At 39.5% G+C, this 72,089-nt stretch overlaps 1 protein-coding gene and 1 non-coding gene across 6 annotated transcripts; one reads left to right on the top strand and one right to left on the bottom strand.

Annotated features, from left to right (window-relative positions):
* Positions 1 to 16,674: 16,674 nt before the first annotated feature.
* On the bottom strand, positions 16,675 to 60,683 carry SSX2IP (SSX family member 2 interacting protein). 5 transcript variants are annotated; one of them, XM_047085316.1, is made up of 14 exons: positions 60,600 to 60,683; positions 40,526 to 40,657; positions 39,452 to 39,621; positions 38,771 to 38,983; positions 36,380 to 36,490; positions 34,620 to 34,755; positions 32,764 to 32,839; positions 32,504 to 32,693; positions 28,987 to 29,137; positions 27,129 to 27,265; positions 26,655 to 26,828; positions 23,730 to 23,844; positions 22,794 to 22,959; positions 16,675 to 19,401 (listed from the first exon to the last, which is right to left on the bottom strand). In XM_047085316.1, exons 2-14 carry the CDS (start codon positions 40,566 to 40,568, stop codon positions 19,227 to 19,229), a joined length of 1,857 nt encoding a protein of 618 aa, XP_046941272.1. In that variant the 5' UTR covers positions 40,569 to 40,657; positions 60,600 to 60,683; the 3' UTR covers positions 16,675 to 19,226. The 5 variants fall into 5 exon arrangements, with proteins under 5 accessions (XP_046941272.1, XP_046941271.1, XP_046941273.1 ...); XM_047085315.1 differs by having other exon boundaries at positions 28,960 to 29,137; positions 32,504 to 32,681; XM_047085317.1 differs by having other exon boundaries at positions 32,504 to 32,681.
* Positions 41,503 to 41,610, top strand: LOC124516696 (U6 spliceosomal RNA). The gene has a single exon (XR_006963106.1). It is a non-coding gene; the product is annotated as a U6 spliceosomal RNA (small nuclear RNA).
* Positions 60,684 to 72,089: the final 11,406 nt, after the last annotated feature.

Here is a 72,089-nt window from a genome sequence, read left to right as displayed (position 1 = left end):
GACATCTAGGACCTGGGTCAAACTCTCCCTTTCAAGACAAGGTAAAACCACTAAAAGCTTTTGCTTTCCCTGGCTGAAATACTTTAACACCAGCTAATGCTAGGTTCGGGGGGAAAAGTCATATTGAAGGTTGTGGTTTCCATTACTACTCTGTAATACAGTAGAGCCTGTGCCCGGAAAACCTCCTGCCTCCCTCGTCATCCAGGGAGCTGCCTTGTCATTATGCCAACAGGTCTAGGGCTGGGCAACGTCAGCAGGCCGAGGTACGTGTGGTGAGGGATGCAGATCAGAGGGCGCCTCGTCTACAAACTGCTTTCAACCGCAGGGTGATTTAATGGCCTGATTGCTTTTAAGAAATGGGAGGTTGACTGTTGGTCCTAATATCTGCTTCAATTCTAGAAAAGGTTAAAAAAATGGCATACAGCATCCCTTTCATTTTAATTGATTCTTATTGTTGTTCCCCTCTCCTCTGGCTTCACTCCTTGCTCCTCTCCCCCCTCCCCTCCCCTTCTGATTTTAAGCAGCTGGCTAGTATAACCCACTTTCAAAACTTGTTTCCTTGAAATTCGCTGATTCTAATTTGGAAAATACTTTAGGCCAAAGAATATGGTATCAAAAGACTCAGTTCTTTGGGTGATCATTAGCAAAATGCCTTCAACTGAGGAGAATCCAAGTAGAAGGACCTTCAATGATCTAGCAAGCACTAAAAGTCCAAACCCAACAGAAACAACAAAAGCAATCTAAAACTGAAATACTAAATGGTGGTACACTTGTCTAAGTTGGAAGGTTTGGATCCAGGATTAGTATAGGATCGTAGGATTAGTGTAAAGTCCTAATTAGCATAATTTCACCCAAATGTCTACTACTTCTCACCTCCATGTACTTAACAATGTTCACTAATACTCAGCATGACTGCCCTAAAATAGTGCAAGAAAAGCTCTGATCAAATAAAGATTGAACTACAGGTCTTGTGCTCTAGTGGCTAACACATGAAAATGGGCAAAATGCAAGCCGGTGACACTTTCACTTTGGAAACGTGAAAAATTAAAGAAAATACGGTAAAATGTTTTACAAAGCAAAGTTCACTCTTTAAGACAGTCCTTTATTCTGAGATCATGTCCCTTTTATGTCAATGCGTCCTTTCTTTTATAAAAACAGTAGTGCTGGGCGCCTGGGTGGCTCAGTGGCTTAAGCATCTGACTCTGGCTCAGGTCATGATCTCACAGTTCGTGAGTTCAAGCTCCATGTCGGGCTTGGTGCTGACAGCTCAGAGCCTGGAGCCTGCTTCGGATTCTGTGTGTGTATCTCTCTCTCTTCCCCTCCGCTCCCCTGATCGTGCTCTCTTTCTCTCAAAAATAAACAAACATTAACAAAAATGTTTAATAAACAAAATATATGTATTTTTAATAAATTGGTTACATCTACAGAACTCAAATCCGACCACCCTTGAAAGGCAGTCTTGAAGGGGAGCCTCTCGGCTTTACACATCTACTCCTCACAAAGATCCTCAAAAGACCTGGTCAGACCTGTGTTTAGAACACAGCACCAAACCCTTTTCTGCCTTTCAGAAACCAGGAAGGAGAAAGGAGGAAACTTGTAATTACCACATGACGCTCAAAGACAATAAAGAGTCAGCGTTAGTTAGAACAAGCTTGAATTCAGAACTTGGGTTCTCGGGCCTCCAAAATCACAGAAAACTTTCAAAATCGCTTTTCAAGAATCACAAAGAAAAAAAAAAGCCCCTTCCTATGGGTTCTTAATCCACAGTGTTTTGATAAAACTATCATTGGGATTCTATTGTTATTTCCCAGAAACCAGCAGCCCACACTTTCCGGATGAATCTGCTCTTAAAGCTGGTAAATATGTAGGCAGGAGCCGAGCCTAGTCCATCATAGTCATTAATCACAGAGACACAACCCTCAAGTTGTTACTAGGGGACCCACAGCGCTGCTTGGTGAAGCCAGGACAGGATCCCGAGGAGTCTCTCCACGCCAAGAGTCTCAGAGCGGCCAGCGGGAGTTAGGTCTCTTTATGTGCAGGTGAGGACAGTCTTAAGAGGGGAGGGGTTTCAAAAATGGTAACGACTCCCCTGCCACAAACATTTTCCCTGCAGAACACGGAGAAAATAGAAATCATTCTAATTCTACCACCGACAAATGACCACGGTTAACATTTTGATCCATCTTCCAGGCACGAATGGACGCACGGACAAACATACAGATCTCCACAACGATATACTTACTACATGCATAGAAGTGCATTTATAAGAACCTATTACTAGTTATTTATGGAGAGGAGAGTTGGTAAAGTGGTAGTGAAGGGAGACTGATTTTTTTAATATACACATAATTTGGATTTGCCATAACGACATATTACTATGTTTTACTTCCCTAATTTTTTTTTTTTTAATTTTTAATGTTTATTTTTGAGAAGAGAGACAGAGAAGGGAGGGAGTGTGAGCAGGGGAGGGGCAGAGAGAGAGGAAGACACAGAATCCAGAAGCAGGCTCCAGGCCCTGAGCTGTCAGCACCAAGCCCAACTCTGGGCTCGAACCCACCGACCGAGATCATGATCTGAGCAAAGTCGTGTGCCTAACCAACTGAGCCCCCCAGGAGCCCCCCTAATTTTTGTTTAATGGCAAAAGCCAAAGCAATCACTCTTGGGAGCGGTGGAGTCCAGTCGCGAGCACCTCCCCCGCCCCGCGTGTGCCTTGGGGGCGCAGAGGTGACCCGGCCGGGCTCCCCTGCCTCCAAGCAGGAGGCTGGTGGGAGGGCCAGGAGGAAGACTCCAGCGCAGAAGCCCGAGGCAACCCGGGCCCGCGGGCCGCTGGAAAGGCCTCGGGGGCGGGGGCGCAGGTGGCCCTTGAGCTGCGCGGGACGGTGTTTACCTGCGGGCAGGGTGAGGTGTGGTGCGCCAATGACCACTGTGTACAGAGCCTGCTTCGCTGTGCATGGGTGTCCCGCCTTCCCGCTGGTGGGTCCGCGGCGGTGGGAGGACGACTCTCCCCTGCAAGAGATCTAGCTGCTGGGGCGAGGACGCCGGGCGGCGGTCCCAGGGTGCCCTCTGGCGGAGCAGGTGCGGGCCCGCGAGGGGCGGGGCGCGCGGCAGCAGGAGGGGCCGAAGGCTTGTCTAGCAGGGATGAGGAAGAACTTGCACCCTTCAGGTACCTGCCCTGGTTTTCCAAGGTTTGGTTTGGGTTTGGGTTTCCATTTCTCACCTCCTTGCCTGTGTATTCATATTTCCCTCCACTCCTGTTGGCTTTTTTTTTTTTTTTTTTTTGCAACACCAATTATTTTCTGTTCTCCAAAGTAATGTTTATTCATTGTAAATAAAAATTTGGAAAGCACAGAAACTCATAAGGAAAATAAATAAAACAGCTGTAATCTCACCATTCAAAGATAAGCATGTGTTTAAAAGTGTTTCTAATAGTCTTTTTTTCTGTACCCAATATTATATATAATGGTGAGTGTGTATTTAAACAAACTGGTTAATGCTATTTGAAGAGTCAGGCCTCATGTTGAACTGGCCCATGGGAAGAGAAGACAGACCAAAAGACAAGAGAGGAAGGGCCTTCTGCCCTTAAAAACCAGGCCTGGATGCTTCTTGGCTTGATAAACCAGTTATTCTGGTCCTAAGGAAGCTTGTCTTTTTCACATGAGCCAAAGTTGCCCCTTTACAGGAGGGAAGTAGATGGTGGTGGCCAGTGAGGTTGGGAAGGAAAGGAAATTGGTCTCACTGTTAGCTTTAAATAACTAGAAGGTTCTAAGTATTTTGTCATGCGGTGTGGCTCCAGCCCCTGCCTGGCACCTTCTCCCAAGCTTATTCCATGTTGTTTGGCTCATCCTGTGTGATCTCCCACCTCTAGGCTGTGAGCCCCAGAGAGCAGGAATATCTCGGGCCCATTTCTTGCACCTGGAAGAATGCTGAAGTCTCTTCGGTCACTTTGTCTTCTTTTTCCTCCACACACTTTGTCCCATCATGAAAACAGCATGCTTGCTTTACAAATGTAGCTTCAAGACAATCCCCACCCCCTTCCTGCTAGATTTGGGCCTCCAAGCCAGACTCCTTTTTTTTTCTCCTCTTTTTTATGTTATGTTATGTTATGTTATGTTATGTTATGTTATGTTATGTTATGTTATATCCAAGTTAGTTAGTATATAGTGTAATAATGATTTCAGGAGTAGAATCCAGTGATTCATCCCCTACATATAACACCCAGTGCTCATCCCAGCAAGTGTCCTCCTTAATGTTCATTTAGCCCATCCTCCTGCCCCAAACCCTCCAGAAACCTTCAGTTTGTTTTCTGTACTTGAGAGTCTCTTATGTTTTGTCTCCCTCCCTGTTTTTTTTTAATTAAAAAAAAAATTTTTTTAATGTTTTCTTATTTCTGAGAGAGAGACAGAGCATGAGAGGGGGAGGGGCAGAGAGAGGGGGAGACACAGAATCCGAAGCAGGCTCCAGGCTCTGAGCTGTTGGCACAGAGCCCAACGTGGGACTCAAACCCACAAATCATGACCTGAGCCAAAGTCGGATACTCAACCGGCTGAGCCACCCAGGTGCCCCATCCCTCTCCGTTATATTAGTTTTGCTTCTCTTATCTTATCTTCATTTGTTTTGTATCTTAAATTCCACATGAGTGAAGTCATGTATTTGTTTTTCTCTAATTTCACCTATCATAATACACTGTAGTTCCATCCACATTGTTACAAATGTCAAGATTTCATTCTTTTTGATTGCCGAGTAATATTCCATTATATATATAGCACATCTTTATCCATTCATCAGTCAATGGACATTTGGGCTCTTGGCTATTGTTGATAGCGCGGCTATAAACATTGGGGTACATGTGCCCCTTCGAAACAGCACTCCTATATCCTTTGGACAAATACCTAGTAGTGCAATTGCTGGGTCCTAGGGTAGTTCTACTTTTAATTTTTTGAGGAACCTCCACACTGTTTTCCAGAGTGGCTACCCCAGTTTGCATTCCCACCAGCAGTGCAAAAGGATTCCTCTTTCTCTGCATCCTCGCCAACATCTGTTGTCAAGCAAAACTCTTCTTTATGGGAAGTCTGAAGTTGTCCCTCTCTCCTGGGTGTGACTGGATGTTGGTTACAGTCATTGGTTTGGGAGTAGAGAATCAACTTCAGTGCTTACATGTGACATCACATGTAAACTCCCTCCCTGTCTCTGTACTACTTGGCCCAGGCTGAGGCAGAGAGACGGGATTGTAAGAGACTAGTCTGTGGAGGTGAGGATGTTGTGGGGCATCGGGGTACAAGGTCAAATCCTCAGGCCTTCATCTCCCCTCAAACTGATATAAAATCTCATGAGATCCACATTACTCAGCAATGCCTAGTAGAGAGTTTTCCCTGTGGAAACACAAAGAAGGACCGAGTTCCCCTTCTAGTTCTGCTTGGGTGAAATAAAGGCTTTAGGAAGTAAAAGTCACCACCTACTTGACACTCATAAAACTGGCTGGGCCATGCCTGGTCTGACCTGTCTTTTTTGGAGAATAAGAGAAAATCTATAATACCCAGAGTTGAAGGCCTGGGTTCTTCTTATGCTACATGTTAGCATTGTGCTCAGGAGTGGATTACCTGACCTCACCTAATCTCAGTTTGTTCATCTCTAGCAGGGAATAGTAATGTTACCCAGAGGTTGTGTTTCCATGATTGCTGTGGGGCCCAAATGAGCCTTGAAGCTACATTTGCAAATTTTCTCAACTTGAAAGCACTGTACCTCCTTATGTTTGATTCTCCTGCATTAATGTTGAAACCTCTGAGTGAGGGAGTATGGGCAGCTTGACAGAGACATGACACAACATTGAACTAGATGATCCTTCCACCATAGTGGCAATGTCTCGTACTTGTCAATCAAGGACTGTGCTGGAATCGTCTTTTCGGCAGTTGAAAAAACAAGGCTCAGAGAAGTTGAACTTGCCTGAAGGCACACAGCTTGGCCATGACAGGCCCAGGACTGGAATATAGTCCATAACCAACCTGTCCTTGCACCCATCTCCAGCAGGAGATGGGAAAAGAGAGTTCCCTTGGAATTGTTCAGGGGGTGAGTGTCCCCATGTAGGAGACACGGAGAAAGGGGTAGAGGATCTTAGGCTCTGCTCTAAATGTTTGGTAGTGGGAGGATGACCCCATTATTCTTTCTGCATTTAGAATCTTTTTTTTTTTTAAATGTTCTCCACATGCCATAATAGAGCTGAACACTCATTTAGACGCCGTTTAAAAATTTTATACACTGAAATTTCAAAATAGACAACTTAATAGGCTGCTTCTATGTTAAATGAGTCACTTGAAATTAAGATTCTTTCTGTATGTCTCAGAACTGGTAGTCATCTAAGAGACTGTTTGGAGAGATACTCTGACCTGGACTTTATAAATACTGACTGGGTCAGTTTGACACAAAACACCTTCTGGTCTGCACACTGCTGCTTTCTTGATCAGCTTCAGAAACTGAGCACTGAGCTAGGTTAGGACACGGAAGCAATCTGTAAGACTTGGATATATATACGTGATCCCAGAGAAGATGACCTGACCGAGCAGTGAGAATCTTTTGATTAATGGGGCGCCTGGGTGGCTCAGTCGGTTGAGCATCCGACTTTGGCTCAGGTCATGATCTCAGTCTGTGAGTTCGAGCCCCACATCAGGCTCTGTGCTGACAGCTCAGAGCCTGGAGCCTGCTTCGGATTCTGTGTCTCCCCCTCTCTCTGCCCCTCCCCCACTCGTGCTCTGTCTCTCTCCCTGCAAAAATAAACTTTAAAAAAAAAAGAATCTTTTGATTAATCACAGTTTGCCTTGTCCTTTCCTTATTTGTGCATACATTGGCTGTTTATACAGCACACACTCAAATATAAGAGAATCACATCCCTCCTGTTAGTTGAATTTGATTTTATTATCAGAAAAGGGCAGACCAACCCCTTTTGGGGGCCAAACTGGACTGCCAGGGCACTGTCCTCTGCCCCCTAGGATGTACATGGGCAGGGGGAGATAGGTTCCCCAGACTTGAACAGAGGAAGTGGAATCATTTAGAGATGACTGCTGGGGGACAGGACAAGGCGAATGAATACACCATCCCTGGCAGAAAAAAAAAAATCTGAGAAAGGAGAATTCTTTTAGAATCCTGTTGGGGATTTTATTTTCACATATTTATCGAAGTCATTCACCTAAAGGGAGAGTTTTCACATTAGAAGGGAGAGTTTTCAAAACCAAAACACACCCATTTCAAGTCCAATTGCTCCCCAGTGCAAGCAAGGACAGCTCTGCAGAGGACCGGCTTGAGGGAAAGAGCAGCCACATCACAGCAGAAGAGCGCACACAGCACACGCCAGAGACACTTCCTGAAGCACCAGGCCCTGGATGGTGTAGAGCCCCTTCGTAATATAGCATTACTCTCAGGATCAGGAAGTATAGCAAGGTTTCGTAACATGTAAAGACAGGAACCTAGACAAAATGACAAGACGGAGGAATTTTCCCCCAAAGAAGATCAAGAAGAAACCACAGCCAGGGATGAACTTAAAACAGATATACATAATATATCGCAACAAGAATTTAGAACAACAGTCATAAGAATACTAGCTGACCTTGGAAAAAGGCATAGAAGACACCAGAGAAACCCTTGTGACAGAGATAAAAGACCTAAAAACTATTCATGCTAATATTTAAAAAAAATGCTACAATTGAGATGCAAAACCGACTGGATGTGATCACAATGAGGACAGAAGTAGCAGAGGATTCAATAGGTGATACAGAAGATAAAAGTGTGGAAGATAATGAAGCCGATAAGGAGAGTGAAAGAAAACTATTCGATCACGAATATAGATTTAGGGAAATGAGCAATTCCATAAAGCACAATGATATCCATATCATAGGCATCCCAGAAGAAGAGAGGGAAAAAGGGACAGAAGGTTTATTTGAACAAAATATAGCTGAGAACTTCCCTAACTTGGGGAAGGAAACAGACATTCAAGCCCAAGAGGCGTAGAGACCTCCTCGAAAAATTGATAAAAACAGATGAACACCGAGACATATTATAGTGAAACTTGCAAAATACATGATAGAGAATTCTGAAAGCAGCTAGGGTAAAAGGTCCTTAACCTAAAGGATAGACACATAAGGTTAGCAGCAGACCTGTCCACAGAAACTTGGCAGGCCAGAAGGGAGTGGCATGATATATTCAATGTGCAAAATGGGAAAAATATGCAGCCAAGAATGCTTTATCCAGCATGGCTGTCATTCAGAATAGAAGGAGAGATAAAGAGTTTCTAAGACAAGCAAAAACCAAACAGTTTGTGAACACTAAACCAGCTCTGTAAGAATTATTAAAGGGGACTCTTTGAGCGGGAAAGAAAGACAAAAGCAACAAAGACTAGGAAGAAACAGAGACAATCTATAGGAACAGCAACTTTACAGGTAATACAATGGCACTAAGTAAATATCTATCAATAATTACTCTGGATGTAAATAGGCTAAATGCTCCAATCAAAAGACAGAGTATCAGAATGGGTAAAAAAAAAACAACAAAACACAAAACAAAAACAAAACAAGACCCATCAATATGCTGTTTACTAGAAACTCATTTTAGACCCAAGGACACATCCAGATGGAAAGTGAGGTGGAGAACCATTTATCATGCTACATGGACATCAAAAGAAAGCTGGAATACATCAGACACATCAGATTTTAAACCAAAGGCTATAATAAGGGATGAAGATGGGCACTATATCATAATAAAAAGGTCTATTCAACAAGAAGATTTAATAATTGTAAATATTTATGTCCCCAACTTTAAAGCAGCCAAATATACAAATCAATTAATAACAAGCTCAAAGAAACTCATTGATAGTAATACAATAATAGTAGGGGACTTTAACGCCTTACTTACAGCAATGGACAGATCATCTAAGCAGAAGATCAACAAAGAAACAATGGCCTTGAATGACATACTGGAGTACATGCACTTAACAGATATATTCAGAGGATTTTACCCTAACACAGCAGAATACACATTATTTTTGAGTGCACATGGAACATTCTCCAGAACAGACTACACACTGGGTCACAAATCAGGCCTCAACCAGTACAAAAAGACTGAGATCATCGCATGCATATCTTCAGACCACACTGCTATGGAACTTGAAGTCAACCACAAGAAAAAAATTTGGAAAGACCACAAATACATGGAGGTTAAAGAGCATCCTACTAAAGAATGAATGGGTTAACCAGGAAATCAAAGAATAAAAAAATACATGGAAGCCAAGTGAAAATGAAAACATGACAGTCCAAAACTTTTGGGATGCAGCAAAGGTTGGTTCTAAGAGGGAAGTATATAGCAATACAGGCCTTTCTCAAGAAGGAATAAATGTCTCAAACACACAACTTAACCTTACATCTAAAGGAACTGGCAAAAGAAGAGCAAATACAGCCCAAAACCAGCAAAAGAAGGCAATAATAAAGATTAGAGCAGAAATAAATGATATAGAAATCACAAAAAACAGTAGAACAGATCAACCAAACTTGGAGATTGTTCTTTGAAAGAATTAACAAAACTGATAAACCCCTAGCCAGACTTCTCAAAAAGAAAAGAGAAAGGACAAAAATAGATAAAATCACAAATGAAAGAGGAGAGATCACAACCAGCACCTCAGAAATACAATTACAAGAGAATATTATGAGCAATTATATGCCAACAAATTGGGAAATTTGGAAGAAATGGATAAATTCCTAGAAACATACACTACCAAAACTGAAACAGGAAGAAACAGGAAATTTGAACAGACCCATAAATAGTAAAGAAACTGAATTAGTAATAAAAAATCTCCCAACAAACAAGAGTCCAGGGTCAGATGGCTTCCCAGGGGAATTCTACCAAACAGTTAAAGAAGCATTAATATCTATTCTTTTGAAACTGTTCCAAAAAATATAAGTGGAAGGAAAACTTCCAAACTCACTCTATGAGGCCAGCATTACCTTGATTTGAAAACGAAAGACCCCACTAAAAAGGAGAATTACAGAGCAATATCCCTGATGAACATCAATGTAAAAATTCTCAACAAGATACTAGCAAATCAAATCCAGCAATGCATTAAAAGAATTATTCACCAGGATCAAGTGGGATTCATTCCTGGGCTGCCAGGGTGGTTCAATATCAGCAAATCAATCAACATGATACACCATATTAATAAAAGACAGGACAAGAACTATATGATTCCCTCAATAGATGCAGAAAAAGCAATTGACAAAATATAGCATCTTTCTTGATAAAAACCCTCAAGAAAGTAGGGATGGAAAGAACATACCTCAACATTATAAAGGCCATCTATGAAAGACCCACAGCTAATATCCTCAACGGGGAAAAACTGAGCTTCCCCCTAAGGTCAGGAACATGAGAGGGATGTCCATTCTCACCACTGTTGTTCAACATAGTACTGGAAGTTCTAGCCTCAGCATTCAGACAACAAAAAGAAATCAAAGGCATCCACACTGGCAAGGAAGAAGTCAAACTTTCAGTCTTCACAAACAACATGATACTCTACATGGAAAACCTGAAAGATTTCATCAAAAAATTGCTAGAACTGATATATGAATTCAGCTAAGTCACAGGATGCAAAATCAACATACAGAATCTGTTGCATTTCTATACACCAAAAATGAAGCAGTAGAAAGAGAAATCAAGGAATCGATCCCACTTACAGTTGCACCAAAAACCATAAATAACTTATCCAATTCAACACCCAAAAAATAACCCAGTTAAGAAATGGGCAGAAGACATGAACAGACACTTCTCCAAAGAAGATATACAAATGGCTAATAGACACATGAACAAATACTCAACATCACTCATTATCAGGGAAATACAAATCCAAACTACAATGAGATACCACCTTACACCTTTCAAAATGGCTAAAATTAACAACACAGGAAAAAACAAATGTTGGCAAGGATGAATTTCCATTGTTTACGGAAATGCAAACTGGTGCAGCCATTCTGGAAAACAGTGTGGAGTGTCCTCAGAAAGTTAAAGATAGAACTACCCTACATCCCAGCAATTGCACTACTAGATATTTATCCAAGAGTCAAAAATACTGATTTGAAGGGGTACATGCACCCCAATGTTTATAGCAGCACTGTCAACAGCCAAATTATGGAAAGAGCTCAAATATCCATCGACTGATGAATGGATAAAGATGTGGTACACACACATACATTCCATTGTATATACACATCATGTATACACACACACACACGATGGAATATTAGTCATGAAAAAGAATGAAATCTTGCCATTTGCAACGATGGGGATGGAACTATAATGTTTTATGCTAAGTGAAATAAGTCAAAGACAAATAGCATATGCTTTTACTCATATGTGGAATTTAAGAAACAAAACAGACGAACATGGGGGAAGAGAAGGAAAAACAAGATAAAAACAGGCAAACCATAAGAGACTTTTAACTACAGAGAACAAATTGAGGGTTGATTGGGGGGGGGGGTTGGGCTAAATGGGTGACAGGCATTAAGGGCACTTTGTGATTAGCACCGGGTGTTGTATATATGTGATAAACCACTAAATTCTTCTCCTGAAACCAATACTGCACTGTATGTTGACTAATTGGAATATAAACAAAATCTTGGAAGAAAAACAAAAAACAAAAACAAAACAAAGGAGTGAGAGTTTTCACATTAGGTTCTTCTCTTAGAGAAAAAGCAAGTCCCCAGGTGTGAAGGAAGATAGTTTTTAAACTCCCCAGGCAAGTGATGCAGGGTGTCCAGGGCTGAATCCTGCAGGCTGCAGTTCCTGTCCCTGGGTCCACAGGTTCAAGGAGCAGTTCCGAAGAGCACTGTCTGGGATTGGAGCTCAAGCCACCCTGCAGGACCCCTGGGGTACACAGCCCTTCTGTTGCAGGCTTCTCAGAGACCCTCCTCTCCAGAGCTTCCTGTCTAGTTGCAGCAGTAATGGTTGGGACAGAGAACTCTGCCAATACAGAGATGTCATAAAATATAATCCTGCCCTTGGGGAAAGAAAGAGCCTCACCAAACTGAACCAGTGCTAGCTCCGTTTCCCCAGATATTAAATTGAGCCAATTCTGTAACAATAGTTTATCCTCTGAACACACACTCAGCTTTGGGGAGCTGAAGACAGGATTTCTGCACAGGTGATTGTTTGAAGAGATAGGCCTGTTCTCCCCTCTTCATGTCGAGAGAGCACAAAGTGGACTTTAGAGCTACAATCTTCCGGCCTGCTTCTGTCACCTGCCATCAGCACCACTGCCCCCATTCTTCTCGCTTTACTTTGCCCCGGTGTCTCCTAAGAGGGCAGCCTGCACAGGCAGCTTCCAGAAAGTAAATAATGTAATCCCAATATCCTGACTTTGGCGACCTCATTTCAGACCTCTTTCCTACTGCCCATGGTTAGCCAGCAATGGGTCAGACCATCTTTCTGAGGAATTCCAGGAGAAAATGTAGCCTAAGCAAAAAGCTTTGGACTTTTTCCAAACCTCAATGGGAAGAATATTCTATGACTTTGAGGCAGAAGTGACGAATTTCAACATGTAGCTTGAGAACCATCTAGTTCTGGGGCAAATTGACCAACACCAGCAGCCCGTTGGTAGCCTGAGAGCACATTGTATGTGCTCCAGTCTTTGAGGTGGTGAAATGTGGGCTCCTGCAGTGGTCTTCTCTTGATAGCAATCTTGCTGCCCAGGCTACTGTGTTTTTTCCAGTCAGCCTCTGTTGCTCTCAAGAAACGTAAAGAAGTTCAAGTGTGTGGGAATGACAATAGGGATAAACTCGAATTTGCTCTAAGAAACACCGATAAAAGGAATTCATTTGCGAGCATGAATACTTTATTGTCACTGATTTCTCCCACATAGCTGTGGATGAGAAACAGTGGCCTGGTCCCTAAGACTGGGTTTCTGCTCACATGCTGTGGGGACTGGAGTCTGCCCATGGGCCTGAGGTTCCGGCAGCCTCCACAGGCCTTGCCAGCTCCTTCTCCTGATGGGAGGGACCCTTTGCCCTGTATTTCCAACTGCAGATTTGGCATCCTGTTCTGTTGGGGCACGTCACCAGTGTTTCTTCGGTGGTTTGTAAGATAAGCTGCCAAATTCTTTTGCCTCAGTTACTTCCAATTGGGTTTCCATCACTTATCTACAGGGTCAAACTTGAGTTTGCCGTGATGGGATTGGAATTGCTGGTTATGCCCCTGGCACACCATTCTAGCAGCTGGGATGGTGCCTGGTCAAGCCCATGCCTGGTCAAGCCCACTACTGCCACCCTCAAAGGAAGAGTATTTTGAGGCATGTAAAAATGCATGAAATTCAATTTCCGGAACCATAATAAAGTTTTATGCTAATGCAATCATTTTAATTTATTTGCCTACTATGACGGCTTTCATGATAAGGTGGCAGCCGAGAAGTTGGAAGAGGGACCATATGTGATGTTCCCGCTGCTTTGCACCACCGCCAGTTGTAACTGCGGTGCCACAAATTTGTAACCACAAATGCCCCACGTTTCACCATACAGTGACATTTAAAAACTATTACCGGGGCGCCTGTGTGGCTCAGTCGGTTAAGCGTCCGACTTCAGCTCAGGTCATCATCTCACTGTCTGTGAGTTTGAGCCCCACATCAGGCTCTGTGCTGACAGCTCAGAGCCTGAAGCCTGCTTCAGATTATGTCTCCCTCTCCCTCTGCCCCTCCCAGGCTCATGCTGTCTCTGTCTCAAAAATAAAAAAAATAAATAAATAAAAAACGTATTACCTGTGCACAATAGAAGTGTTTTTGGTCACTGTGACTGTAGTCACAGAGGGACATGGCACACAAACACTAACACTGCCAAGAGTGAACAAAGACGGCAGAAAAAGCAGGCCGTGTAGGTATATCTTGGGATTCCTCAGTGGCCTCTACTCTGTTTACATGGGATGAGCTATTTGAATTAGATCCTTAATGCCCCTGTCTTGAAAAGGTAAATGTCCAATTCTGAATGGGACTGCCATGGTAACCATTCACAAAAACAAGAGTGAGCCTTGCACTGGGAATGAATGACCAACACGTTAGTGCAGAAAATTATAGAGTGGCGAATTATGGGTAAAGAATCGAGTAATTTCACCTAAAAACGGATACCAAAAGGTCCTGTAGCAGTCTGGAATAAGCTGGAAATTTAGGGCTCAGAAAGATCTGGGTTTTGTGGCCCCTGGATGGCTGTTGGTTAGGCATTCAACTCTATTTCGGCTCAGGTCATGATCTCGCGGTTCGTGAGTTTGAGCCCCGTGTCTGGCTCGTTGCTGACAGCACAGAGCCTGCTTGGGATTCTGTGTCTCCCTCTCTCTCTCTGCCCGTCATCTGCTCGCACTCTCTCTCAAAACTAAGTAAATATTAAAAAAAAAATCTGGGTTTTAAGTTCCAATTTTACCACTTACTAGCTACATGATCTTAGATTCTGAGTCTCTTATTAACTCTTCAAAAACAGAAAGATTAATATTCTTTCAAGGAATCAAAAGAAATTGTGAATGTTCTGTGCAATGTGGATATTTTAATAACTGTGTAAAACTACCATCTGAATTCCTTAAAACTTTATATTATGAAAATATGTACTCTCTTTATAGAGTATAAAAGAAGCCTTAAATACATTCCTTAAAATACACTCCTTTCCAAAATTAAGAATATGTGACTTTAATTATCAGCAATAAACCCCTTGTACCAGGTAACAGGTTTTGCTGGTTATTTTTTGAAGTAAATGACTGAGTGGATGAAATATCTCACACACACACACACACACACACACACACACCTGCCTTAGGTAGCAAACCATCAATGCTCATCAAATAGCTGCATTTTCTATACCTCGTAGTCTTGTTGGTAGTGAGGCTGATTCCAGACGTCTAGGTGTTGGACAAAGCAATGTAGGTAGAAGGCAGGTCTTTTTCAGGTCTGGTCTGTAAAAACATCCACGACCACCTGCTAGACTATGGTTTTCCTGATTTGACAGCATCTGAGGCCATGAGTTCCAGATGGCATACCTAAAGATGGAGGAAGACTACCCAATTCACATCAACAAGAATTTCATGTTGACCAATAATTAAGCTTTTGTATTGAGCCATACCGACTTAGTGTTTTTTATTTGTAAGATGGTCTAATAGTCTGTGCTAAGAATCAAGCTAGATGGGGTTGGAAATAGGACCCCATCCCCCCGGCCTCAACCATAAAACAAGGTTCTTACATTCTTAAGAATTTTATAGTGTATTCCTGACAATGAAGTACTGTGATACATTTAATTTAGTATTTTATGTCTCATTAACAAATTATCTTACCATGTGTTAAGCATTATACTGGGTACAAGTATTTCTAAATCTTAAATATATCAATATTGAGGTGGACCTTTTACCAGCGTCTAATCACAAACCTTCCAAAACCTTCTGAACCCCTCTGAATTCAGTTTTGTGTAAATGTTAAAAATTTACAATCTTAACCAGTCAAGTGAAACAGTTTTTATATTAATCAAATAATCCATCAAATATTATCAATTTGTCAATAATCAATTTATAGTTTGGTATTAATCAAATAATTTATCAATTATCAAAATAACAATTTATCCACTCCACTTTTATATCCAGCCTGAAAAATTATATTTAGAAAAGGGACCAGAATGACCTACTTCAGGACCCTTATCAACATGTCCCAAATCTTTGCAAATGCATTTTCAACGTTTGTTTATTTTTGGGACAGAGAGAGACAGAGCATGAACGGGGGAGGGGCAGAGAGAGAGGGAGACACAGAATCGGAAACAGGCTCCAGGCTCTGAGCCATCAGCCCAGAGCCTGACGCGGGGCTCGAACTCACAGACCGCGAGATCGTGACCTGGCTGAAGTCGGATGCTTAACCGACTGCACCACCCAGGCGCCCCTGCAAATGCATTTTCTATTACATAGTACTAAATGGTCTTGTGGGCAGAAAATCTTACACCGCTTTGCAGGTCAGTATTTTGATTGTAAAAAAAAAAAAAAAAAAAATGGAAACCCAGCAAAACAAAACGGTACTAATTACACAGTACTTCCCATAGGAAATCATGCAGACTCTTTAATTAGAAGCCCAGCCACGTCACTGTCGCGAAATGGACATATACGGTTCTGCAACAGAACCACCAGTCCAAGTTTTATTGAGACTGAATGAATAGCAGTAAATGCTATTTCTTTATTATAATTTTGGTTTACATAGCCAGTCTTCCATTCAGCTCAGAGGCTCTTGGTGGCAGAGTGCGTGCACTTAGTCTGTCTTCCTACCCCAGTATCTAAGAATGTAGTAGAGTAAGCCCTGAATACAACAGGTACTTCATAAATGCTTACGAAGATTGAAAAAAATTAAGGACAAATATAGGGAAAAATATATTTACTAGCCTTCATGACCCATACTTACCTTAAATCCAAACCTAGAAACATACTTTGAAGATTTTTACAATAGGGCAATTGCATGAAGGGCTTCCTAGTTCACATCGTTCTGGTTATACACACACAACCTCTCCTGGCTTCCTGGGGCACTCTCATCATGCACCATGGAATGTGTTTTCCTACAAAAGCCGTGTTCCCACAAGCCTATACACACGTCTGGTAAGCAAAGGTAGGAAACGTGGAACTCTTTTCAAGTAACAACTGTTTTTAATTGCACCAGAAGGAAAACAATTTGCTATGGACTATTCTGTGCATCTAAACATTTTAATACATTGCTTCAACAAACAAAGCAAAACAAGAAAACAAAAAACCTACTTATTAAGTTAAATTTTAATCTTAATTTTCTGCTATGATTCTTCTAAATTTCTCATCATCATAAATTCAAGATACAAAAGTTTAAGAGTAGGAAATAAAATTTTTCTCTTAAATTTTCTTTACCGTTTTCGTCCTTTGAAAATTCAAAATGGATATGCCATGTAAAAACAAACAAGATTTCAGTTACATATTGATGAACAAGAAAACATTTATCAGGAGGACTTTGAAGCTGAGGCTCCCTGTGGTGCCATCATGTAATCATGGCTTAATGTAAGACCGAAGCATAGTTGAATTATTAGTACCTTGCAAATACCTAGAGAAGGGGAAGGGAAACAAAATTCTAGGAGTTGTATGTGTGAAGTCAGGAGTTTTCCAACACAGAAGGCATTCCAATCATCAGGGAAGTTAAGCGTGATTGGGAATCGCTGGGAGTTGCAACTTACAGTAAAGCAAAAACTGATGCTGTTCAGTAAAAGCTATAATGTCTAGCAGATCTATGCAGATTTTTATTAAATACATAAGTAACCTGGCTTTCATTTGACTGTTTCTTTCACACCTTTTATTTCAAAATAAGTCTCAAGAGATTGTTCCTTCCAATATGAGAATTCAACCAGCTTAGAATGGAAACAGAACAAAAAATAGATGCTGCTTTGTAGAAATCCATTTTTGTCAAGTGCATTATTCGCTGCAGTAAGATTTATTTTAAAAATTAAAATGTTCTTTCCTGGCAAAGTAGATCATGGAAACTCCTGCCAAAAAAATTCTTGATAAATGGATCAATGACTATTCCTAAATTTGATTGCCTTTCTTTGATCATATTATTGCTCAATAGTTAAAAAAAAAAAATCTCAGTTGTTTCCTCCTTTGGAATATGGTACAATCTCAGAAATTTTGTATCATTTCTAATATTTTAAACTGTGAAGAAGTGACCATGCATCGAACGGAAGGCAGTGACTGCTTTGCTTTCTAAGAGCCAGTTTTTTGAGACTATAAACGTGGCTATTGTGTTACAAGCAGTTTCGCTGTCTTATAAGATATTCTATCAGCCCTGAAAAAAATGGTTGCTACACAAACTCTTAGATCTAGTGAACGATGACAAAAATAAGACTTTTTCTTTTCTTAGCATGATGGATTTAAATGGAACACCCCTAACAGGGTGAGTGTATATAAGTGGTTGAACTACTAGAAAATGGGAAGGCAGGTAAGCTTTACAATATCTAGCTAGAACTGGGATCTGTATAGGCTTCTACGTACAAAGACAAACAGGGTTAGGCACTGAAGCTTTTTGATACAAATTCTGGGAAAGAACCTGGGCCTACATTTATTATCATCGGTAACAAGAAGAAACATGCAATCAGTTCTGGAAATGAGATGACACAAGTTTATCCAGAGTATTATATTTGGATAAAATCTGATGCTTTTTACATTGTCAGATTTCTTTATCATTTGTGGCAAATACTCCATTGAAAAATTATTTAAAAATTACTGGCAACTATACAAAGCCCGAGCTGGTACAGATGTTGCAGTGCTAGTCCCCATCTAGTAAAGAGAAGATCACCATTCTGATATCTTAAATATCTTCTATCATCCCACGTATCTTAAACCGATATTCTTAACTTGTTTTATTCAACGGTACTTTTATCTTGCCTCTATTATCCTATAATCAAAAGTCCTTTGAAAAATTATAATATCCTACATATATAAAAGTCTACTGCTGTAGAAATCTCAAAAATGCAATGTCAGTAATGTTAATTATCTGAAGAAGTCAGCTTCATGGAACAGCTTTTGAGTATTTATTGCTCAGATGCATTCAAAAAATTCTTAAACATAATGTGGCAATGGCTCTAATACATCTGTAAACAGAATACCACTAAAAAAATTTTATTGGCATGAAATACTATAATTATGGATGTGTAAAATTTTTAAATCTTAAAGCCTCTTAACATAATCATGTATATCTATGTACAAAACATACATAAATTTCACTTTATTTAAAACATATGAAAGAGGAAATTTCAAATCACACTAAACATAATAAATATAGAACTTGCTTTGTTAAAAATCTACAGTATACATTCAAGTAAAGGCTAAACTTCCAATGCCAACTATATAGGAGACAAAATTAAACATTTACAATAATCAGTTTCCTAAAAGTGCTATTTTTAATACCTATAAGAGGAAACTCATTCTAGTGCTTCTGTTTTCGACCAAACATATACATTCCTTTATTCACAGAACCAGATGCTTCTGTTACTAAAAATACATTATCCAAAGCTTTTATATCCTTTTAAATAGATTTAACATTTTAGCTCTTTGGGGGAGGAACAGGAAAGTCCAAACAAACAACTCAGACCACCTTAAATTAGTAGAGATGACTGACTTTATGACACACCCTGTTTCAACTTAGATGTGAAATCTGATGAACGTGTTAATGAAAACAGTTCCAGTCCACACGTCTAAGGTAAGTCATCTTTTTCAACATGGGAGTTGGTGTAGGTCAAGGAGCACCCACTATAGCAACCTTCCTGTGACTCAGGTCTCGATGCCATGCTCCACTTCTGATTTGCACATTCTCTTCCAACCTGATTTGGTTTAGTTTCTTCAGGAGTTATATTCAGTACGTTGACTGAACTATTAGGAAAAGAAAGGCAGATCTTAATAACCATCTCCTCTTTCTTTTATACTTAAGCTAGGCTTGAATGTCTAAAGTCAGATTGCTCCCTTGTCCGATGCTAAGTCAATTGTGAAGATACACAGATAGGGAACAAAGAAATGTTTCAAAATGGCCTAATTTATCACTTTTATCGTATCTATCCATCTATTATTTTTCTGTTTACCCACTTATTTTATTTATCTCTTTGGTTTACTCGGAAGCGCTCTACCCAACTAATGCCTAAGTCAGATACAGGACACGTGGGCTTTGAAAGCCAATGTCCCTCCATGTCCCCATCTTCCTGCCACTATTTTGTAATCTGTTTTTTTTATACACACATCCATTTGTACATGCAAGTTGTCCTCTACCCACCCATTTACCCACACAGCTATTTAATGAGTGCCTACAAAAGTAGTAAGGAGTCCAGACTCTGAAGTCAGATGGTTTAGGTCTGTACACCAGCTGAACCACTTACTATGTCACTGTTTCTTCAGCTTCCTCAGCTGTAAAATGGAAATAATAATAGTATCTATCTCACAGGGTTGGATGGAACTGAGTTAACACACATTAAGTGCATACACCAGTGCTGAATTAATTGTAAGTGTCAGGGAGTAACACTCTTAGGTTCTGAATGTGGACACAGCTGCTACCCTTCAATGACACAATCTGAGAGCTATGCTCTGTGACCATCTCAAAACAAAAATAGCTGGTTAAATGATTACTTTCGAATCTAAGGGGTTAAGCCAACAAATATATTTTTATCAACTGAGTATCTTTTTTCCCCAAAAACGGGTTTTTCCCCCATAAATGTGCATTTTTTGTGACTTTGGTTTACTAACTCAACCTCGATGTGGCAATCATCTTATTACAAACCCAGATCTAAGGTGCTTCAGGAGCAAGGAGTCCAAATTTTCCAAATAACTTAAAATTTTAAGAACTATGTCAAGCTGCAACAGCTTCTCTCCTGAAACTAGTTACACAACTCTTTTCTGTGTTTTATATTCAGAGGCCAGTAACCACAAATATTAATAGCTCAATGGAGTTTCTTGATGCTCCAAAGTTCTATTTCTATGCCACTGATGTTGTTTAGTGTAGCCCTTGGAATATATGAAACAGAAAAGCACTTTTATAAACCATTTATATTTACATATATTTTTATGTTTATAGCCTGCTGAGGGCTTATAATGGACCAAGTACTGTTTTATTTTTTTTTTTATTTTTTTCAACATTTTTTTATTTATTTTTGGGACAGAGAGAGACAGAGCATGAACGGGGGAGGGGCAGAGAGAGAGGGAGACACAGAATCGGAAACAGGCTCCAGGCTCCGAGCCATCAGCCCAGAGCCCGACGCGGGGCTCGAACTCAGGACCGCGAGATCGTGACCTGGCTGAAGTCGGACGCTTAACCGACTGCGCCACCCAGGCGCCCCCCAAGTACTGTTTTTAAATGCTTTATATGTATCATCACTGAAATCTCATAACGCCCTATTATATAGGTACTAAATGTTGGACTTATCTTTACTAAACACAAAATAATGTCTTCAAGGAATGTTATGTCAAATATTTCATAACTAAAAATTAGATTTAAAAGAATTTTATATACATAAAAATAACCAAGACAAATGCTATGTTCTCTCTCAGATATAGAATGTATTATTTGAAAATGGCGACTAGAATTTGTGTTATTTACATAGAGCACTCTAATTGGTCAAATTTGGGAGTTTAATAACACTCCGTATAAGAAAATACTCTGAACTTACAGTACCTTTTGATTGTAAATTCAACTTTCACTTCCGATACTCCCCCCATTAGTCAATCCGTTGGTTGAAAAGCAAAATATATCCCAAATCCAGTCATTTCTACCTTCATGTTATGACCCTTGTCTAAACTACCGTCACCTCACCTTGACTCCATTAATGTCTCCTAACTGCATCTCCTGACCTACAGGACTCACTCCTACAGTCTGTTTTCCAAACAATAAAACAGTCATCTTTTCAAAACATATCTTTTCCACTGCTTACAAATCTCCAATGCTTTATCTGTTGCCCTTAGAACAGTATCTGACCTACAAATAGAGATTGAAATACTTTACAAATGAGGGGCACCTGGGTGGATCAGTCAGTTGAGCGTCTAACTCGTGATGTCTGACTTGTGATTTTGGCTTAAGTTATGATCCCAGGGTTGTGGGATCAAGTCCCGTGTTGGGCTCCGTGCTGAGGGTGGAGCCTGCTTAAGATTCTTTCCCTCTGCCCCTCTCCCCTACTCTCATGCGTGCTCCCTCTCAAAAACAAAAACAAAAACAGCAACAAAAAAACCTTACAAATGAACTGCCAGGTGTGTGTATGTGTATGGGGGCAGCAGAGTGGGGTTATGTATGAACAACACGGTCATAAGTTGGTAATTGTTGAAGCCGGGTGATGGCTATAAAGGGCACCATGACCTTATTCTCTCTACATTGGTATATATTTGAACTCTTGCATAATAAACTTTTTAACCCTACTCACCCAGGACCTTATAGGATGTGATCCTTGCCTACCTCCCACTATTAACTACCTCCTACCTCTTGGTCTTGCTAGCTAACAACACTTGCCCTCCACAAACACACCAGTGTCCTACACCTCAGGGGTCCCTACACTTGCCTGGAGGACTCTTCCCCAGGCTCTTTTTTGCCCCTCAATATTTAGAGTCTTAAACCTTTTAAAACTCAACAATATGTACAGTGTCTTATCCTTTTTAACCTTCATATTTTTGTTCTGAAATTCATTTATTTAACAATTCTTGGTCCAAGGGCTAGTAGGCTTCTTCAACACTTAGCTCCACACCAGTATCTCACTACCACAGGCAAGCGTGCCCCTGCTTTCTGGGGCACCTACCAAACTGGCACGTCCTCATGCCACTGTCCTCTGCTTTGGTTAAAAAGGAAAGATCACCACCACACTTTCCAAGGTATCCCTTTGTTCTTTGCTATTCCTCTGTCGCTAGGAATGTTCTTTCTACTTAATCTTGGAATAGGCTCTGAGGTAGAATAGTGATATTATACCTTAGAATATGATTTAACAATTTGAGACAGAGAAAAATACCAAAATGCATCAGGTAATAGAAGTATGTGGGTTTCCTGGGGATAGGGAACAAATTTTTTAGCTCCCAGAAGACAGGGACCAGGATCTACTTTGTTTGCTACTGCATTCCCAGCACCTAACACTGTCCTTATATAATGGCTACCCAATAAATACTTGTAGAATGAATCAATCTACTAAATTCCTCTCCAAAGCCACTATTGTTGCTAACACTACAGATATGCCACCTTTCCCTCAGCAGTGCAACTCTAGCAATGGTACAGATATGTGCAAAGATCACCCACAGACCAATACCTATGTTCAGATGCACAGGAACGTGTCTGGCAAAAGTCTGAAGTAGAAGGAGAAGCGGGAAGAGACTTCGTAAGTTTAGATGTGCAAACTGGAGACCCGTTAGACATATTCTGAGGCTTCTTTTGCCGTGGCCTTGAGTGCATTGTAAGACTGTCCCGATCAGAACCTGTTAAAAGAAAGAAGAAAAAAAGGCAGTCCCTATGGTGAGGTATCAAATATAGTGAAGGTAATTAACTATGATCACCTGAAGGGTAGTGAGGTGTGAGATAGAACAAGTTAATGTGGGTGTTCACTTGAGCCCTTGACTCTAGTCTTGCTAATCTTGCCATCTCTTATGCATATTCCATAAACATCTAGAAGGATTTAGTTTTAAAAATATTTGGTGATCTCCAGGGGTGCCTGGATGGCTCAGGTGGTTAAGTGCCTGACTTGCTTTCGGCTCAGGTCACGATCTTGCGGTTTTGTGAGTTTATGCCCCACATTGGGCTGTGCGTTGATGGTGCAGAACCTTCTTGGGATTTTCTCTCTCTCTCTCTCTCTCTTCCTCCCTCTCTGCCCCTCCCCTACTAATGCTGTGTCTTTCTCAAAATAAACTAAAAAAAATTTTTTTTTAAGTATTTGGTGATCCCCAAAGTTTTATATTAATAATTTACAGTATTTTATTGACATGCATTTTCAGATTAAAGGGTTAATGGAGGGGCGCCTGGGTGGCGCAGTCGGCTAAGCGTCCGACTTTAGCCAGGTCACGATCTCACGGTCTGTGGGTTCGAGCCCCGCGTCGGGCTCTGGGCTGACGGCTCAGAGCCTGGAGCCTGTTTCCGATTCTGTGTCTCCCTCTCTCTCTGCCCCTCCCCCGTTCATGCTCTGTCTCTCTCTGTCCCAAAAATAAATAAACGTTGAAAAAAAAAATTTTTAAAGGGTTAATGGAGTACTCACTTCCTGAGAAGGCACTGAAAAGTTTCACATTTTCTGAGTTCTGGTGGTCAAAGGTAGTCATATTTAAAAACTGTTGCTTTAACCAACTGGCTCTTTCTTCTTCAAATGCCTTTCTCTGTCATAACAAGCAAACCAAAGAAATACTGATCAGTATTTCAACATTCACACCGGTGCCACTTCCCATGATTTCTGTAGCTGTTGGTGTTTGCTTTCTGGCTACCATCTATATTTTGTAAGTCATATGAATTAACTTAAAAAACTAAGAAAAACTTCATTTAAGAAAATCATATTTAAAAAATAAAAATTTACCCATCTCATCTAAAAACCAACTGTTATTTTCACATCTATTTTAAATAAATTCAAATGGATAATGCAAAAAAAAAGATAGCACATTAGAATTTTTGAACACACAGAACATTGTAAGTATAAAATTACAAATGACAGAAAAATACCCACTGTAAATTAATCACGTGAGAAAAAGAAGCTATGACCTCACCAGGCATCGCTCTCAGCCTCCAACCATCTACCAGCACCAGCAGCCACCACCACTAAACCACAAGAGGGCACACGTCAGACCTTCCCCTTCCCAACAGCCAATGATAATCCTCAATTCTCCCTCATCCCTCAGGTCTCTCGTGCTTCCTTCCCATCCTTCACTGGCCCCACTGACCAGAGGCAGACAGACTGTCCTGCAGAGAACTGGGAGTGGTACAAAAAGTAGCTAGAGGATCTCCCGGAATAGGACGGATACAGGGATTCAGAAAAAGGTTTCTGTAAGACAGGAGAAAATGCTGATGCAAACGGATTTTATTTTCTGAGAAAGGTAGCTATTGATAAGATAAATTTTCACAAGTGTGGAGGAAACCCATGTCAGCTAAACAGCATATATCTTTCATTCATAAACACTAATACAAAATCATGCGTCCCCAGACATTTGAAGAAAACGAAGAGCATGAAAGAAAAAGAGCCAACATAAAGAGACCTGACTATAGGTAACAGTTCAAGAGCCTTTCGAAAAAATATTCTAACACAAATGACCAGATTTATGAACACCTGTAAAACAATATAATGCTCTACAAAAAGAAAAAAAATGAGGACATCAAAGACTTGAAAGATAAATTCTAAAATAAAAACTTCTTGGATGAAATGAAGAGTTAAAACTGATGGTGCTGAATATCAGGTTGGTGATGTACAAGATAAAGGTGAGAGAATACCCTTAAATTCAGGACATAAAGTCAATCTATGGATGTAGTCAGAAGGCCAACCATTTGTCTAATAGAAATGTTTGAGAATGCAAGGGAAAAAATACAGAATCAAAGAAAATACTCCAAATTGAAGAAATACAGTGTCTTCAGGCTAAATTACCTAGATATATCCTCATAAAATTTTGGAACTTTAAGAATATAAAAAGGAGAAAAGAAGAAGAGAAGGAAAAAAATAAAGCACAGGATATCTACAAAGTATTGCCTGTAGGTTATATGATAATCGGGCTGCTTATTTGCAAAACCAAACAGCAGAAGAAATGGAATAATGGGAAACTGAATTCTATATGCAGCCAAACCAATCACATATGAGTGCATTTTTGGATATCCCAAAATTCAGAATATTTTTTACTCACACAATACTTACAAAAAAATTACTCAAGAAGCTAATACAGCAAATTGAAAAAGGAACCCAAGAAAGTAGATAGTGTGAGCTACAAATTGAATGTGATTCAGGAAATCCTAAGCTATAAAGTCAAAAGATTCACTACACAGTGGTACACGAAAGATTCTCTCCAAGGTGGCAAAGTCTTATTAACATAGAGTATTTTCTATGTGATCAAACATATTAGTAGGTTACAGAATGAATAATATTTACAGAATCATGATGTCATCAATGTTCTTTCCATTTTTAAGTCTCAACCTTAAAGTACATACACCTGGATTACACCATAGGGCAGAGGACAAATGTGGGAACACCCAACGATGAGAAATAATAACCACAGACAAAACTTGGGAAGTAGAAGGGCAAGAGAAGGGGAACAAGGGTAAGTACAAGAATGTCTTCATCTTTCATTGCGGGGATATGGTACTGCCTCAAGTCAAGCACACGTGAAATGGAAGCATCAAACATATTATTTAAAAAAGTCAACCAAAAGAAACCATTATTTAAAAGTGGTTTTAAAAAAGTATGAAGTATGTATGAAGAAGTCATATATAGAGATGAGGAACAGCATAGATGGGAGTTGCGGTAAGGACACTACATTCCTTATCTTTCATAGCCGGTAATCAATAGATTGTTATCAAGAAAACAAAGGCTGAAATACACTAAGGTTAAAACAGTACTTCTCAGAAGAATTACGAAGTTCAAACAGTGGTGACTTCTGAGGAATGAAATTGGTGGTAAGAATGGAGGACATTTGTTCAGTTTGTGGTTTTTTGTAGGAGTTATTTTTTAAACCATGTTCACACATTACTTGTGTAACTTTTGAAAGGGAAATATGTAGGTTAATATATCGTTAAGTCAAAAAGCAAACTGTAGAAGGTGTATGCACACATCCCTGGGTGAGGGGGAGAGGGAGAACTTTTGTACTGCTTTTTGATGCCCACAGTGGGAAGATAACAAATGTCCCAGAGAGATCTCCTGTGTGAAGCTAAACACTGACCAGTAGAAAGCCAACAAGAAGGGGATAACAGATGCTTAGAGTTTCCTAAAAAGAAAAGTTTCAATTCCCAAATCTGGTAAAGGCAAAACGACACCCTTCTATAATAGTTCACATGCTTACAATCCTTTCCAGTTTGTTATTTATAAGATCGCTGGTGAAATACTTTAGGGAACAACTGGATGGCAAAAAAACAATGAAAGGCAGAACTTCGATACATTCTGCCGGGCCTCCCCAGAACTTGCAAAAGCTCTACAAGGAAAGCTAATTGTTTAAGATACCTCCAATCCTAGGCGGATAGCCGCTTCTGTAAAGCTTCGTCTTTCCTTTTCAAAATTCTTTTTTTGCTCTCTAAATAGGGACCACTCTTCCTTGAGGCGCTCCTTTTCTTCCAACAAGTAGCAGTCTCGAAGCAGTGAAGTGGTGTCGTCATCACATGCAGTAGCAAGCTGCTGCTATTAAATTTTAAAACATAGTAAGTTCCAGAAGATCCCCGCAGCACCCCAAGTTAAAGCAAGGGACGGCAGGTCAAACTTTTGGGGAAGGACAGAAATGATGAAGAATCAGCAAGTCAATGGAGGACTCTCATTTTCCACTTGGCAAAGCCCCGCCTCAGGAATGGTACGTAATGTCCCTGTTAGTAAGCCCAGAACTTAGTTTAAAGCAGAAAAATGTCAAATACTACATATCTTCTGAAATAAAGGAATAAGGCCCTTTACAGGGGAAAACAGCTTTAAAAGGTAACTCACATTTACCTGTAAAAGCTGCTGCTGAGTTTTAATCATTTCTTTACATTGTTGAATTTCCAACTCGAGTTTTTCAGTTTCTTGTTCATGGTCTTGTCGTGAGATTACGTCTTCATCATTGAAACCTTCTAAGTGTACCTTTGAAACTAACATAAAACCAGTAATTTGACATAGGTTTTACAGCCTCCACTCAGTTTATGGGGCGCCTGGGTTGCTCAGTCAGTTAAGAGTCCGACTTTAACTCAGGTCATGATCTAACAGTTGGTGCGTTCGAGCCCCACATTGGGTTCTGTGCTGACAGGTCAGAGCCTGGAGGCTGCCTAGGATTCTGTGTCTCCCTCTCTCTCTGCCCCTCCCCCACCTGGTGCGCACTCTCTCTCTCTCTCAAAAGTAAATGTTAAAAAAATTAAAAAAAAAAACTCTCAGAATTTTTCTAGAATCTCAACAGGTTTTCTAAAAGGTATGTATTCCCTTTGCCCTCTAAAAATTTCATAAGCTATAATAATAAAATTAAATTTATGGTATTTTACCACCATGAAAAAATGTAAAAAGCAAAGCAACTATAAAGGATTCAGGACAACTACAAATTCATACTATTTTTTGGACTCAAATGATATCTTTACTAGTTCTACTATGAACATTTAATTTGTAATCTGTATTTATTCAAGATTATGTCCTAATTAAAAATGGACAACCTATATTCACAGAGGAGAAAAATAATTAACAAATTCATAAACTACTTTCAACACTTCTTCAAAGATCAATGCAGCACTACAAATCTTGCTCTCCAATATTAAATTCAACAAATAAAAAGTCCAAATATACTTGCTATTTACTAATAGACTGGGACTGAAATCAACAAAATCTCATGTAAATTAATTTTGGTACAGAATTTTGTTGATTAGTCTTTACTACTAAAGACAACTGGCAGTGAGTTTGTGACTTCTGACATTTAGAATAAATTTCCTTTCAACAGACTTCATTTACTGAGCAGAAACCTTAATTTTCTTGATTTAGAAGCATGCAACCTTCAAAAAATATAAAATGTTAAGAATACATTCATCAATGTAAATTTATACTATCTATGGTGACAGGAAATAAAATAATACATTCACTCTTAAGTGAAAAAAAGTGTAGAAAGAATACCTGGTATTAGGTTTTTGTTTTTCATATACATATATTTTTTTCATGTGTTTGTTTGCTTGCTTATTTATTTATTTATTTATTTATTTAAAGAGGGAGAGCACAAGAGAAGCCCAACACAAGGGCTTGATCCCACAATCCTGGGATCATGACCTAAGTCGAAATCAAGAGTTGGACGCTCAAATGACTGAACCACCCAGGTGTCCTGTTTTTTATATATTTTTAAATAAATTTTGTAAATGCCTACAGAAAAATCAAGAAAGATATGCACCAAACTGTTGAGTGTTAGCTATAGGGAACAGAAACCTGAATATTCTACTTCATATACTTCCTAATTGATACTTTAAACCTCTATTATATTGAAAATAATTTAAAAATAAATTATTAGGAACCTAGAAGTATGCAAGTATCTAGAAATAATAAGCAACAGGTTTATATTTATACCACATCATGATTAATAATTCTTCATTTCCAAGATTTAGTAAGACACTCAGTTCACTTCATTCAACTGTATACTGCACTCAGAGAAAGATTCACTCTGAAGGCAAAGTATTTTCTCAGTGGGGTTCAAACCTCACCTCTAGAAGTAGATAGAAGCTTGATTATCAAACTACCAAACTGAGTTCGAGTACTTCACAGCTGAGCCCATAACGTGGCTTTCTAAGTGACTGAAATTAAGAGCTGAGTGTCAACTCACTTTGCATGCACCGAGGCAGTAAGTTACCTTGGTTATCAAGCTTTTCTACATGACTTTTCAAAATTCTCCACTGTTTTCTGATGCTGTTGGTAAGCTGCTCTCTCACAGTTTCACAGGAAAGGTCCCACATACTCTCCCTACTCAGTTCCCCAGCATCTTCCTCAGCATCAGAGATAACCTACAAGCGAGAGAGGTGAAAGGGAAAGACCAGTATCTTAAAATGGCTCTAGATACTCAGGCAGTAGTAATTATCAGAGATCCTTATCAAAATCATTTCTGCACCATATCTTAAGCATATGTGACCTAACATTTAAGATAGAAATTGTCCAATTCAAGTCTCTTCAAATGTGAATTTGAATCTAGTGATGAGAGTCAAGGAGCTGTATGAGGAAGTTATTCATTACCTGTCCAGTGCTGTGTTAGATGCTCTCATATGTTAATTAACCCTCAAATCATGTTGTAATGTGGGAAAAATGAGGCTTTCAGAAGTAGACACACTGCCCGATATCACACAGCCAAGAGGCAGAATGGAGATCTGAAGTTAGATCAACTTATCTCCAGTCCTAGGCTGTTTAAATAAATAAACCAGTGAAGTTATCTACAAAGTAACTGTGAATCCTATTTTTTTCATGTAATTTTTAAAAAATAAAACCAGAGATTATTTTCCTTTTTACTTTACCAGCACATTAATCATAGGAAAATATAGCAACCACGGACATATGATCACACAGAATCAAAGCAGGATAAAGAACATAGGAAAACAGTATTAAAATATATCGAAATAATCTATAGCTACATAAACAATATCTATTAGACAATAATAATATGTATATAATGTGCAGGTATATATACATATATTATATATATATGCAGGTATATATATGTCTGCATAACAATCTGCATGGTCCTATTTTATTATTAACATCCAAGAAAGTGGACAGAGATCTACTTTACTAAACTGAACAGTAAATATTTTGCTGGGGGAAAAAAACAAAAAACATAGAAGATGAGAAGAAATGCTGGTTAGGCTGTTCCTGCATGCAGATGCAGCAGGAATGAGTGAGTGACTCAGTGTGGAGAGCTGTATCAATAGTGTGAGGTCAGCAACGGCTGCCAAAGTCAAGGTCTCCCAGGGGAAGCAGGTTGGGGAAGGGCCCAGCGTGGAGCTCACTATGACTCTGCTTCTTGCCAATCAATCCTCTGGAGCTACTTGCCAGTAATTCTTCCAAGAAGCTATACCTTCTATGTGTTAAAGCATACCAGAATACTATAAATCCATTACTTAAAACATTAATAATAATAATCGCTTTACACTCCCCAGACTAAATTAAATGCTAAAACCACAAAATGAAAATAAAAAGTTACCTTGAATCTTGGGCATATATTTTGGCTACAATTAAGTAAGAAAATAACTAATAAGTGAAACCTGAAGGCTACCTAGGCATTCTAAGGTTATACCTTACTCCCTTACTAAAATGCTCCAAAATCCTTAAAAGGACTGATTTAAATTATAAGAGAAAAAAGATCTAGAAAAACAGACCTTTTAAAACCAAGAAATATACTTAATTAAGGGTACTTCTCCAAACTTAAACATTTGCATTATTAAGAATTACACAGGATACTAACCCACTGGATGAGTAGTGGTGAGTAGAGGGAAATTTAAATATCTGAGGAAGGTCTCCTTGATTTACTACTTACTCTTGCTGACTGAAAGCTGGTACTGTTTGTAAAGGTTGGGCCAAAACCTGAAGTAACTACAGGAGTAACAGAAACTATGCTAGCTCTGGGAAGGCATTTGTGGATTTTCACAACGAACCAAAAAGTGATAGACTTTGAGAGAAAAGGCTAACTCAATATAAAGGTCAAGAAGGTCCCAAACTGGAGAGTTTAAAAAGAACATCTAGGTAATGATTTTTTTTTTTTCTGAGAGAGAGAGAGAGAGAGAGAGAGAGAGAGAGAGAACGCATGTGTGCAAGTGAGCGAGGGGCACAGAGAGAGAAAGAGCATCCCAGGAGAGGCAGAAAAGAGAGAGAGAGAATCAAGGCTCGAACTTATGAACTGTGAGATCATGACCTGAGCTGAAGTCAGATGTTTAATGACTGAGCCACCCAGGTGCCTCAGATAATGATTTTTTTAAAAAAGAAAGAAAATAAGAGGTAGAAGAGGGTAGACTTATCAGCAGGACTGATCTGTGACACCACAAAGTAAACAGTCCCCAAATGTAGGTTTAAAAACAAGTTCTGATGGACTTGCTGACAATTAGCATTTTCCATCAACATTGCTATTTTCAGATTTTAGTCACTTGGTTGAATCCGGAATTTAAACATGGAAAGCAATTAAGTTAAAAGAAGTTTTCACCATGATGTGACTTGTTCTTTCAGACCTCTGCACGTATCATTCCCCTTGCATCACATGCTTTCTACTCCCAAAACATACACCTACTTATTTTTAAGAACCACCTCAAATTCACTTGCTCTCTGATGCCTTCCTTGACTGCCTCACTTGCTTTGTTCTGCACACTGCACCACCCTGTTATAGCTCTTAACAAGTGTAACAGTTACTTTTCTACATGCCCCTTCTCCCCAGAAGAGCTTCTGAAGAATGCAATGGACTGAATGTGTTCTCTCAAATCTGTGTTGAAATCCTAACACCCAATGTGTGGGTATGCGGAGGTGGGGCCTCTGGGAAGTGATTAGGCCATGAAAAGTAGAGCCCTCGCGAATGGGAGGAGTGCCCCTACAAAGGGATTCTGGTGAGCAATCCTCCTGTTTCTGGGCATGTGAGGGTACAAGGAGTCAGCAATCTGCAACCTGGAAGACCTCTCTCACAGACACTGGCCCTATGGGCACCTAGATTTTGAACTTCCCGGCTCCAGAACTGTAAAAAATAAATTTCTGTTGTTTTTAACCACCCAGTCCATGGTAGTTTGTTATAACAGCCCCAACTAAGACAAAGGAAAAAGTCAAAGTCCTTTTAGCCTTTTCTTTCCAGGGACCAGACAACAAATTTATGGACTGAATGATTAGCTGGTTCCCAAAGTTAATGAATGTTTCACTCTCTGGAAAGCAAAGCATGCTTAAATACGTAACACCTAAACTAAACTATTTAGAGGATATTCAGCACAGTACTTAAAAACATGAACTCTGGGGTAAGGCAGACTTGGATTTAAATCCTGATTTTGTCCTGTGTGATACTAGGTTAATTAGACTAAGGTGCCTCAGTTTCCTCAGCTATAAAATGGGGGATAATTATAATATGAAAAGCATCAAATTATAAGAATGAAACGAGACAATACTCATAAAGAGCTTAACACAGTGTTTTGGGCACAGATCAAGTCCTTGGAAAATCATCTCCCTCATTTCCCAGCGCATGTCTAGAAACATATCGGACAATTTTTTGGGTTGTCACAGTGATTGGGGGTAGTACAGCAGTGAGTGTCCTGTCCAAAACATCAGTAATGTCCCCCACTGGGAATACCTATCTAATGTTTTAATTGTTCGACTTAGCAATCCAAAACTGTATTAGAGAGGAAAGAGCCACTTACAGTTCCTGTACTATCATCTGCTCTTTCTCTAGGTTTCTGCTTTTGGGGAGAAAGAAGAGAAATCATTTCCTTTTTCATTTGCTGAAGAACCTTCTTAAGTTCAGCATTTTCCATTAGGATTTGTTTCTGACGATATTCATAATCATTCAAGAGAATTTTATACATTTCATCTTCATTCCTGAGAAAGAAACTGTCAGCATGAAAATGCAGTTATAGAAAGAAAAGTCTGATGAAATGTATCAATTTAAATTGGAACTTACCTGGCCTCAGTTTTACCCGTCCTCCAGGAGCCTCTTTTTCCATCAGCTCTCCCCACATAATTTAAAACTTCCATAGCTACAAACATGAACATGCAAAACAAAACCAATTCTTAACATACATACGTTTAAGTGTATAAAACCCTAACACACTATATACACACTGGAGACCTAAGTCAACCTGGTGCAGATTAGGATTTGGGCTCAGAAAGTCCAGGGTTTCAAGTTCCAGTTCTCCATTACTGATAAACACTGAGATCTTGACAAGTTATTTACCTGCTAAGCCTGTTTCTTCATCAATACAGTGGGAATAATGAAAATATCTACCAAAGAGTTGTTGTGAAGAGTAAAAGATGTTGCTAAAACACTTAAAGTACTTGATAAATATTATATTATCATTATTAATTTTATCTTCGGGGTTGGCAAACTATGGCCTGCAGGCCAGATGCCTGATTTTTGAAATAAAGTTTTATTACAACACAGCCACACCGTTTGTTTATATACTCTTACACCACAAGTGCAGGGATGAATAGCTGTGACAAAAGGCCACAGACTCCACAAACCTGAACACATTTACTATTAGAATCTTTATAGAATAAGTCTGCCAAGCCCCGCGTTGTCATCATCATCAAAGGAGCCAAAGCCCCTGACAGTATTAATTTCTCTTCTATCCTAGGGGGAGATGGAAGCAGTTGGCATAAGAAGGAAAGAAGATGACAATAAGTTACTGTAGTTTTAGGCTTGATAAAATCATTATGAAAATACCACTTCCAGGTAGGTTTGGACTAGGAGACAGCCAGATTCCCACCAAATAAGAGCTCTGTTACCAGAGTTAAATCTTCAATAAACTTCTCTAATTAGTACACTTCATACTTCTGGCATTTCATCTTGCTCTTTATTTAATTCACGGATGAACATGAGGTTAACCAATGAAGTTTAAGTTTGATTACCTAAAGATTTCCCACCTTGTCTTAATAGCTTACCCCACTTCCGATTTTCAGTAATGTTTAAAATAAGATAGCTGAATAACTGAGTCAATAGTGAGCTGCCTGCTGACAGCGGACACGGCCCACCATGTGACAGCTTGGGACATCTGCTCATCAGCTGTCATGTCAGCAAGTCCAACTGAGCTCCGTTTCCGAAACCACGGTTTAGGGTATTACTGTAGCGTGCAGGTTAGAGGACAACCTGCAGCCCACGTGGGAACCACTCTTCAATAAATAAATGCACACATTTCCTGTTCTGCATCTCACCAGGCCAGTAAAACCTTGCGTGTAGCTCGATTTTTGTGTGCATGGTTCCACTTTGTAATCTATGTCATGTACCTGAAATTATGCTTGGATGATGTAAGCTGTAAATTAATTTTCAAAAGAGTAACACTAGAAAGAAAAAAAAAAAACGTAGGCACAAACAAAAGCATAATGTCCACAGTCCCTTCTTTAGACCAGCTGCTTCAAAAATGCGCAGCTACATTTAAAGGAAATGACATAGATGATTTGATGTGAAGAATAATTTTGCAAAGTTATTTCTAAAATCATATACTTTTTTTGGTACTCAGAAACTCATCTTGCCTTTTCATATTATCAGTTCTTTGCTATAGAAGATTAGAATATCCTCTGGCTTAGTTTTTTCTCTATGGAACCACAACTGCCATATTAAAAAAATATGTAATTCTTATATGCAACTAAGGAGTTGTCTCAATTTCTAGTTTATGTGGATATATACCGTCTAGAGACATTTTATGAATAAGGCATAAAAATAACACTTCATGGGTTGTTGTGCTCCATCTATTCACATTTCTTTCTTAGCATATTAGCTTATGCATTTACTTTGCTCTACCTCAGCCAGTTGTTTCTTACCTATTTTTTTATCCTTCTTGTTCATAACAAGTTGATGCAGACGCTCCTTTAATTTATTATATTCACGTTCTTTTCTCTTCATATCATGATTATATTGAGTAGCTCTACTTGCAATGATATTTTGTAATTTTTGTACCTGAAAAAAGCATTTTCCATCAAATGAGTCCCTTTATGACTGACAATCCCCCAGTTAAAATTTATAAATTCAAAAGAGAATAGAAGTCCTAGCATTCACCTCCTCATAAAATAGTTTACTCTAGGATTATTCTTTCTTCTCAATAACCACTGGAAATCACTTTGAAAAGTATCATTAAGTGAACCACAAAGTTTTTATTGTTTAATTCTGAAACTTCCAGAACTCCTAACTTTCGAAATTATCTTTTTCTACCCTTTTTACTCTACATTTAGAGTCTGATCATTTAGAAGCCAGAAACTCTTACAGAAGTATTAAAGTGATCAGAGCTTCATCTGAAACAAGAATCAATTGATCATTTGTAGTGACTTCCTTACATTACTTACTTGAACCACTTTATTCCCTATAAATCTGTGACAAATTAGCCACAGCACATCACAGCATGTAAACAGGTTTATTTTTTTGTTTTGTTTTTAAACAGGTTCATTTATCTGATCACAAACAGCTCTCAAATTAGAGTAAGCCCAAATAGCAGACAGAATCCAGTTCAAATATTTGCTGAGTACCCACGATATGCCACACCCTACTGTTCAATGTTTAGATCTACTATGGTTTCTCAGGCAACCCTTGATAGAAAGCATGTTCTATTCTATAATAACATTTTTAATCTCCAGTGAAGATGATCACGTTTAACTCAATCCTTACTAAAGACTAACTACATTCAAACCACTTAAGTGTAATCAGCACATCAAGTCAACATTTTTCTGGGAAATAACTCAAGAAAATGTATAAGCAATCTTGCAGTTTAACTAAGATATTTCATTATCCACCAACAGAATATATTACCAGTCAAATATGATAAAATCTGTCTAAATCACTATAAGGTCATTAATGAAATATGCTCCCTTAGAAGTCCTTAATTATAGTTTAAAAAAACATACACAACACTGAAAATATTGTATTTTTACAGTTATCAAGTGGTCAGGGATCAAAAACTGCAGAGCAGTAAGAACATAATGGTTTCTTCATATATAAATTAAAAAATAACTTCAAATGCATGAACTCTATAGATCTAAATACTAAGTAACCACTATAGCAGAAATGAGATTATAATTATGGTATCATTAGCAATCAGAAATAAGATTTTTAAATGTGAATTCCTTTTTTTAAAAACCAATAACTCTTAAAAAAAAAAAACCAATAACTCTTGTGTCCATTTAGTCAAGTAACTGCTTGACTGTATGAATAATGGATTTAAGATAAAGAAGAGGGATGCCAGATATTAAACAGAGATATAGCAGAGAATAAAAGATCTCCATTTAAAGCACCCCTGCCCCTCGGAAAAAATATCAATGCATTTGAGTCCAGGCAGACATTACAGGACACTGGCTGTCACAAGCTATGGACCACTACACTAAACCAAATGAATCCTCTTGGAGCAGGGATGACACAGAGAGTTCCTGACCTCAGTTAAATATGCTGCAGTGGTGTAGAAAGAGGTCCACCATACCAATTTGACAAAGGATGAATTAATGATTCTTGTTTTAAGGTAGCCGTTATGGTCACCTCAAATCAAAGAAGAAAAAAAAAATCACTCAAACTTTGTCTTCAATAACTGACAACTCACTTCATCTTTTTCATTTTTCAGTAGCTGATGCAAATTCCGGTTCTTGCACTGTAACTGTCTGTCTCTTTCCTGAAGCCCAATCATTTCTCTCCTGGAGGTTTCCAGTTGTTCCTAAAACATCCACATGCAATCCTGATTAAAATTAACACAGGACTCAGAGCAAATGAATTTTTAGAAGAACAGTATAAACAATGTACACATACTAGGGTTCGTTAGCTAAAACTGCAGTTCAACGGCACACAAAATGTTTAGTTAAAACAATTATTCTCAAACAATACTATAAAGTTATAAATTTATTTAAATTCCAAAATGTTGTATGTATCTGACAAAAGAGTTTCAAAGCAGATCCCTTGAAAGGCTCTTCACTTATTCAAGTGATGCTGCCACTGGACACTTTTAAAATTTCCTTTTAGTACTTTGTAACATGGCTACAGCACACTCTTTGAGAAAGAACCAAAGTGATTTGGAGCTAAGTCTAAAGAAGATGGGTGACCAAGCAAGCAGCAACCCTTCAGGTCAAAAAAAGTGAGGCTCAGCACAATACTAGTTCTCCCTTGCAAGTGGGAACCTCTGAAGATTTTCTCCAGAGAGGAACGGCAGCATTGCTGGAATCAGTATGGGATAAGATGCTCACTTTGAATTCATTCCACACATTCCGTGAGGAAATGTGCCAAGTTCTGCATGAGACCATTGGAATATTTTTAAAAGCCTCTTATCCTTATAAAATAGAAAACCCACTCAACTTATGGCATAAGTGACCATAAATGCCATAAATGACAACTTGCACAATCTCTTTAACAATGGATTCCTATAAATTTAGGAATTTATAAAATTTAGGAATACAACTTGGATAACTAAGGCTGTCAGAATTTTTGGCACCTTCTTCTCTGGAGTGCTGAAAGCTTCCTATCATGCCAGACCATTTGGAATGGCTGAACTTAAAGGCACTGGGCCAGTTGACATGTCCCACATGTCAAATCAGATTCACTCTGAGTAATTATCAGTGCTTTACCTGAACTCACTATCATCCCTGCAAATCTGTACACCCCCCTGCTATATCACTTAATTCAGTAAATCATACCATCATCCTCTGTAAAGTTGACAGAGACCTGGCTGGTATCTTAATTCATGACTCTCTTTACTCCCCAAATTCAATTTTTCATAGAATTCTACCCATTTTACCTCCTAAGTTTGCTTAATATCTCCCTTTTACCATCTCCACTGGCAAAACCTTTCTGGCCTTAACAGCTGCTAAGGCCTGCTAACAGCTGTCCTTTCCACCATGCCTTCTAGGCTCCCTACTTCCACCCCAAACACAAATCTACACCTCTCCCATAATTTCTCCACCCTACTGCCAAACTGGTATCTCTACACGATGCCCACGATGCCTTCTCTTGCTTACGTTCCTTGGTGCCTCCAGGTTTCTGCACAATGTGCTCACATCATCTGATGCCTGGGTCCCAGCCCCACCTATCCGTCTTCATCATAATCATATAGTTCAGCTCCTACAGGGCTACTATCTGTTTCCTAAAAGTAAAATCCTCTCTCATACCTCTATGCTTTAAACAGGTTGCACCCTCTGCCTAGAATGTCTTTTCCAAACATTAGCAAATTTCTACTTATTCCTCAAACCTGAGATCAGTGTTAAGTCTCTGTGAAGCCTCCTTTTACCTCCAAGAACAATTAATGACGCAAATAATCTTAGTTCCATGTATCGCCTTCCACTGGACTACAATCTCCTTGAGAGCAGGGACTGGGGTTCACTCCTCTGTAAACCCATTGACCCTAGCACACAAAATACTCAATAAATTCTCCTCCACAAATTGAATGAATCATATACTAGGAGAGATCAGCAACTTTTGCCACTGAACACATTTCTGTCCACAGAGAAATACCTGATTTTGGCCCAGGTCAAACCCTGAATTAGAAGACTTCCTGGAAAACACTCTATACTCTGGGCTGTCCTAATAAGCGACCACTCCTTAGGGGAAAGGCTAAACCGCCCCCGGTTATCAATATCATTGCACAATTATTCACTATCTACTTAAAAAACACTCAGCCAAGGTTATCCAGATATAAAAAGTTTTAATGCAGAATTACTGCCTTCTTAGGCTTACAACTCTGAGTCACTCTAATTCATAAGACCTTCCATAGGCCTCTCTGGTTAAAATTAAAGTACTATCCACAACCCACAGCCTTTTTATAACCTGGAGGGTATACCAACTACCCCCTCCAGCCCACCACAGCTCCCCTGTCAAAATAATCTCTAGCCTGTAGGCACTGTAGGATGTACAGAGACCTAAAAATATTAAAGAGAAAACATTGTTATCATCTGGCTTAGCTTATGAGACATCTGCCTTATTGAAATACAGGTTGACATGCAATTTCTACCTTAAGTTTTGCATAGCAGTTCTGTAGATGGTCCATATCACTTCCCAGTTTCAGATTCTGTGTTTCTACATTTTCCTGAGCTAGAAGGTTCTTCCGCTGAAGTACAAGTAGCTCATTCATACAATTTAAAACAGCAACTATATTTAATTCTCTCTTTGTGTCTTTACCTTTGGATTCTTCATATAATGAAGGAAAACCGAAAGTAGTCAATTCCTGGTAGGAGAAAATGTTTTCCTCAAAGTTGGTTATCAGACAACTAAGTATAGAAACAAAAGACAGAAATATTTTCTGAGAAATCATAAAAACTACCCTGAGTTAAGAAAACTGTAAATATCCCAAAGGACAAAGAACAGAGAGAACTGGGCTCTTTTAGCCTCTGCTCTGCAATTGCCTGTATCCTGGAGCAAGGCACTCAGGTTTCTGCAGCAGTAAAATAAGGGAGAGACTCCAAGTGGAAGAGCCCCTAGGGTGATGTGCAGGCCAACCTGCTCCTGACAAAAACATTTACCATGTATCCAGACTAGATGATCACGGTGGTGGTTCTCTGCATTTCTAGTGTGTTTAAGTCCCAGGCCGATACATAACAACATACATGTGCTTAACAAGTGTTTTTCCCATAACTTCGATATGTTCTATTATATAACATGATTTATGCTATTCTTCTCACAAAACATTTTTTACCTGATCAAGATATGAAACACTTTGTTCAATATTCTCTTCTGTGCAGAAGGCACTGAAAAAACTGTGCACATTTTTTGATAAAGGTATTGAAGAACATAGCACTTGCTGTGAGTATAAACTTGATGGAGACATCTTTGTTTCTGAGGTATATTGACAGATATTTTTGCTTTCTGAAAGAATAAAAGGTATTTACTTAAACAATTTATAAAACACATGCAAAGAAAATTATCTCCGTTACCAAAGATGTTGAATTATATAAATATTTTTTAAAATTTTCAAATTCAGACAAAGCTGGTTCTTGTAAGAAAACTACACAAAATTGACCCTTGAACACTGCACTGACTTCCAACACAGCTGAAAAATCTGTATATAACTTCTGATTCACCAAAATTTAACTACTAATAGCCTACTGTTGACCAGAAGCCTTACGAATAACATAAGCAGTTAACACATATTTTGTATGTTACATGTATTATATACTGTATTCTTCCAAAAAAGGAAACTAGAGAAAAAAAAAGTGTTATTTAAAAAATCATAAGAGAAAATAAATATGCAGCATGGTACATTTATCAAAAAAAATTCTTGTATAAGTGGACCCACAAAGCTCAAACCCATGTTATTCAAGAGTCAACTGTACTTTTTTTTCAAAAAGATACAACTATCAAGTGCCCTTAGGAGGCATGTTAAGATACAATAGATTCTTAGTTTATACTATTTCAGATTTATAAAAATAACAGAAAAAAACCACCTATGTCAAAGTTTATATATTAAAGGAATAAATCAAAGTGTACTGAAGTAGCCAATAAACTCATTTCAAATGCATAAACGTTTCTCTCAAAAATAGCAACAATCAAACTCATCATCCATCAAAGGCATTTAACCCCACTTAAGTATGCACAATTCTTAGCTTTCCCAGATAATTTTTCTCAAAATAAAAATTTAGATATTTTACAATTATTTATGTCTCTCTCTAGTCACATCTTCAATATCTGTGGTAAATCATTTTACAGTTTCATTTAAAAATCCACCTTTACAATTACTGATTTAGTTTATACTTATTTTAGACTCAGGTACCTGAAGACAGATCTGGATCTGTAACAGTCATCCACTCTCCCATAGCAATCACCAGAGCCAGGATACCTGAGGAACCAGTTCAGCAGTGAAACATTCAGTCCAGCTGCTGTCACTCTTCTATGTAGGCATCTCCTTAAAAAGCAAATCATAAAATAACAGCATTTAACCAAAAATAAAAGCAAATATAAAATCAATGTGTAAAAAGAAGGATTTTGCATTATTTACTCCTGCACTCCCATGGTAGAGCAGAATGATAATCTGTGTCCATGTATGCACGTGTGTGTTTGTGTGTTTAAGAATCAGGAGTAAAGAGGGATGCCTGGGTGGCTCAGTTGGTTAAGCATCCAACTTTGGCTCAGGTTATGATTTCACGGTTCATGAGTTCAAGCCCCGCGTCGGGCTCTGTGCTGACAGCTCAGAACCTGGAGCTTGCTTCGGATTCTGTGTCTCCCTCTCTCTCTCTGCCCTTCCCCAATTCACACACTGTCTGCCTCTCTGTCAAAACTAAATAAACATAAAAAAAATTTTTTTTAATTAAAAAAAAGAATCAGGAATAAAGAGTTCTAGTAAAGTATTCATATTTTTTCATATACGAAGTACACAGTACATGATTTGACTCAGAATATAAATCTAGGTACAGCATTGTTGTACTAATAGATATTTCTATATTATATTCTCTAAGATAAAGTACAAAGCATTTATACAGATAAGAGAAAGAAAAACTTCTTAGATAGCATTCTCATTTTTTGTTTTTACTAACTGTATTAGCAAAAAAAAAAAAAAAAATTTAATTGCAATTCCCAGTGGTGGCACAGATGTAGAAAAAAGCATACTCCCATACACTGCTTGCCACAAAGATCACATCAATTTATACAACTACCAGCGATTTGGCAATATGTACCAAATCTTAAAAATGAAAACACATTTTGACCTAGAAAAATTACTTGTAAAGTTTTACCCTGATAAAATAATGATTTATGCTCATTTTCAACAGCACATATACAAAAATTGGAACAATACAGAGAAGATTAGCATGGCCCCTGTGCAAGGATGACACACAAATTTGTGAAACATTCCATATTTTTTATGTGGAATTTAAGAAACAAAACAGATTAACATGAGGGGAGAAAAAAGAGAGAGAAGCATAATAGGAAAAAAGACTCTTAACTACAGAGAACAAAATGAGGGCGATGGAGGGAGGTGGGTGGGGGGATGGGCTAGATGGGTAATGGACATTAAGGGCACTTCTGATGAGCACTGAGCATTGTATTTAAGTGATAATCACTGCATTCTACACCTGAAACCAATATTACACTCTACGTTAACTAACTGGAATTAAAATAAAAACCTGAAAGTAAAAGAAAAAAGATTTGTACAAGGATTCATCTACAAGTTGTTCTTGAAATCAGAAATAGCTTGTATGTTCCACAGGAGACTGGTTAAATAAATGACACATTTATACAACAGAACACCTTTAAACACAACCATGTGGAGTTAGGGTGGTTAAAAAATACATGAGAGGCCAGAAATATGTATGAATGAAGTGGACTAAGTATAAGAACCTTTCATATAACAGTTTCAGCCTACCATCATTTCCACTTTTTTATAAAGAAAAATGGAAGAAATAAATACTTCTACACCATAAAAAAATTCAAATGAAATTTTGTGAAATCTCCTAATGTTAGAAGCTAATTAGAAAATTATGCAAGTACCCTGTGGAAGGGGCAGTGGCTGGAAGGAGGATGTGAAAGAGCCTTTTCCACAGTGATCCGAGATGGCTGCACAAGTATACACATTAGTACAATCCTTCAAGTTGTACACTAAAGATCTGTGCACTTAACTGGATGTAAGTTACACTCCAAACAACATTTTTTAATAAAGCCAAATAAAAGGCCGGATCTGGATTATGAAACAAAGAGTTCGCAGCCCGTTCTGAATATTTAAGATTATGGAAATATTCATAATGTAATACTGAAATGAGAGGAAAATTTTCATTCATTCAATATATTTTTAATTGTGCTACTGTGTGCCAGGCACCCTCTTCTAGGCACAGGGGAAGCCCTGCTCTCAAGTTTACATTCGGGGGCGGGGGGGGGGGGGTAGAAATAGATAACGAGACAATAAATTAACCTAACACAGAGTGATAAGAACTATAAAGAAAGCTAAGCACAGTAACGTGAGAGTCCTGGAGTGGGGGTATCTAGATTCATCAAGGAAGGCTGCATCAAAATGTTGACATTTAAACTGAGACCTAAATGATACACAGTCAGCCACAAGATGTTCCAGCCCAGGTAGAAGAAATGAACTTGGTAAGAATGAAAACCATAAAGAAGGCCAGTATCTCTGAAGTACACAAGGACAGATAGTAGGAAGGTAGATTTTCTCAAAGTAGCAATGCAAAGCCATGGAAGGCATTTAGGCAATAAATCAACAGGATCTTCTCTAGGCTTTGAAAAAGATCACCTCAGCTACTCTACTCCCTGAATATATTGCAGGTGGGCAATAATGGAGGCTGGAAGATATGAGGCTACTGCATGAGTTCAGGCAAGAAGACACTTTTACATTACAGCTTGAACAGAAATAGACACAGGTAGATAAATTAGCGATGTGTTTTGGAGATAGAATCTTCAGGACTTGGAAAATGGGATGAAAAATACACAGAAGAGAAATCAAGGATGATTTCTAGGTCATAACAGCAGCCTATAATACATACTAATGCAAATTATGTTCTGTGCTGTATTACATGTTACAATGTCACACACCTACAGGTGGTTACCCAATCCGGCACCAATTTTTGCTATTTTTCTACTCATGTGCCTTAGCAAGAGCACCTTGAACTATTTTGCACTTCCCTCTGTCCTTAAATGGGTGCCTTCAGGAACAGGATAAGCAAGATAAAGGTCTGCACCAAGAAAGACAATGATTTCACTTTTTGCTTTCAGAGCTAGCAGCCATAAACAAAACAGGATCTAAGGGACAATAAACCCGTCTATACCAGCCCAGCTCTGCTTTGGTTAAGTTACTTAACCTCTCCAAGCCCTACTTTCCTCACTGGTAAAATGACATAATAATGGCTTACTTCATGATTTTCCCTGAGGATTAAGTGAGCTCAAGCACATAAAGAAGTACTTAGCACACGACTCGGCATATGGGACACACATAATTACTATGAGTTGTCATCATCACCATCACCATCATCATCATCTGGACACAGATCTGGACTGCTTGAGATAAATGACAGGAGATTCCATAATCTATATAACAAAAGGCCTGTTGCTCTTAATGATAAAAGTTGAACACAAATCCTGAGAAAATGTGGAGGCAGATATCCTCATAAAAACACAAATTTTCAGTGGGTTAATTCTTTGTAATCATTACACAGAGGGGAGGTATCATATCAGAATAGGCACTTTTCCAAGCCCTTCTTGTTTTTTTTTTTTTTTTAAATAAGACACAATACTGCCTTAAGTACCTTTTGTCTTCATACATAACAGAAAGATCAAACACCAAAATGTTTGCTATACACCCATTCTTTAAAATTGTAATTTAAGTCAGTTATTCTTCTGTGAATGTAGCTCTGTCCACTGTCTACAGGTTTAGACAGTGAATTTGTTAATTAAAATAACAAAAACAATAAGAAACAACCAACTGTGAAATATTCAGGTCTAGTTAAATGCTCACAATGAAAACCAAAACTCCACTTTGAAGCTCTACCAAAAAAAGAACTTAACCAACAGTATCTGACTTCACACTATCTAAAAGTTTCTAAGTATCCTCTTCTGTTCAATGATGCACCAAATTATACGCCAGAATGCTTGTAATAAAAGAAGTTACCCAACCAGACTATTAATCAATATACATCCCCAAACCAAGAGACTAAGTTAAGCAAGTTATTTCTAGCTCAACCACAGCTAAATTTCAGTAAGGATACCAACTATTTTTTATAAAGATATTATAATAAATTAGTATTAACTTCAAAAGATAAAGAAAAAAGCTAACAGGAATATCTCTGCTCTGCATAAACCTAACACCATCACAAGTATTTCAACTTTGAAAGCTTCAAAAGCAGCCAAGAAGGACCCCATTAAAGCCAAGTGCTGAAACACACAATGAAAAGTTCCACATAATAGATAAATCAAGTCATAGCAAATCATTACACAGTGAACCATGAGCACCCATGACAAGTCACATAAGAACAAACTTGGTTATACTAGCATTGTTATTATAGATTCACTATAGAAGGAGAAAAGGAAAAGGTCTACAGTAAATCATTTCACATTCAAGTAAACTGCAACCCCCATTTCTCTCCATATACCACTGGTTAGGGAAGCTGTCTGGATTCCAAGACAGATGAAATTCATGAATGAATTTTATGAGCAATCTTGAAGATTAAAGAATTTAACCATCCTGTAAAAGTCCTTTCATTCATCTAAAATTGTTGAGGAATAACCTTGAAATAAATTAAAGAAAGAAAACATCTATAAAGTAATCCATAAAAATTCTTTCTCCTATCCTCTACATCAGAGAGTTTTATTCCCTCCTCGTGGGTAACATATATATAGACATCTAAAAAACTTTCTTGATTCCAAGTATTTCTCAATGTACATTCCAGTAAGTCAGTCTACATAACAAAAAATCTTACTAATTTCAGCAAAACTGCAGTAATTTCTGTAAAAATGTTACCTTACTCTTTTCTGAAGAACTACTTTGGCTTCCTTAATATGTTGCCAAAGTACCAATGCCATATTTCGGGTATAAATAAGCAAGGGTACTCTAGTCTTTCCTGGGTAAAATTATTATGCAGAACTTAAGAATTGTCTAGTGGCATTTTCTAGGTTAGAATCCTAACAGAAAATTGGGAAATAGTAAGACATCTGAAATTAACTGTACCCTTCATGAAAAACGAAGACTTTAGTAAGTTTCATAAGTTTATCATTCTTCATGTCAAAGCATTTTCTTTCATATATATTTATCTATATTACAGACAGAAAACTTGGGCTCAGAGAGGCCAACAGGATTGCCTGAGGCCACATTTCTGGTTGGTTGTGAAGCCTGGACACAAATCTGTCTTCAAAACTGCTCTTTTCACTCTGTCACCAGGTAACCTTTCCACACTGTTCATGCAAACCTCTATATATAGAAAAACAAGAGTTAAATTAAAAGTAGAATAGAATAAAAAAGATTTCCATCAAATTTCTTAAAGAGAATGAATCCCATAGTTCACCTGAAATCATTCTACTCAGAGCATACAGTCCTTAAAAGAACATATCTACTACCTAAATTGAGGCATATGCGTAAACTTTTCTGCTATGCCATAAACAACAGCTTTTTTCCTCATTTAGAAATACTTTGCTTTCAAAAGGTTTAAAAACAATTCTCAGAAATGAATTCAGTTCTATAGAAAGTTTAACGAGGGTGGAATCACTCATCTTACCATTTTGTATTCTAGAGTAAATATTAAGACAACATCAAAACCAAAAGTTTGTAGATGTTTAGCAAAAACATTTGTAGTTCAGGTTAATTACACCCATTGTTTTTTGTTGTTGTTTTGTTTCCATCAGAAAAGTTCCTTGGCTGGTTATTGCTCTTCCTTTTATACAAAAGACTCTGGGGGTCTCAATATACAATAATCACTTGTAAAATTTGGGAGTAGGCAATCTCTAATCTCTAAGATAACTCCCAGTTACCCCTGCTTCCTGGTGTGCACACCTTTGGGTGCCCTTGCTCCTTGAATGTGGGCTGGATTCAGTGGCTAGCTTCTAACAAAGAGAATACACCAAGAGGTGACAAGATTTCTCTTCCTTATTTGGGTTATAAAAAGGCTGTGGCTTCTGTATAGGATCATTTACCACCCACTGCCTCTTGGATCCCTCTTTCTGTCATATTGTGAGCAGAGGCCAATGTGGCAAGGAGCTGATGTCTCAGTGTCTCCAGCCAATAGCCAGTGAAGACCTGAAGCCTGCCTAGACTCACAGGAGTGAGGTTAGAAGTAGATCCTCCCCCAGTCAAACCTTGATGACTGCCGCCTTGGTCAACATCTTCACAGCAGCCTAGCGAGGGATCCTGAGCCAGAGGCACCCAAATTCCTGATGGACAGAAATTGGGAAATAAATGTCTGTCGTTTTAAGCTGTAAAGTTCTGGAGTCATTTGTTATGCAGCAAGAGACGACTAATGCAAGTAAAAAAAAAAATATGTATACATTTTGCGTCCCTCCCATAATTTACGTCTCTAGCTGAAACATAACTAAAGTGACATCATATACGACAAGTGCAACAATCACCTTTACAATATCATCCAGTAGTGCAATTCATCTGTCCATATTATTTTTTTTTTATTTTTTATTTTTTTTTTTTTAATTTTTTTTTTCAACGTTTATTTATTTTTGGGACAGAGAGAGACAGAGCATGAACGGGGGAGGGGCAGAGAGAGAGGGAGACACAGAATCGGAAACGGGCTCCAGGCTCTGAGCTGTCAGCCCAGAGCCCGACGCGGGGCTCGAACTCACGGACCGTGAGATCGTGACCTGGCTGAAGTCAGACGCTTAACCGACTGCGCCACCCAGGCGCCCCAATCTGTCCATATTATTATAGGCAGATGCCTCCCACGACTAGTTTATGAACGTCTACAGGAAGTTATGAACTTTCCTATAGGGTTGGGATCTTTGTATCAAACAGTGCCTGAAACAAAGCAGGTGCTCAATAAATGTTTATAAAATGAACTGCATCCCACATTCGGCCCACTCACTTCCAACCTGTGTGCTCCACCTGGGCTTTCGTCTCTCACCTAACCCCAAACTAACACTTCTTCAAAGCCCAGAACAACCACCATCATCCCCTCCGCACAGCTCACTAAACTCTATTCTCTAGGTCCTCTGTATACTTGCTAATTTGTGTCATCATTCCTAGCTAGACTCTCACGTACTACAATTTTTACATTCCTGTATTCCCTCCACTAATCTTAACAGACAGAACAATACTCAATAACTGATGATAAATTAACATGTTCATTCTGGGAAGCAAAGGAAAACAGCAATGGAAAAGATGCAAAAGATGTGAGTCCTTCAGAGAAAAGTATTACTCTCTTCATCCCCCAAATCTCTAACACAACTACCAACTGAAAAAGAGCTCAGCAGAAACATAAGTAGTATCTTGATTACAAGATTTCCTTCACACAGTACAATATTTTAAGTGTTCTTTTCAAGTTCACTTGAAATTCAAGCTTGAGAAGGTGCAATTGCCTACCTAATCGGAATTCTAAAACTTCAATCAAGTGTCAGAAAATAATAGCTTTTCATTACAGGAATGTAGTAACACTCACTATACCATCTAGGCTTCTAAATATTGCACAGGATTTGTCACAAATAGCTAATTAAAGTCTTCGCTAATATCTCACAAAGTTAGAGTCACCAAATTGTCAGGTTAAGAAAATTGTTAAAACTATGTCTTTATGTATTCGTCCTATCTTACAAATTCACTCATAAAAATTAAAAATTCAGTTATCAGCATATTTTAAATAGATGTTATTACTCTCAAAAAGCAAATGTTATTACTTTAAAAACTAATACTACTATCTATATTTTTGCTCCAAAGAAAACTACAGATTTAAATTCCATTATAAATACTTCTACTACCTTACACAAAACCACTGAGGTTTGCATATCAGTGTAGAAACACACCAAATTCAACTTAGAAAATCTATCTTTTACAAATTTAAAACCTAAAGTAACTCATCTGAGTGGCACAGTTTAAAAGTATAGAAATTTGCCACAGAAACAAATTCCTCATAACTTAAGTTTGAATAGATACTTGGATGGCTGAAACTCCAAACGTGGCATTCCCTTAACCATCCCTTCTGTTGAGTTTGTGGCTACGAGGAGGCCTGAGGGTTCGGGAGTACAGTGCCAACAGGGAAAGCCTCACAGGCCTGAGCCAGACAGACTAGGATCACATCCTGACCAAGTCTCTCCAGCTGGTTTCCTCACCTGGAAAATGGGGTAGCACTCTCTTTTTGGAGGGTGGTTGTGGGTATTTAATGACATAATAGGTGAAGAACAAAGCACAGCATAGCTAGTAGTTAAGGAACTGATTTAACAAACATGTGCCAGAGGCTGTTCTAAATGTTTTACATATGATGTCAATTCTCACAACAATCCTATATCATTTCCTTTTTACAGATAAAGAAATTAAGGCACAGAAAGGCTACCCACCCCCTCCCTAGACTCCAGAGCCCATTCTCTGAACCAACACATGCTGCTGCTTTAGTGGATGAAAGGCTCAGGAAGCAATACTCCTACCAATTATTAAAGGCCACCACTCATTAATCCAGATCTCCAACTGGGCAAAGACTGCACAGAGTAGTGTGAAGACACAAATTATGGTCAAATATTTCATGCATATCCTTTTGGGTTGAGGGATACAATCTTAGTGAAGCTCCAAGCCAGAATCTGCCATTAGAAAGCCACCCACTTAGTAGCTTCGGAAGCAGGGAACAACATGCTATATTTTAAACTTCTTATATACACCCTTGAACCAACTGTTGCTGCAGTATGAGTAACAGTATGGTATAATGGTTAAGAGCACAGGATCCAAAGCCAGACCACCGGGTTTCAAACCCCGGTTCCACCACCCACAAACTAAGTGGCCCTGGACAGAAATCTCTGAACTTCATTTTCCTCATTTGCAAAAGGAGAGTATAGAGTCTTTGGTCTCAAAAGATTATTAGATGGGTAAATATATTTAGTTTTAAAAATTATTTAATAGCCTTATTAAAAGTTTATGCATGTGCAGGGCTTCACATAAGGTCTTGGTTACATGGTAAGTGCCCAGTAAGTACTCAATAAACATTAGCTATTATTAGATACTTTACTAACTTGAAAAGATTTTACAATATTTTGTTAATAATAAAAAAAAAGTTGCAGAACAATTATCTAACATGACCTTATTTGGTCTTTAAAAAACTCCCAAAACTATAGAGTATATACAGATAGATATAAATTCTGCTCTATAAAGATAGAAATTTGTTATATAACAACAGAAAAAACTAGAAAACAAGAACAACCTCTAAGTAGAAAAGGGAGGGGGAAGAGCCAGACTTTATCCCTTTCATTTACACACAGATCTTATGCGTAATCGTTAGTTTTTTGTGTCTTCCAAGTTTTCTGTAAGTGAATGTGTTTTCCTTACGATGATGAAAAAAAAATCCACATTTTTAAAAGGCAATTACAATGATAAACATCTGCAGTATCTTAACAAACAAAAGCAAGCAGCCCTGTTGGGCAAAAACCAGTGAGAAATTATACAAAAGTCCTACAGCTACTCAGATAATCAATTATGTAAGGGAAACAGAACTTTAGCAGTGGTCAGTAGTTTGTAGTTTTAGATGGCGATCTATCAGTCTGTAAAAATTTGCAATCTATAAAAGGCTTCTATTACTACATATCCCATCATACAAATAAGCAAGCATACCATAATGACAACAAACTGGAGACAATCTAAACGTCCGTCAATAAGCAGTTAAATGCCAATACAGATAGTTTAGCCGAAAGATGGGCTACTTTGGAATTATTCAAGAAGATGTGCATGTACAGCATGAAAAAAAACCCAGTATGGATAATATCAATAGTATGATCACCATGTTTCATTAAATCAAACTATATAAATACTACCTAACTTTAGGAGAAAGGTCTAGAAAAGTTACAAACTGTTACTAACATGACAATCCTGTGGGATGAGATGGCTGGGTGTAGGGAGGGGTGGACCCTACCTCCATTCACTTCTTTAATAGGACATTTTGATATAGCTGGAGTGTTTTAGGAGCATGGATTATTTTGTAGTATCTTTAAAAGCAGTGGGCTCATGCACAATTAATGAGATAATGTATGAGGAAGTACTCCCACCTCAATCCCAGATGGTAGCATCCCTACCCTTTAGTGGAAATATCAACTTAGACAAATGATAAACTCTCTCCACCAATCAGTTACATTTCTAGCACCTATCCCACCTATTCACACGTACAAGTGAGCAACGGTGACGCAGTCTTCACAACGATGCCCTGCTTTGTTGGAGTATATCCATGGGGATCTAGCCCATCAGGGAAGACCATCCCCCACTGCACTGCTGTGAAGAGTAAAGACAGAGTACTGGCACACCTAGCAAAAGGGACTATCCCTCTGGCTCAGTTATAATCTCAATTTGGTAGGAGAAAGAAGGGAAATAGATTGACACGGATTTATAACTATGAAGATTCTTTTCAAAAAAGAATGCTCTTACTCTATTGATCTTCTATGACTCAGCAATAAGATGTACTTCCTTGCGTCAGGAGAGCAGTTTATTAAGTTACATAAGGTATGTACTTAGAGATATTCCCCATCACCTGATACTTCATTATACACTGACTTGCACTGCTTATGTTTTTATCTGTTCTGGTCATGGCTCCCCAATCGAATTGTTAGTTTGTTTCAGGACAGTGTCACTTCAGGAAGCTGCACAGGATATTGAAACAGCACTAGACCAGGTGTCAGGGGCTAAGGTTCTTGGGGCCACTTCTGTCATTCACTGAGCAACCTTGACCTAGTCATCATTTCTCTGGTTTTCAGTATCCACATCTGCAAAATGAGGAGGCTGAACTAGGTGACCTTTAAAGAATTTTGAGTCTATTAACTATGTTTTTTTACATTTCTCATGGGACCTAATATGGAGTTGAGTACAGCTATTCATATCAAAATTTCCTCTTTATAAAAATGTGCACACATGGTCTTCACAACCGTATGTTTAGCAAAAGAGATTCTACCTAATTCTAACAAGATTAACTTTTTTTTTTAAGTTTATCTATTTATTTGAGAGAGAGAAAAAAGAGCGGAAGGGGAAGAGAGAGAGAATTCCAAGCAAACTTCAAACTGTCCGTGCAGAGCCTGATGTGGGGCTTCAACTCACAAACTGTGAGATCATGACCTGAAACGAAACCAAGAGTCAGACACTTAACCCACTGAGCCACCAGGTGCCCCTAACAACAATAACAATTTATTAAGGATAAACCATTAACTAGGAAAAATTTAAAGCATTTTAATATAATAACTCATTCAATCTCACAACAGCCCAAATAGTTATCTTCCCCCACCCCATTACAGATGACAAAACTGAGACCCAGAGGGTTTTCTTGCCCAAGGTCACACAGCTAGAGTGTGACAAAGCCAACATTCAAACCCAAGTAGTCCAACACAGTAACTACTACAACTTACTGTCTTTATTGTAAGAGAGGAGGGAAAACACAGTATATGAGCTGCTTTTCAAACTGAACACAAACATAAGTACTCACTTTTCTGCCAAGTCACCTTGAGACTACATTACAATAAGATACTAATTATTCCAACTGAGCAACTGGGATGTGAAGTATATAAGCACAGACAAAACATTCCATGTTATAGCAATTTAAAAAAAATTTTTTTTTTAATTTTTTTTTAATGTTTATTTATTTTTGAGACAGAGAGAGAGAGAGAGAGAGAGACAGAGCATGAACAGGGGAGGGTTAGAGAAAGAGGGAGACACAGAAACCGAAACAGGCTTCAGGCTCTGAGCTGTCAGCACAGAGCCCGACGCGGGTCTCGAACCCACAGACCACGAGATCATGACCTGAGCCGAAGTCGGATGCTTAACCGACTGAGCCACCCAGGCGCCCCAAAAAATTTTGTTTTTAATCTAGTGAATATAGACCCCAAATTGCCAAGCTTTCCTGGAACTGCCATTCCCTTCTGTTTGTGTTTCCAGGTCACTTTGCATTAACTTTTTTTTTTTTTATATTTACCTTTGAGAAAGAGAGACAGAGCATGAGTGAGCAGGGAAGGGGCAGAGAGAGAGGGAGAGAAGTAGGCTCCAGGCTCTGAGCTGTCAGCACAGAGTCAGATGCAGGGCTCCAATCCTCGAACTGAAGTTGGATGCTTAACCGACTGAGCCACCCAGGTGCCCCCACTTTGAATTAACTTTTACAACACAGATCTCACTGTAATGAAACTTGTCTCCCACTACCTAAACTGACCTACTGGTCAAGAGGCCTGGCATTGTACTGTTTGTACTCTGCTTTGCTATGATGTATCATAAATGAGCCATGGTAGGATCCAGTAAAACATTTGCTGAATAAATGTCAATTAAGTTCAATGACATATTAGTGTGAGGTATGCTACTTTAGTATGATGACAGACAAGAACCCACATTTAAGCCATAGTGCATCTCAGAATGGCTTTCAATTCAATCTTGATTGGTGCCAGCTCATAGAAGCAGCAAGGTGATCTAGTGTACGAATCAAGAGCATGATAATTTAGGGGTGCCTGGGTGGCTCAGTCAGTTAAGCGTCCGACTTCGGCTCAGGTCATGATCTCACAGGCCATGAGTTCAAGCCTCGCGTCGGGCTCTGTGCTGATATCTCAGAGCCCGGAGCCTGCTTCGGATTCTGTGTCTCCCTCTCTCTCTGCCCCTCCCTGGCTCATGCTCTCTGTCTCAAAAATAAATAAAACATTAAAAAAAATTAAAAAAAAAAGAGCATGATAATTTAGAGACAGTATACCAATTTCAAATTCTTCCAGTATACATGTAGGAAAGCAACAATCATATTCTTACAAGAGGATTGTTAAGAACAAAAGAGAAGCACTGTTTTAAAATTTATCTTACTTAGTAAGGTTGAAAGTGAGCTAAGAAGTCCAAATAAAAAAGTTATCATTTATCGGTATTTTATTCCTAAAATAATTACGGTAACAACACATAGTAAAGGCAATGAAAACAGCAACAACAAAAAACCCAACATAATTCATGAATTTGTAATAGTGTAATCATGTATAATAGATTTCTCAATGATTCAGCCCAAATTCAGTCATTGGTTATAGTTCTCAAATTGTGGTCTCAGGATGGGCATCAGTAGCATCTAGAACTTGCTAAAAATGCAAATTCTCAAGTCCCATTCCAGGTCTAAAGATTCAGAAACTCTGGGAGTGGGACACAGAAAATCAGTGTTTTCACAGAAACTCCACGGGATTCTGATGCATCAAGTCTGAGAACGTGGCTTATACTCTACAGAATGTGTTTCAGTGTAAGTTAGTATTCTATTTATGCACTTAGAATATGGAATACCAAAAAGGAATTCTTACCTACGGGTGCTACAGAATGGATTTCGAGAATAATGTAAAAGTGTTCCAGAGTACTACATGAGGGTTGAAAATAACAGTCCTAGAGAACCTGGCTAAGGCTCAACAAACCTTGGAAGGTAGGGAGCACCTTTGAAAAACAAAGTTTGGCAGCTGAAATTCATATATCCCATTCATATACTCTACAACCTAGCAAGTCCCCTTATAGGTATAAATCCAAGAGAAACTTGTGCATCTCTGTGCAAAGGGGCATGAACATAAATAGTGACATTCTTTATATGAGCCAAGTAGCACAAGAGCATAACCCTGGGGCAACCCAAACACCCAAGAGCAACAGAATGAAAAAAAAAAGTGGGGCATATATGCAAAACAGAGTATTAGGCAGCAATCAGAAAATCCCAGAGACACACAACATAGAGGAGTCTCAGCAATACCACGTAGATGAATTTTGCATTATAGTAAGTGAAAAACAAGTCTCAGAAGACAGGGCACGTAACATAGTTGTTAATTGTGTATGTGTTTGGAAAACCCGTAGATGCCATAAAACTGTATTTTAAAAGACACCAAGGGAATGATGAATATAAGATTCAGTAAACGGTTGCCTCAGGTGAGACAGGTAGGGAAAAGGGCTGGAAGGGCCTATACGGTTATACAGAGGTTACTGTCAAGGCACTACTGTTATGTTAGATGGTGCCTATCATTAAAACTAAATAAATAGACTAATTATGAGAATGTGTCCTGAACCAAGAATATAACTAATTCTTTGTATCTGAAGTCCTTTAATTTTTTTTTTAAATATATAATGTCCCTCAAATATGTCAAACACTAAATTCTACCTGGTCTGGCTATGAGGCACCAAGAGCCCTGGGTCCTGAGCCTGACAACTCCTAAGGCAGGGATAGCTAGTGATTCTTCCCCCTGAAAGTATAAAAACAAGCAGTTTTGGCTATAGTTTCAAGGATCTATGAAGCCATACAGATCTACAAAGGATGCATGGATAGGGAGTGAAGAACTGAACTCCTGTGCCAGTTAATTACAAGAAACCAGTAGGAGAGAACAACTCTCAGCCGAGTGGCTCATCAGCTATGCCATCCTTACCATGGCTCTAGAAAGGAGCAGACAGAACACCATTTATAGATGGAAGAATCTGAGACAGATTAAACTAACTTGCCCAGTTACAAACCTGGGAGCAGGAATGAAAATCCAGCTATTTAATAGTATGGAAGGTAAGAATAAAAACTAGCTATTAATGATTCCAAAGCCTCACAGATCCTGGCCTCCTCTTGACACTCAACACGTATCCCAAGCAAATGATATGAATTCTGCAGGCCCATCTCTTCATTATAAAATAACACAGCTGATGACGGGTTTACTTATTAACGATTTCTAAGATGTCTTCTTGCATTTTATATTCTAGATCTTTTGTGTGGGGATATTTCTAAGACTTGGATACAGAATAGAAAGAATAATGTTGAAGGTGCCAAATTTTAGACAGGAAAGTACAGACAAGCAGATGACAATCTAGTGGCAAAGGACTGACACACTCAAGACTGGGACCTTTACAACCTACACTAACTCTCAGATGAAAGGCATATGCAATAGCCGGTACTCATCTCAGATTGTAAGTAGCTACTGGCCACTCATTAAAACCCTGTACATGATTGTATGTAGTGCTAGGATTCCTTTAGAGCAATATTCTTCTAGCAATCTCATCCCAACTTGATGTTTCCAAAACATTAAGGTTCCATTCTCGGCAGCCCTGGCACAAAAATATTAATAGCCAACTACGCAATTAATGGTCAGGGTCCGGCTGATGGACTTAGCCATGATGATGAGGATCATGAAGGACAGATAAACACTTCGGAAGTTGGACTGACAAACGCGATGACAAGTATACAAAAGGGAGGCATTTATTCTCATGCGAAAATCTGTCTTTGGTGCTAGACAGGTAACAGTGTCACTTAAAGAGAACAGAGGAATAAGATAATAAAATCAGGTGTAGTTAAGTATGTGATAATGAGCTCAGTGTAGAACTTACAGGGTTTAGAGATGCCCTCATGAGACATTCAAACGGGGATAAACTCTAGGGCCTGGAGATCAAAAGACATCAGGGCAGATTTAGGAGTCGTCAGCACATATGTGGTACAGAAAAAGAGAGGCAGCAGAAAGAACTCTAAAGAACATTAACATGTAGCAGGTGAGTGAAGGGAACCTGGATATATACTGGGGGAGATAAATACTGGGGTAGGGGGTGGACTCTAGGAAAGTTAAGGGAAAAGAAATTTTTAAAGAAGAGGGGGTAATGAACAGCAGCAAAGGCCATGAAAGGGCAAGATCTGAATAAAATATGGTGGATTTGGCAATTAGTGACTTTATGACAAAGGTGAAGAAATTGGATTTCAGAAAAGTGATGAGCAAATATGAAAAGGAGACAATAAATCATTTACTCAAGGTTAGTTTCCCAGAATGTGAAAACTGAGCTCCTTACATGTGGAGACTTTATTAGATGCTCACAGATCTGCTAGCAACTCAAAAAAATAAAAACATTCTGTCCTTAAGTTAGTTCTTATTCAATTGCAGCATTTTTATATCAAATAGAAATACTAAATAATAAATGTAAGTTATTTTTCTAGGCACCATTATGGATATTAACATATTATTTAATCACAACTCCATGAAGTATGTATTATTCTTAACTTACAAATGAGATGACTAAGGACAGAGAAGATAAGGTCAAGTAATAACTTGCCCAAGGTCAAAGTACTAGTAGAATGGTCAAAACCAAAATTCGACTCAGGAGAGTTAAGAGGGAGGGAAGGCAATATAGGAAGCAAGAATTAACAGATGAGAGCTGTAAATATTATTGGCTAACTGGCTGTAGCTTAATTTCTACTTAAGAACTTTTTTTTTTGAGATGGGGATGGGGGGAGAGGGAGAGGAGCAGAGGGGGAGGGGGGAGAGAGAGGGGGAGGGGGGAGAGAGAGGGGGAGGGGGGGAGAGAGAGGGGGAGGGGGGAGAGAGAGGGGGAGGGGGGAGAGGGGAGAGAGGGGGAGGGGGGAGGGGGAAAGGGGGGAGGGGGAAAGAGGGGGGAGAGAGGGGGGAGGGGGAGGGAGAGGGCAGAGAGGAGAGGGAGAGGGAGAGGGGGAGGGGGGAGGGGGAGAGGGGGAGGGGAGAGGGGAGAGGGAGAGGGGGAGGGGAGAGGGGAGAGGGAGAGGGGGAGAGGAGAGGGAGAGGGAGGGGGGGGGAGAGAGAGAGAGAGAGAGAGAGAGAGAGAGAGAGAGAGAGAGAGAATATCTTAAGCAGGTTCCACACCCAGCAAGAAGCCCGACTAGGGGGTTTAAGCTCACAACCCTGAGATCAGGACAAGAGCTGAAAACAAGAGTCAGAAACTTAACCAACTGAGCCACCCAGGTGTCCCAAGAACTTTTTTTTTTAAATTTTTTTTAATTTTTTTAACATTTTATTTATTTTTGAGACAGGGAGAGACAGAGCATGAACAGGGGAGGGTCAGAGAGAGGGAGACACAGAATCCGAAACAGGCTACAGGCTCTGAGCTGGCAGCACAGAGCCCAAAGCGGGGCTCGAACTCACGGACCCTGAGATCATGACCTGAGGCGAAATCGGCCGCTTAACCGACTGAGCCACCCAGGTGCCCCCCAAGAACTTATTTTTAATTTAAAAGGCAATTTGTGTCTTCTCTCATCTCAGAATCCTACAGTGCTAGGGCTTTTGTTTTTTAACAGCCCTTAATGACACTTAGTTTCTGTACTGCATTATAATTTTATTTCTCTTACAGAACTACAAGTTGCTTGAAAATGGAGCTATATCTTATTTATCTTTGTATCCCTATTCCCCCAATCTTGAAAGTAAAACATCCTTGATAAAAATTGGTTCTATGAATAATCACTTTTCTTTCCTACAGTTTCTGGGGGCTTCAAAAACTATTTTTAACTATATTTAACTGTTGAGTAGGGCTGAGGTCTCTTAGATTCTACTTAGATTATCTACATTCAGAACATTTTCAGATCATTCAAAGTACTGACTTTGGCAGAAATACCCTTCTAAAAATCTAATATAATTCTCCTGGATAAAAACCATTTAAAAGTGGGGTACCTGGGTGGCTCAGTCAGTTAAGCGTCTGACTTCGGCTCAGGTCATGATCTCACAGCTCGTGAGTTCGAGCCCCACATCAGGCTCTGTGCGGACAGGTCAGAGCCTGGAGCCTGCTTCGGATTCTGTGTCTCCCTCTCTCTCTGCCCCTCCCCTGCTCACACTCTGTCTCTCTCTCAAAAAATAAATAAACACTAAAAAAAAAATGTATAAAAAACAAAACAAAACCATTTAAAAGCTCCCTAGCATCTACTGGTCAAAGGTCATAGCTCTGTTCTCTAACCTTATCACTAACATACCCCCACCTGACTCCAACAACCAATCCACTAGTATTTCCCCAACAGTATATTGGGCAGAACGTGACACCACGCGCTTACCAGGTGAACTCCTTCTGTCAAAACAGAGCCGAAATTCTCCTTTCTGAAGCCTATTCCTAGTTGCAATTTTTCTTTTCTATTTTTGCTCTCTCCCTCCCTACACTGTTAATTTCCTACAAAACAAACTTCTCAAGGCAACACTCATCTTTTTTATCCTTTGGTCTGGCAAGCAGCAGCTCAGTGTTTATTAAAGCATAATTCAGTACATCTGCTGGTACTATGTATACTACTGACCCACTATCAAAAGTAATGATTTTAGGTTGTTTTCCATTAGCAATAGTGAATGGTACACCTCTCTAGGTCACCTCTGAATTCAAGATTAACATCTACCTTCATTACCAGCTAATCATAATCACCATCACTAAAGACACAAAAAGCCCCTCAAAGTATCAAAACCCTTTGTGTCTTGAGCGCAACAAACCAACAAGGCATATTCACAGCTATCGTAAAATGTATGAAAAGAAACATTACTTAAAAAGCTTTGGACTGGCTCCAATTTAAGGATGTGAAACGAACTAAAATCACACACTTGTGGGACAATGTCTTTGACCTTTTTATCTGTAGGCACATACTACACATATAAGGATACTTTTGCCTACTTTTATAATGTCCACCTTTTTAAAACCTGCTTTGTCAAAGAGCAGCTAGGTCGGGTTTTAGGAGAACCCATGAGTATATACAATCTTTGTGTCGGTTTTGAGGCTTCTGACAAATCATCTGAACAGTTAACGTTTTAGTTCTCATATATATGCCACCTCGGCATGCCTGGAACAGAACGTACTTTAACAAGTCTTGTCACAAGGCACAATGTGTTATGAGGAGATCTTCACATTTCAGCCTAGAATAACAGTCTTTGCAGTTATCTTCAAGCTGCTTCACCCATGTTACTTAATCCTAGGGCTTTATTATCTTCATTGCACAGATGGGGAAAGAGGAGGGAAGGAAGGGATAAAACGACTTGGCTGAAGGGGCCCAGCAAAGTCACTAAACGAGCCTTCATTTTATCAGCTGCTAATCCTCTTTTCAAAGAACCATTTTGTTTGAGGAACTTTCACTGACAGCAAACAGAACAGTGGGTCAAATTGGTCATTAGCTTTTTTACTTGTTTAGTTTGAATAACATAAGATTCCTAGGCCTCCGTGTTATGACAGCTATAGGAGAGGAGTTTTGATGGAAGTTCTGTCTGAATCCAAGTTCATAAATCTACCTCTAACTTCTTCTAAATTTCAAGATAGCTTGACTTCAAGTTTCACTCTAAAAGCATTTTTGTCACTCTCCAGATCTCTCACTCTTTTCAAGTTTTATTCAATCTCCTAAATGTGTCAAGTCATACCTACCTTTCAGCTCAGGATCAAGCTACCAGAATTTTCTTCTACCTAAAGAGTAAACCAATTCCTCCTGAGCCATGCAATGTTCCAAGGCATCCATCTTTCACCACCAACTCTACAGCCAGACTCTAATCTGTGTTAGGGAAGCCTTAGCAATTTCAAACTCCAGGCCGCTTCCACTCAGTTTAGATCCACTCTTGGAGGAGTGCCTCTTCTAATCCTCTCCCCCATTATGCCCCACCCACGAAAGGGAAATCTCGATTCTCTCAGATTCAACAAGAACTGTATCAGAGTTGCAAGTAATGACAATCTGGCAATCACAACTACGGACCTTGAAATGAGGTAATAATCTAAAGATCGCCACATTACACGTGCTAGGAACAAATTATTTAGCAGATTCCATTTCTTGGGCCCAAGTGGCTTGCAAAACAGGGCGATCAGCACAGGCTCAAAAGCGGGCAGGGAGCTCACAATTCGGCTTACCGTTCTCTACTGTTAAAATTCTACACCAAAATATTTTCACACTTGCCTGCCTTTTAGATGATGTAAGCTCTTCCCCTTGACTTTTAACTAGACCTCCATCGGGGATCTCTTCCCCCGCAGCAGCCACGGGCCGCTCAGTCAGTAACTCATTCTAAGGACTGCCTCTTGCGGCTCGCCCCAACAAATCCCGAAGCCCGCATGCCCCGCAGCCTCCGCTAGCGACACACCGCAGCCCCAAACTGGCCATCCCCTCCTCCCCCACGTCGCTCGTCATCCCACGCCAGGCGCCACCCTCTCTCCATCCGGGAGAGGATTTGGGGCTCCGCGGTCCGGATTCCTCCCGGGGGCGCAGCGCTGCGACCGCTAGCGGGAGCGGACGCGCGCTGGCACCTACCTCCCACCTCCTCCTCCAGCCACGGCCGGGGTCAAAGCTCGCCCGCCTCCTCCAACGGCCCCAACGGCCGCGCCAAGCCTCTCGCAGAGGAGCGGGGGCGCCGAGCCAGGTGCCGGCGCTCACCTCCGCACCCGCCCTCTGGCTCCCAGCCGGCGCCCACCCCAGGCCCCGCCGGCGCCCCCGCCCCTCTCCGGGCGGGCGCGTCACAATCCCCGTTCGCGTGGCGGGGGGGGGGGGGGGAAGAGTTCTCACCGTCACCGCCCCCGAGAGCGGCGGGGGAGGCACCGCTCGCTGTCTTAAGCCGGCTCTCGTAGCCCCGGGGGCCCGCACAGGCGCCGCGGCACGCAGCGCCCCGCGCCGGCGGCCCCGCCTCCGCCTCGGGCTCCCGCCTTCCCCGCCCTTGGCCGGGCTCCGCTCCTCCCCTCGCGGCCACCCCCAGCCTGGGCAGGTTCGCTAGGTTCCCACCCCGCCCCCGCGCCGCCGGCGCCGCAGGCTCAGCCGCCTCCCATTGGCTCCTCCGGTTGCTAGGCGATGAACAACCGTGGCCTGCATTGGCCCCCAGAGTCTCCTCCACCCCCTCCAAAAAAACCTAGAGAAAAAGAAAACCTTATCCCTAGAGCCGGAGAGGGATGCGGGCGCAGCTGCGGCTGCGGCACCTGTTACGCCCTGTGATTCACCCGGGCCCTGCTCCCCGCCCCCTCCTTACGCCCGCGGGGCTGGGGCCCCTGGGCTCCGTGGGGGAAGCGGGTCGTGGCTGCTTCAAGGCACGTGTTCCGAGCCCCAGTGAACCCCAACACCCACCCTAGAAGCAAAAATGAAGCATCCCAAAAGAGCCACGTGCGCTGGCAAAAGTGGAGAAATAAACCAAACAACAGCCGGCACCCAGAATTAGGTCAGGCCCAGGGGAAGGGAGGTTCAAGCGTTGGGAATCATGGATGCAAACAACCCAACCCGGGGAAAGTTACATGTAAAATTAGGGCAAAGAAACGGACCTGGGCAGAAGACAGCGAGAAAACTGACGATGGCACTCGTGAACTAGAAGTTTATGCAGAAATGTCCCACACCCACTCAGCAAAATATGTGCAGAGAAAATTAATGCCTGTGTTGCTCCCGTAGCGGGGGTCAAACCGGCTCCTCCCCTCTTCCATAGCAGCCTAAAATTCTCCAGGGAGGAAGAGGGGCCGGGGAAAGGAAAGAGATCAGATGGTGAAGTCGCAGGCATAGGAGCGGAGTTAGAAAAAACACAAAGATGTGCTTTGATGGATTTTGTTTGTTTTTAGTGGAGCCAATGGATTTACTCAAGAGGAGAGAAACAGATTTGGTATTTTAAGGAGGCTCCTGAGAGCTCTTGGACACCTAAATAATTGAGACAAAAACAAATATTAACACTGAAGAACAAGGGAGGGTGTAGTGCTCCCACCTCCCCCGCCCCCAATGTACACGCACAGACCCCCAATCCTGGATGAAAGATCAAGGCGAGAAAGTGAGCACACCATGGTGACAGCTTCAGAGTCCAATGAAATCCTCTTTGCTTTTGGCCTAAGCCATCAGGAGGCTGGCTAGATGTTGTTAAGCATAGGTGAATGACAGCCAAATAGCCTGTTAGGGGCCATCATTGCAAGCTCGCTATTAGCGCAGGGCTGATGGGGAGGAAGAAACCAATTATCACCAAAGATTACGTACCTATCCCCTAACCCAGGCTACCGATATGGGGGCGAGGGGCTTAGTCCTGTTCCCAAGAAGGGTTTTGAAATTTCAACTATCCATCCCTCAAAATCCCATACCCCTCCCCATCCTAAGAAGCAACTTAATATGACAGTTTTTCCTTGAAATACCAAGGCTTCATTTTGGCCATTTCCCCTCACAGTTAAAAAGGGAGTGCTCACTCTTCAACTGGTATAAGAGTTGAGCTCAAGCAATTCAAAAAGCAGCCTCTGGCACACCCTATTGTGACCTAATCACTAACAGACTTGGATTCTAAGAAAAGAAGGCTTGGGTCAGGCTGAGGTCTGGAAATTCAGACGTGCCCCCACCCCCAAGGATGAATCAGGTCAGTCTGAATAAAACAGTGGTCTTCGACTTTTTGGTTTCAGGAACCTCTTTCCATTCCAAAAAATGATAGAGGGGCCCAAAGAGCTGTTGTTTAAATAGGTTATATTGACACTTACCGTACTGGAAATTAAAACAGAAATTTAAAATGTTTCTTTAAAAAAATACAAATTACATCTTAACATAAATAGCACATTTTAATGGAAAATAAGTATATATTCCCCCAATATAGTAAAGAGTGATATTAATTTAAAAGTTTGCAGATATCTTTGATGTCTGGCCTAATGGAAGACAGTTTGATTATTCCATCTGCTGAATTCAATCTGTTGCACTATTTCAGGTCGCCTTCACTACACGCTCATAAAAGAATGGTATTAAAAAGGGCAAATAACATCGTAGCATTATGATTAAAATTGATTTGACTGCACACTTCCTGAAATGGTCTTGGGGATCGCCACCTCCTTCCAGGGTTCCTAAGATTACACTTTGAGAACTGGTCTAAACCTGTCTTGATACTCTGTCCCTCTTTGTTAACTGGTTTAGGACCTGAGCATGTGACCTAATTCTGGTGAGTAATAATGTGAAGTAAGAGGGTGTGAGACTTGGAGGAAGAGTTTTATCCCTGAGAACCCATAAGAATTCTTTTCCTTACCTCTTGCCTTGGCCATCCTCCAGTGAGCAAGATGTGTTTGGAGCTGCTGTGGTATATCCCTCAATAGTGAGAGAAAAACAAGAAGAATTCAGGAAAAGCAACCCAGAACCCAGACATCACTGAGTAGGGCTCTGCATACCTGCATACTCCTCACATGCTTATTCACTGATGTATCCCCAGTGCCTAAAACAGTGCCTGGTACTTAGTTGTTGGTGCTCAATATTTATTTGGTGAATAAATAAACATAACTTCAAATGAGTGGTTTTCGTTTCAAAGTAATCACTTTGGCAGGCTGTATACATGACCTATTCCATTGATGCTGCTGGAAAGGTATCACACCAGTAGGGACTGAATTTATTGAAAAGAACTTTTTTTTTTTTTTGAGAATAAACCTGATTTTTGAGACAATCCAAAAGTTATTCAGAGCCAAATCTGATGAACACATTCTGGAGCCATGCTAAAATGCCAAACCTGTGTTTTCCAACTAAGTTGCTGCATTTGGGTAGATAAAGGTCAAAAAACAAGATGTGTTTGATTTTCTAAGACAGTAAACTGACTCGGAACCTAACTGCAAAGAGGAGTTCTAAAAATGTACACCAATAACAAGTTGCAGAAAAAGTATATTTAAATGTATATGTGTTTGTGTTTATGTGTGAATGAACCTCTTCCAAAATGTCTGCAGACTACAGACATTGCCCCTACTACATGCCCCTACTACATCAGTTTTTCAAAAATGAAAATCAGATCCTTTCTGTCCCCCACCCCCGATTAAGAACGTTTGATGGCCTCTCGTTGTATTTAGCATGACATGAACTTCCTAACCAATTATACACACACGATCTGGCTCCCATCCCCCTCTTGGTAATCTCACTATGGCACACAAAGTCCCAGCCACAGTGGTGCCCTTTGTGGCACTCTGTCCCTTGAACCTGCCATTCAGTTTTCTTTCCACAAGGGTTTAAACTCTGATTCTTTTTCATCATTCAGACCCCACTTTCAAATATAAAGTAATCTTTCTTTGGGCTTGGTTCTATTTGTTTCCTTGTTTCCTTGCTTATGGTCTGTCTCCCCCCAACTGGAATGGAAGCCTCTGAAGACAGTGATCTTGGTTGTGTTCGCCTTTGCAGCCCCTCCATGCCTGCCCTGGAGGGTTGCTAACCAAACTATTAATAGTGAGATTGGGAGGGAAGGAGGGAGATAGGAGGGAGGGAACATTTGCTTTACATTTTATTAGCTTCTGTTATACATGAATTTCTACAAGTATGTATTATTATAACTTTAAAATATTTTTATTTTACAGAAATAAATAGGTTCTGACTTTAGTATATGTATTAAATTAATAATCCACTCCCTATTTACTCATATGCATGCCTTAGAAACCACTGTTTCAAATACCACAGCAAACATTCAGGCCACACAGCTTCTACTAATGTGTATATTCAAATCTGGATAATAATGGACAAACTTATAAAGCCTTTCTGTTGTAATTCATACCATCTGGACTATTTCAATAACAGCAACCATTTCTGGACCTAGAGGAGAATATTTCTTGTCAGAGCCTGTAGGCTGTAACAGATGAGAAGATGGGCTGAGTCACTTCTCCTTAATGGCTACACTTTTATTATTTCTGTGTTCTGGCCAAGACCATCTTTCCAGGGGTGGCAGGGTGGATAAACAAAATCTTACTGGATATTGTGCTAGCGATTCTCTTACCCATGGCCTCATTTTATTTACAAGATCAATTTAAGGCTGTTTGTAACTAACTGCAAAATACTGTAGGACAGGTTCCAAGGCCCAAAGACTTCAGAGTCCTCCTTGTGGGCTCAGTGGTCTGGGAGTCCTCCATAGAGGAGAGAGAACTGTGGCAATCTTCACCCTGCAAGCTTGACAAAAAGCTGAGACCAGCCACCAGCTCTGCTTTCTGACTTCTAAAAGGTGGCCTTATACTTGGCTGGATTTGGCTCCCTTAGCTATCTGACTGAATCTCTACATCATGCCGCATTTCCAAACATGATTCATTCCTGGCAAATCCCTTTGGATTTGGGCCACTTGTAGTCTGGCTTGAAATGAGAGTCCTGTGCCACTTACAAAGTCCTGGCTACGTCTGCAGGGAAACAGACCGCTGTGGTGCCCTTTTCCTTTCATCTCCACTCAGGTGAAAATCTCCAGAAAAGAAAACTGTCCCTTCACATTACCTGTCCCACCCTACTCTGACACATACAAACATACAGAACAGCGTACAATTACCTGATGCCTGACAATCTTCCAGGTATTCCATTCTTAGTGCTTTAGATTTTTGTCTAGTCTGCTGAGTGTTTTGCTCTAGTATTTTTTTTAATGTTTTTTAAAATAGTTTATTTACTTGGGGAGTGAGAGCACAAGCAGGGGAGAGGCAGAGAGAGAGGGAGACAGAGAATCCCAAGCAGGCTCCGCACTGTCAGTGCAGAGCCCAAAGTGGGACTCAGTATCATGAACCGTGAGATCATGATCTGAGCTGAAATCAAGAGTCAGACACTCAACAAACTGAGTCACCCAGGCACCCCTAGTATTTTTTTTTTTTTTTTTTTTTTTGGTGAAAGGGTTCTCTTTGAGCAAGAATGCCTGATGAATTTATTAAGCTCTAACACTTTGGTTTCCAACTCTCCCATTTGTCCCCAAATCAATTTGTTAATTTAAAAATATGCCATGCAGGGGCGCCTGGGTGGCGCAGTCAGTTAAGCGTCCGACTTCAGCCAGGTCACGATCTCGCGGTCCGTGAGTTAGAGCCCCGCGTCAGGCTCTGGGCGGATGGCTCGGAGCCTGGAGCCTGTTTCCGATTCTGTGTCTCCCTCTCTCTCTGCCCCTCCCCCGTTCATGCTCTGTCTCTCTCTGTCCCAAAAAAAAAAAAAAAAAAAAAAAAAAAAGTTGATAAAAATATGCCATGCAAAACTTGATTATGAATAAATCACACAATTATAAGATATTATCAAGAAAGGTGGTAAGATATCAACTGGAGTAGTTCTCGAAACCTTTATTTCTGGGAGAGAAACATACCTCCTTTAGTAAATACAGTGAACACGCGTGTAACACACACACACACACACACACACAATGGGCAAGCATTTTGAGCATTAATAGGGACTGTCTTGAATTCTGATATAAAACATTTGGATCACATTAACATAAGTCGTTGACACAAACTCATCTTCTTTAGTACCTACTCATACTAAGTATAACGTTTTTTATATTTTTACTGAATATATATATATATATATATATATACACAAAGGAATATTACTTGGTTACAAAAAGAATGAAAGCTTGCAACAAGATGGATGGATCTAGACAGCACAGTGTTAAGAGAAATAAGTCAGTCAGAGAAAGACAAATACTGTATGGATTCACTCCTATGTGGAATTTAAGAAATAAAACAAAGAAAAAAGAGATACACCAAAAAGCAGACTCTTAACTATAGAGAACAAACTGATGGTTACCAGAGGGGAGGTGAGTGGGGGAATGGTTAAATAGGTGAAGGGGATTAAGAGTTCACTTACTATGATAAACACTGAGTAATGTCTAGAACTGTTGAATTGCTATATTATACACCTGAAACTAATAGAGCACTGTATGTTAACCGTATTGGAATTTAAAAAATAATAACAAAATTAAAAAATTAAAACTTACCAATCACACATATCTCCTGTTGGGTCTGTCCTTCGGCCACCTTGTTTTTACTCGGGCCCTCTACCCCATCCCCTCCAGTACATATACACACTCATGCACAAAGCTAACCTTGCAAACTGTGGTGACTTCTAAGCCTTTCTCAGAGCAATTTGGCTCATTCTACTCTTCTAAACTTGCAAATTTAAACCCAGAGCACCGATCAGCCAACAAAACATCCTCCAAGGAAGTGGGGGTGGCGGGACTATAAATGACCCCAAATGCTTTTTAGTTATACTGAAACCTATTTAAAAACCACAGAGCACAAAAATCCAGCCTTGACTTGAACAGTTCTGATTTAATTCTGCACCAACGCACCCTTTTATTTCACATAGTCCTAGTCTCCCTCCTCTTATTTGAAATTTTCCCTAATGGTTCAGTGAATATTTATTGAATGATTACCATGGACCAAGCATTGAGGGATATAAGGTCCCTGTTCACAACAGGAACTCAGAATCTCCCAGGAACACAGGACAATGACAGTCCTGTAGGGAAGAAGTAGAGTGTACCACAGGCTCTTGAGTCAGACTTTCTGGGCTGAAATACTGCCCAGCCACCTGAGTCCATATTGACATTACCGAGCTCCCAAACCAGCCTGAGGCTTCCTTCCCCAGGACATTGAGTTTAGTAAACAATAAATGCTTTGTGGTCTAAGTCACTACTAGTTAGGCTGTGTGTTCCTTGCAGCTCAAAGCATCCTGATAGTATTCTCATAAAGTAATCTGAGGGTATGATTGGTACAAATGTACTCAAGTGTCACAAGTGGAAACAGTCAAGTGAGCAAAAAGTCAGTGAAAAATGAAGTATGGGAATTATTTACAAAGGACTGATTGAGTGGAATAATTAAATAAAGTAGCAAAAATATGGAACTTTCTGTCATTTGAATTATAATATATATCTAGGATATTAACATTTTTCTACATTATATTTTCTTTCTTAATTAGGCCAGAAAAATTATAACATTGATAAATATAACTTTTTACAAAATTTTCTGTTATTCTGAAAATTTGAGGCCACACTATGTTTTTTTTTTTTCCTAATACTTGCTTTATGTTACAGATATTTTCCAGGAAAAGCCGTGTGTAAATAATGTATTTAGAAATCAAATTTTATTCTAAGCTCCTAGTGAAACGAGGTGTTTCAAAGAAAATTATGATAAATCTTTTTGTATGGTAAATGACATCTTTGTAGAACAAATAATCTCTTTATCACTTAGCCATTCTATAAGATAGTATTTTAAATATGCTGGCTATCCTTAAAAGGGTTTTACCTATCATCATTTTAAACCCAGACTTTTATGTAACTATTTTATTTATTTATTTATTTATTTATTTATTTATTTATCTATTTATTTTAAATGTTTATTTATTTTGAGAAAGAGAATGATCAGGGGAGGGGCAGAGAGAGGGAGAGAGAATCCCAGTCAGGCTCCACACTGTCAGTGCAGAGCCCAACGGAGGGCTCAGTCTCACGGACAATGAGATAATGACCTGAGCTGAAACCAAAAGTTGGATCCTTAACCAACTGAGGCACGAAGGCTCCCCTCCGTAACTATTTTAATGAAGAGTTTTCTCTGATATGAATCGGATTACAGAAGGCTGAGGTGTTGAAATGAACAGTTCATATCCTTTTATTCTGCAACTAGCATTTCAATTTTACCTTACTTTTAAATTTCTTTTTGATTTCATTATTTATATTTTGCCAGACAAAGTTTCTTTTCCTGCATTGTTAGCGAGGAAGAAACCTGGAGGCTTGCCTCCTGATTTTATTTCTCGCTTTATAAACCTCTATCAATGATGTCATCACATAAGTGCTCAAGTTGAAATATAATGGAAGAGAATCTTCTATATGCTGGGTAAACTGCCCATATAAAATTTCAGATTTCAAAAACGTTGATATCGATTAAAGTATGGTATTGACTTAAAGTAACGGCTTAAGACTGAAAATCATATGTGAATCTGCCTGTCCCTTTAAAGAGAAAAGCAATTGCATTTTGGTTGCTGAGCTCTCTTGGATTTATTTTATCTTAACAGCTGTTCCTGAAGTCGATGTTATTCAAATGAGGGGTTTCAAGCTCTTTGTTATGTTTTGCAACTTATGGTGTATGCTATCAAACATAAAACCCAAATTTAGAATGGGGTGATGGGGGAGGCAATTAACAATACTAGAGAAATAAAATAATATTGAAAAAAACCCTCTAATTTTTATTTAACAAAGATACAACTGATGAACATGATCTGCCTGAGGCCCCGGTAACAGTAGCAAGGCAAAATCCCCAAACCTCTAGGACCAAAAGTTGGATGATATATTTAGTAATAAGTATATGTGTAGTGGGGAGGGGTGGCATTCTAGATGGAAATAATGGAAATTTTCTGTGGTTATAGAAGATGAGAAGAGAACATATCAAACTTTTCAGTCCTGGAAATATATGCTGGAAATAAGCATATTATAAACTTTGCCTAACATAGGCCATTCTTTGATCTAGGAAGAATAACTTTACAACTCACACTCTCTATTTCATTTATTTTTGGTGCACTTGTGTTTCAAAAGGCAGCAGAGTCTGAATGTTAAGACTATGCAAACCCTGAGCAAAAATATACGCTTTGCTCTGTCACATACTGGCTGTGGAAACTTCAGTTTTCGTTTAATTTACAAATTAAAGCAGTTCACTTCAGTCATAGCAAAGTATATACCAAGTTTTTAACTTACTTAGGAGTTATCATCTTTATGCGTATGTAAGATTTAATAATTTCCTAGTATTAATGTTAATGATTTATTGAATGATTATTACTTGTTAAGCATTGTTGTCAGAGCCTTAAATATGAATGTATTTCATCCTCACAACAACCCTATAAGGTAGGTATCATTATTGCCTTTATTTCCAGATTAGGAATTAAGCAGGGAGAGGTTAAATAATTTGCCCAGGATCACACAGCAAGTAAATTTCAGAGCTAGGGTTCACAGGGCTCTTTTCTTAACCACCATGTATTACCAACCTATTTAGGACTGCCTTATCTCTGTTGCTCTCCAATCATTTTTGTTCAAAAGGCTAATTAGTGAAGAGTAGTTTTTTTTATTAAAAAAATTTTTTTTAACGTTTATTTTTGAGAGAGAGAGAGAGAGAATGGGGAGAGCATGAATGGGGGAGGGGCAGAGAGAGAGGGAGACACAGAATCTGAAACAGGCTGCAGGTTCTGAGCTGTCAGCACAGAGCCTGATGCAGGGCTCGAACCCAGGGACTGTGAGATCATGACCTGAGCTGAAGTCAGATGCTTAACCGACTGAGCCACCCAGGCACCCCAGGGGTAATTTTTAAACTGAGGTAACCACCCTCTGCCTATAGACACAAAGACTCTCCACGTGGTACAGAACATGGATAGTTTGAAGGGAATCAATTCCACACCCTCCATTTCCACACTTTTCTTCAAATGTATCTGCCTGAACACTGGCTTGTAGTCTCTCTTCCACCCCCTTCCTACAATTAATTGCCATTTTTCCACTTAACAAAGGAAAGTCATTCTCACACACCCCACTTCTTCCATGGTGCACTAACCCCAGGTTCACAAAACACAGGAAATCTGAAGACCGTGTTAGTGTTGAGAAAGAGGGAATGTGATGAACAGAACTGTTGCCTGATAGAGCATTACAAGTAGTTCAAACGATAAATCATCACGTGGCTCTTGGCATATAATTGAGAATTCGAAGAACTGAGTAACACTGCTACAGCAAATTCCTCCCATTTCCATCTACTCATTTCTGTGGATAAAGTACTTCAGCGTTTCTATCTATACAGTGTCAAATGCATTGAATAGAATTGAAGCAGAACCCAATCATACAAGCAGAATATAAATATATTCATCCACAAATCCACAGGATTTGAAATCCCTTTCATTAACACATGCATTTTCAATAAAATCTCATTTTGTAATGTTTCAAGGTAGTTATCAATTTGTAATATAGCCACTGTTTGATCAGTTGTGTACTACTAATAATTTTAATGATAACTCCATCCAGAGACATTTTTAACACCTAGAACCTAGAGAGTCAGTCACTGGAAGTAAAATTATGTCAATATATAGTTAAAATGTCTGTTATGAAGAATGATGTAGTGATCAAGAAAAATTTTTCATGCATGAAAATACACAAGATACCATTCTGTGGGGAAAATGGAGTGAAAATATGAATTCAAGAATAAAAAGCAAAAATTTAAATTTTCTAACTGTTAAAGGAGTGCTAGTGTATATACATTGAAATAATAATGTTGGGTAACAAATTACTATGGGCTTTAAATTCTTTGGGACACCTTTATTTATTTATTTTTATTTTTTTTTGAAATTTATTGTCAAATTGGTTTCCATACAACACCCAGTGCTCATCCCAAAAGGTGCCCTCCTCAATACCCATCACCCACCCTCCCCCCCTCCCATCCCCCATCAACCCTCAGTTTGTTCTCACTTTTTAAGAGTCTCTTATGCTTTGGCTCTCTCCCAATCTAACCTCTTTTTTTTTTTCTTCCCCTCCCCCATGAGTTTCTGTTAAGTTTCTCAGAATCCACATAAGAGTGAAAACATATGGTATCTGTCTTTCTCTGTATGGCTTATTTCACTTAGCATCACACTCTCCAGTTCCATCCACGTTGCTACAAAGGGCCATATTTCATTCTTTCTCATTGCCACATAGTACTCCATTGTGTATATAAACCACAATTTCTTTATCCATTCATCAGTTGATGGACATTTTGGCTCTTTCCATAATTTGGCTACTGTTGAGAGTGTTGCTATAAACATTGGGGTACAAATGTCCCTATGCATCAGTACTCCTGTATCCCTTAGGTGAATTCCTAGCAGTGCTATTGCTGGGTCATAGGGTAGGTCTATTTTTAATTTTTTGAGGAACCTCCACACTGTTTTCCAGAGTGGCTGCACCAATTTGCATTCCCACCAACAATGCAAGAGGGTTCCCGTTTCTCCACATCCTCGCCAGCATCTATAGTCTCCTGATTTGTTCATTTTGGCCACTCTGACTGGCATGAGGTGATATCTGAGTGTGGTTTTGATTTGTATTTCCCTGATAAGGAGTGACGTTGAGCATCTTTTCATGTGCCTGTTGGCCATCTGGATGTCTTCTTTAGAGAAGTGTCTATTCATGTTTTCTACCCATTTCTTCACTGGATTATTTGTTTTTCAGGTGTGGCATTTGGTGAGCTCTTTATAGATTTTGGATACTAGCCCTGTGTCCGATATGTCATTTGCAAATATCTTTTCCCATTCCGTTGGTTGCCTTTTAGTTTTGTTGGTTGTTTCCTTTGCTGTGCAGAAGCTTTTTACCTTCATGATGTCCCA

This window comes from Lynx rufus, unplaced genomic scaffold (assembly GCF_022079265.1).
Source record: "Lynx rufus isolate CCGP_SWC_20201006 ecotype Redwood Valley unplaced genomic scaffold, mLynRuf1.p SCAF_2, whole genome shotgun sequence".
Lineage (NCBI taxonomy): Eukaryota > Metazoa > Chordata > Mammalia > Carnivora > Felidae > Lynx > Lynx rufus.
The sequence above is the reverse complement of the archived record's forward strand: the minus strand, read 5'-3'. Positions and strand labels throughout refer to the sequence as shown.

Bases quoted from the DNA above. Each gene is read 5' to 3' on its own strand.
- SSX2IP (XM_047085315.1), bottom strand. From the start codon at position 40,568: ATGGGAGAGTGGATGACTGTTACAGATCCAGATCTGTCTTCAG. The intron at 38,984-39,451 runs GTAAAAAATGTT...TTCTCCTACCAG, and splicing joins GTGTTTCATATCTTGATCAG to GAATTGACTACTTTCGGTTT. The intron at 23,845-26,654 runs GTATCTTAAACA...TTGTTATGACAG, and splicing joins CTATCCGCCTAGGATTGGAG to AGAAAGGCATTTGAAGAAGA.